This window comes from Delphinus delphis, chromosome 4 (assembly GCF_949987515.2).
Source record: "Delphinus delphis chromosome 4, mDelDel1.2, whole genome shotgun sequence".
NCBI lineage: Eukaryota > Metazoa > Chordata > Mammalia > Artiodactyla > Delphinidae > Delphinus > Delphinus delphis.
This window is the reverse complement of record NC_082686.1, coordinates 8,888,198-8,959,774: the sequence shown is the minus strand read 5'-3', so window position 1 is coordinate 8,959,774 and position 71,577 is coordinate 8,888,198. Positions and strand designations below refer to the sequence as shown.

General features: G+C 41.7%; 2 protein-coding genes across 5 annotated transcripts in view; both read left to right on the top strand.

Moving 5' to 3' along the window:
• Positions 1–11,365: 11,365 nt before the first annotated feature.
• MORC3 (MORC family CW-type zinc finger 3) lies at positions 11,366–55,170 on the top strand. Of its 4 annotated transcripts, XM_060010326.1 has the most exons (18): positions 11,366–11,483; positions 20,213–20,285; positions 22,005–22,137; positions 23,299–23,513; positions 24,054–24,201; positions 25,864–26,011; positions 28,225–28,353; positions 28,764–28,886; positions 32,323–32,420; positions 38,767–38,871; positions 39,494–39,616; positions 39,723–39,797; positions 40,725–40,770; positions 42,956–43,122; positions 46,395–47,280; positions 48,835–48,989; positions 50,431–50,482; positions 51,760–51,906. In XM_060010326.1, the coding sequence occupies exons 1-18, from the start codon at positions 11,445–11,447 to the stop codon at positions 51,784–51,786; spliced, it is 2,742 nt and encodes a 913-aa protein (XP_059866309.1). In that variant the 5' UTR covers positions 11,366–11,444; the 3' UTR covers positions 51,787–51,906. The 4 variants fall into 4 exon arrangements, 2 of the variants coding, with proteins under 2 accessions (XP_059866309.1, XP_059866308.1); XM_060010325.1 differs by lacking the exon at positions 50,431–50,482 and having other exon boundaries at positions 51,760–55,170; XR_009519218.1 differs by lacking the exons at positions 46,395–47,280; positions 50,431–50,482 and having other exon boundaries at positions 51,760–51,891.
• An 8,040-nt stretch (positions 55,171–63,210) lies between these two features.
• CHAF1B (chromatin assembly factor 1 subunit B) overlaps positions 63,211–71,577 on the top strand; it is a 25,204-nt gene continuing 16,837 nt past the window's right edge. The window contains exons 1-6 of the mRNA XM_060009802.1: positions 63,211–63,257; positions 63,933–64,127; positions 64,554–64,686; positions 66,380–66,497; positions 67,026–67,129; positions 70,576–70,672. Coding sequence (XP_059865785.1) covers positions 64,002–64,127; positions 64,554–64,686; positions 66,380–66,497; positions 67,026–67,129; positions 70,576–70,672 — 578 coding nt within the window. The 5' untranslated portion in view covers positions 63,211–63,257; positions 63,933–64,001. The remainder of the gene's footprint in view (positions 63,258–63,932; positions 64,128–64,553; positions 64,687–66,379; positions 66,498–67,025; positions 67,130–70,575; positions 70,673–71,577) is intronic.

Genomic DNA, 71,577 nt, shown 5'->3' with positions numbered 1-71,577 from the left:
TGGTGGGGACGTAGCCCTTAGGAGCGGGTATGAATGGCCGTCACCCCTGGAGTGCTTCCCAGGAGCCAGGCATTGTGCTGAGCGCGTCACATGGGTGATTTCCTAACCCCCGTGAAAGGTAGGGACTGTTCCTCAGTTCTCCAAAGTCTGCAGAGCCAGGAACCGAAGCCTAGGTCTGTCTTGCTCTAGAGCACTATGTTCTCAAGCCCAGGGCTGAGAAGTTTAAACAGGAAAACCCTGCAAGGGCTGCTGCCGCGTGGTGCCGGGTGGGAGACAGCTTCTGAGGACACCCCGCCCAGCGGGCTTCCTGCTGAAACAGCTCCTCCCAGAGCCTCAGCACAGAGCAGGTGGCTCCTGCCTCTCAAGGGGTGGTGAGGTGTTTTAAAGCAGAACAAGCCTTATTTTCCAGCATTTGTGTTATGCCCAGTTAAATTAGAAGTAGAAGTAGCTGGATTCATCGAGATGGTTGATGAAGACTGTAATTAGAAGCTTTGAACAACAACCTGGGAGACCAGACAAAATCTGGCCTTTGGAATTAAATTGAGGTAAGACAATGCCTTCTGCCAGGTATCATTTGCAGTTTAGTAGGACACACAAACCCATGAACATGGAAAAGTAACACCATCAAAGAAGAGTCCACCCATTCTACACTAAGGGGCAACTGGACGTTGTGAGAATCACTACGTAGTACCTTACCATGCTTACATGTTTTGTTAAGTTGTGTAGTCATCATTCCATAAGCTGAATTCCATCATCTGCAATCGGACTTTGTGCTGTCTCTGAAGTTGAGTGAAGAGACCCCCTCCAACCTTTTTTCAGGATGGTTATGGGGACCCGGCAGTTAGAAATCTCAGTTGTGGTTAGAATCCAGCAAAGCAACTTTACTTAACAGGGGTCCTCTCTCTGGTGTGTGCACAGAATCATCCAGAGAGCTTGCTAACTTGCAGAAGGCTTAGCCTCCGCCCCAGAAAGTCTGAAACAGTAAGTGGGGTGACATTCGGGAATCTGCCTGTGTAATAAGTTATCTTTGATGCTAGTGCTTTCTGGACCACTCTTGGAGAAACACTAGTTTGCAGAGCCACGAGTTCACAGAGATGATGGCTTGGATGGAAATGAGGAAACCCGCAGGGCGGAGGCTTGTCTGCTTACTTCTCATCCTATACGGATAGCTCTTTCCAAGTGGTCCTGCATCTAAATCAATAAGCCTACCTTTAAGCCAAGGCAGAAATGGACTTTAAAATAGGATCTAGGGGGCTTCCCTGGTGGCGCAGTGGTTGGGAGTCCGCCTGCCAATGCAGGGGACACGGGTTCGTGCCCCGGTCTGGGAAGATCCCACATGCCGCGGAGCAGCTGGGCCCGTGAGCCATGGCTGCTGAGCCTGCGCGTCCGGAGCCTGTGCTCCGCAACAGGAGAGCCCACAACAGTGAGAGGCCCACGTACCGAAAAAGAAAAAAGAAAAAGAAAAAGAAGTTGCTTAACATTTTACCCTAAATTGAAATTGTAATTATGACTCTTGGGGCCTGATGGGATTTTCTATCCTCCTGAAGGCCTCAGCTACCTCTCCTGTCTCCTCCACTCAGGGTTTCTCATCTCCTGCATTTCTTTTTTTTTTTTTAAATATAAATCTATTTATTTATTTTTTGGCTGCTTTGGGTCTTCGTTGCTGTGTGCAGGCTTTCTCTAGTTGCGGCGAGCAGGGGCTACTCTTTGTGGCAGTGCGGGGGCTTCTCATTGCAGTGGCTTCTCGTTGCAGAGCACGACCTCTAGGCACGCAGGCTCCAGTAGCTGTGGCACACGGGCTCAGGAGTTGTGGCTCACGGGCTCAGTAGTTGTGGCTCACGGGCTCTAGAGGGAAGGCTCGGTAGTTGTGGCACATGGGCTTAGTTGTGGCGCACGGGCTTAGTTGCTCTGCAGCATGTGGGATCTTCCTGGATCAGAGCCCGAACCCGTGTTCCCTGCATTGGCAGGCAGATTCTTAACTACTGCGCCACCAGGGAAGTCCCTCTCCTGCATTTCTTACATATGTTGTTTCATCCACTTGATACTATTTTCTCCTTCTCTTTCACCTGGCGAAGTCCTACTCAAGTCGTTTGTTGGTTTATTTACAAATATATGGGAGCCCGTCTTTGAGATCCAAACTCCCTGGCCTTGCTTCTTTCTATACCTCACAGCGAGGCACTTTCCCAGTGTGGCCCTATGAAAGCACTGAATAACGTAGTAGCCCATCACTGGTCCAAGGTAAGTGCCCTTTTGTGGGAAAGACAGAGCCTGTATCTTCAGTTCCTTCGGTGTCTGACATCGATGAGCAGCCAGCAAATAGCTAAATGAAAAACATAAATGTTGATTTATCTGCCCAAGGTGGTGCTGGAAGGAAGAAGAAAGGGGAGGAAAACAAAGTTTGAATGAATGGATTTGTAGGATTAGGCAGTGTGGGCTCAGGGAACAGTGGGTTTTCCCCCAATCTTGGCCTCTCCGTCACTCTAAGAATCCCCTCCCTGAGACTCATGTGGTTTCCCTGATGACCACTTGGGACACGTGAGGTGTTCTGCTTGGCGTGCTTTCCCCACTCTGTCCTGCTGTTCCCAGCACTGCCTGATTACATAGCCCAACCCATCTGAAGCATCTGTGAGAACCACCCATTCTGTCTTCACCTGGCTTGTCCTTAATTCTTACTGGACCCTTTGATAACCAAACACTTCCGTACTGTATGGAGAGGGCACACTTGACTCTGTGCACTAATCATACTGCTCAGAGAGCTCTGTGTTGTACTAAAGATACTACAGTAACTAATAAGCACTTGATTGTATATTGTCCCATGTTTTCCTTCCAATTATTTTGTTTGTTTCTGAATCTAAGCCAGCCTATCAATCTAAATTCCCTCAGGAAAAACACAAGCTGTTTGGGGACTTCCCTGGTGGCGCAGTGGTTAAGCATCCACCTGCCAATGCAGGGGACACGGGTTCGAGCCCTGGTCCGGGAAGATTCCACATCCTGCGAAGCAACTAAGCCCGTGCACCACAACTACTGAGCCTGCGCTCTAGAGCCCGCAAGCCACAGCTACTGAGCCCCGCACACCACAACTACTGAAGCCTGCGCACCTAAGCCCGTGCTCCACAACAAGAAAAGCCACTGCAATGAGAAGCCTGCACACCGCAACGAAAAGTAGCCCCCGCTCACCACAACTAAAGAAAGCCCACCACGTGCAGCAATGAAGACCCAATGCAGCCAAAAATAAATAAATAAATAAATTTATTTTTTTAAAAAAGACAAGTTGTTTAATATGATTGGGGGCAGGGGGTGGAGCTCGTGGCCAAATGAAGATTATGATTGGCCTAAAGACAAGAAAATTCAATCAGAAGTTAATATGTACACATCAGTATAGTTTTTTTTGTTTTTGTTTTTGTTTTGCGGTACGCGGGTCTCTCACCTTTGTGGCCTCTCCCGCTGCGGAGCACAGGCTCCGGACGCGCAGGCTCAGCAGCCATGGCTCACGGGCCCAGCCGCTCCGCGGCATGTGGGATCTTCCTGGACCGGGGCACAAACCCATGTCCCCTGCATCGGCAGGCGGACTCTCAACCACTGCGCCACCAGGGAAGCCCAGTATAGATTTTTTGACATCAATATCTATCTATCTATTTATGACCAGTTATGAGATAGATGACATCTCACTGCCAATAACAACAACAATAATAAAATAGGGGAAAAAAATGTATAAGTCCTCCTTGAAGACAACACTACCAAAGCAGAAAAGAAGACTTGGAGCTAAAGGGAAGGTTTACTATGTCTTGAAGAGGAAAATTCAACATCATAAAGTTGTAAATTTTAACTTACAGCGTAAATTCAAAGTTAAAGAGTAATGAAGAGAACTAACCTCAGATCTTTATATTATAAAGCTAAAATAATTGGTACCAGTGCAGGAATGGACAAGAGGTCAATAGAACAAAATGAAAGTCTATCAATGGACCCAAACACATAGAAAAGTTCAGCATATAATAAAGGTGGTACTTCAAACCCATAGGGGGAAAGAAAGGTGTCTTATTCAATAAATGGTGTTGAGATAACTGGGTACCCAACAGGGGGAAAATAAGTTGGATTCATATCTCATATCTTTCACCAAAATAAATTCCAAACAAATCAAAGATTGAAACCATGAAGAAACCATGAAAATGCTGGAAAAATTGAGGAAAATATATTTATATAAGCCAACAATGGAGATGAAATTTCTTAGATGAACATAAATTCCACAAGTCTAAGAGAAAGTTCTATAATTTTGACTATATAAATTTTCTTTTTAAAATTCTGCACAACAGGGGCTTCCCTGGTGGCACAGTGGTTGAGAATCCGCCTGCCGATGCAGGGGACACGGGTTCGTGCCCCGGTCCGGGAAGATCCCACATGCCGCGGAGCGGCTGGGCCCGTGAGCCATGGCCGCTGAGCCTGCGCGTCCGGAGCCTGTGCTCCGCAACGGGAGAGGCCACAACAGTGAGAGGCCCGCATACCACAAAAAAAAAAAAAAAAAAAAATTCTGCACAACAAAAATCATCATAAGCAAAGTAAGAGAAATGGCAAACAGAAAAATATTTCAGACATATTACAAAGGGCTAATTTCTTCGGTACTGAAAGAACTATCAAAAGAAACAATAGAAAATTGGGCAAAAGATATAAACAGGGAGTACACACACACTGACACACACAATACACACACACACACACACAATTGGCTTTTACAAATGTAAAAAGACACCCAAACTTACAATATGAGAAAAAAAATTGCTCTGAGATATTAGTCACTGACCATTTCAGGAATATCAGTGAAAGGGGGAAAACAGCCTCCCCACTTCCATTGCTACAGAGTATACATTGGTACAAGCTCTGTGGAGAAAATGGGGCAATATCTACCAAAAGTAAAAATGGATGTATTTTTGACCTCACAATTCTACTTCCAGGAATTTATCAGATATATATACATATGTGCAAAATGACTTATGTACAAGTCATTCATTGTAAATATTGATAATAGCAAAAACTTTGGAGACAACCTCAGTGTCCACCAGTAAGAGACTGACTACATGAATTGCAATACATCAATGTAATGAAATGTTATGAAGCTGTAAATCAATGTGATGAAGATTTTCATGTACAACTACGGAAGGCTCTCTGAGATATAGTCCATGTAAAAGTCGAGATGTGTAACTGTGTAGGTTTGTGAAAGCAACCAGTTTTCACGTTGTTTTTTTTTCTTTTTTTAATTTATTTTTATTTATTTAGTTTTGGCTGCACTGGGTCTTTGTTGCTGCGCGCGAGCTTTCTCTAGTTGGGCTGAGCGGGGACTACCCTTCCATGTGGTGCGCGGGCTTCTCATTGCGGTGGCTTCTCTTGTTGCGTATCCCAGGCTCTAGGCGGGCAGGCTTCAGTAGTTTTGTGGCACGTGGGCTCAGTAGTTGTGGCTCGCGGGCTCTAGAGCGCAGGCTCAGTAGTTGTGGCTTAGTTGCTCCACAGCATGTGCGATCTTCGTGGACCAGGGCTCGAACCCGTGTCCCCTGCATTGGCAGGCGGATTCTTAACCACTGCGCCACCAGGGAAACCCTTTCACGTTGTTTTTGATTTAGATCAATCGGTTAGAGATTTTGTTTTCTTCAGATATTCTAACTCTTGTATGGAATTTTAAAATTTCTCTTTTCTTAGTTTGGGGTGCTAAAATAAAAATACCATAGATTGGGTGGCTTAAACAACAAACGTTTATTTCTCACAGTTCTGTAATAGGGAAGTATAAAGTCAAAGCACCTTGGGAATTCCCTGGTGGTCCAGTGGTTAGGACTCCGCCCTCTGTCTGCTGAGGGCCTGGGTTCAATCCCTGGTCAGGGAAAAAAAATCCCACAAGCTGCACAGTGCGGCCAAAAAAAAAAAAGCACCTTCCTGGTTCTACCTGCTGTGTCCTAACAGAAGGATTGAGGGATCTCTGTAAGGTCTCTTTTATAAGGACTATAATCGAATTCATGAGGGATCCACCCTCTTGACCTAATCACCCTCCCAAAGGCCCCACCTCCAAATACCATGATATTGGTGGTTAGGATGTCAACATATGAATTTTGGGGGGAGACAAACATTTAGTAAACAGCACTCCCCAAAGAAGGTAGTTTTTACCATAAAAAAAATCACATCAAACTCAGCTTTGACATTTTTAAAGATAAAGATTTCCAAGTCAGCTTGAGTTTCTCTAACACAAGCAACAGAGAATTTACTTTCCTGAAAAAGCCCCTGTTATACCAACCCAGTTTAAGTTTAGCCTGTACATGTTTGCCTCACATTTCTTCCATATGAGTAAGCCTTGAGAATGTAGAACTCCACAGTATGCTCAATTGTGTTAAAAAAAGATTAGGAGTGGGGAGGCAAGAATTTGTATGTACAGGTAAGTGTTTGCTTGTACATGAATAGACTACTGTCTATTCCTGTTGCTGTTCTAACAAATTACCACAATTTAGTGTCTTAAAAACTGCAGAAGGGGGCTTCCCTGGTGGCGTAGTGGTTAAGAATCCGCCTGCCAATGCAGGGGACACGGGTTCGAGCCCTGGTCCACGAAGATCCCACATGCTGCGGAACAACTAAGCCCATGCATCACAACTACTGAGCCTGCGCTCTAGAACCCGCGAGCCACAACTACTGAGTCCGCGTGCCACAACTATCGAAGCCCACGTACCTAGAGCCCATGCTTCACAACAAAAGAAGCCACTGCAATGAGAAACCCGCGCACCACAATGAAGAGTAGTCCCCGCTCACTGCAACTACAGAAAGCGCGTGCGCAGCAATGAAGACCCAAAGCAGCCAAAAAAAAAACCCAGGAGAAATGTATTCTCTTCGAGTTTGGAGGCCAGATGTCCAAAATGAACTGAAACCAAGGTGTCTGCAGGGGCTCGTGCTTCCTGTAAATTCTGGGGGCCCTAGAAGGGAGTTTCCTTGCCTTTTCCAGCTTCTGGAGCTGCATTCCCTGCGTCCTTTGCTCATGGCCTTTCTCCACTTTCAAAACCATCCACATAGCATCTTCAAGTCTCTGGAGAGATGCTTCAGTGGCCAAGTAGCCTCCTGTGACCAAATCTCCCTCTGCCTCGGTCTTACAAAGACACTTGTGATCGCATCTAGGGCCCACCCGGATATTCCAGGCTAATCTCATTTCAAAATCAACCTTGCTGAACATCACTTAGTTAACAAGTGAATACGTTGGATTTAGGCCCAGACAGACACTACACTATACTATTAAATTAAAAATTTTTTTTTTTTTTGCCAAGTGCTAGTTGAGACTCACCAAATTGATTTCACAACTCACTGATGGGCTACAACTTATTGAATAAACAGCCAAGAGACTGTAGATTCCACAAGAGTGGAATCCTCTATTGTGCTCCTCACTGCATTCTTGGAGCCCTCACTTTGATAGACACAAAGTAGGTTCTCTCTCAACAAACAGTTGATGAAAGAGCTTCTCACATAATAATACAATCTGAAAGCTGGAGGAAACTGAGAAATTACCCAGTCCAGAGGATTGCAAATGGTATCAACTAGCACTCTTACTTAGGTGTTCCACATGTCGTTTACCCTGTGGACAAAGAATGTCATCTGCCATATCAGTAAAGAAAGGATGTTGTGGCCATCAAGCCATCACCCACTGTACACACTGAGGGGATTCAGGATGGAGAATAATAGGATACTGGCACTAGAGAGTTAAGTGTACATCGAAGTGGTGATTTCAATAAGCCCAGACTCTTGCCTCTCCCCATAGCTAAAAAAGCACTAAATTCACTAACTGGAGATGTCTGGTTTTCTTTAATTAACAGTAATCTTTTGATGCTCCGACTACCTGGGTTTTTTGCAAAAACCCCTATATATCCTGGCTCCCCCCTTACATCTTCAGAACAGTCCCTCAGAGCTAATGAGAGGCTGTCTCCTTGGCTTAAGTCCTCGGTATGTCCACCGAATAAAACATAATTCTCAACCTTTAGGTTGTGCTTTTTTTTTTTTTATTTTTTCAGTTGAGAACCCAGCGGTCAGTAGCAAGGGTGGCAACAGAACACAGGCTTTTTTTTTTTTTTTAACATTTCCTCATTCATTTATTCAAAAATATTTGAGAACCTAAAAACCTCAAATTGAAATAATTAGATAAAACAAAAATGCAAGTTGCAGAGGAACTAGACTTCCATATTGTAAATAGTATTGGGTTGGCCAAAAAGTTCCTTTGGTTTTTAAAATAAAAGACATATTTTTCACTTTCACCAAGAACTTTATCGAACAGTGTATTCACTGTTTTGTTCCACTACCTTCTGCCATTTTTCAGGCAACTTCATAATTCCATCTTCCCCAAAGTTTTTATCTTTTTGAGCAAAGAACTGTTCCAGATGCCTTTTACAGTCTTCCAGGGAATGGAAATTTTTTCCATTAAGAGAATTTTGTAAAGACCGAAATAAATGGAAATCCAAAGGCGCAATGTCTGGTGAATATGGCGGATGAATCAGAACTTCCCAGCCAAGCGGTAACAGTTTTTGCCTGGTCATCAAAGAAACATGTGGCCTTGCGTTATCCTGATGGGAAGACTATGCGTTTTCTTTTTTTTTTTGATAATGGCTTTTTTTTTTTTTTGGCTGTGTTGGGTCTTCACTGCTGTGCGCAGGCTTTCTCTAGTTGCGGTGAGTGGGGGCCACTCTTTGTTGTGGTGCACGGGCTTCTCATTGTAGTGGCTTCTCTTGTTGCGGAGCATGGGCTCTAGGAACGTGGGCTTCAGTAGTTATGGCACGCGGGCTCAGTAGTTGTGGCACACGGGCTTAGTTGCTCTGTGGCATGTGGGATCTTCCCGGACCGGGGCTTGAACCCATGTCCCTGGCATTGGCAGGCAGATTCTTAACCACTGTACCACCAGGGAAGTCCACTATGCATTTTCTGTTAACTAATTCCAGCCTTTTCGTTAAGTGCTGCTTTCAGATGGTCTAACTGGTAATAGTACGTGTTGGAATTAATCGTTTGGTTTTCTGGAATGAGCTCATAATAGAGGACTCCCTTCCAATCCCACCGTATACACAATATCATCTTCTTTGGATGGAGACCGGCCTTTGGTGTGGTTGGTGGTGGTTCATTTCACTTGCCCCACGATCTCTTCTGTTCCACACTATTGTACAATAACCACTTTTCATCACCCGTCACAATTTGTCGTAAAAACAGAACATCTTTGTTACATTTCAGTAGAGAATTGCATGCAGAAATACGGAAATACAGTCAAGAAGGTTTTTTTTGCTTAACTTATGTGGAACCCAAACATCAAAGTGATTAACATAACCAAGCTAGTGCAAATGATTTTCAGCGCTTGATTTGGGTATTTTGAGTATGTTGGCTATCTCCCGTGTGGTATAACGCTGATTGTTCTCAGTGAATGTCTCGATTTGATCGCTATCAATTTCAACTGGTCTACCCGACCAAGCAGCACGGTCCAGTGAGAAATCTCCAGCATGAAACTTCGCAAACAACTTTTGACATGTTCAATCGGTCACAGCACCTTCTCCATACACTACACAAATCTTTTTTGGTATTTCAGTTGTGTTTTTACCTTTTTTGAAATAATAAAGCATAATATGCCAAAAATGTTGCTTTTTTTTATCTTCAATATTAAAATGGCTACACAAAAATTCACCAATTTTGATTTTTTTTTTTTTTTGGTGGTACACGGCCCTCTCGCTGCCGCGGCCTCTCCCGTCGCGGAGCACAGGCTCTGGACGCGCAGGCCCAGCAGCCATGGCTCACGGGCCCAGCCGCTCCGCGGCATGTGGGATCTTCCCGGACCGGGGCACGAACCCGCGTCCCCTGCATTGGCAGGCAGACTCCCAACCACTGTGCCACCAGGGAAGCCCAATGTTGTTTTTTTTTTAAGTGCACGCTGATATGACAGCTATCACTATGCAATCTAACAAAATTGTTTCAAATGAAGTTAAGGACAACTAAGTGCTACTAGAGCCATCTTACAGAAAAAACCAAAGGAACTCTTTGGCCATCCCAATATTTAGCATATAGTAAATCTGAAGTAATGTACGCCAAATTGTTTATATGTTCTGGTAAAGGTATTGGGGTAAATTTTATGTTTTATATTTCTGTATTATTTGAATTTTTACAAAGAAAATGTATTTCTTTTACAATTATAAAAACGCAGTGAATATTTTTAAAAACCTTTTAACTCTTTCTTTAACCACAGTATCTGACAGCCCTTGACTTATTCATTTCTTTCTTTCTCCCTTCCTTCCTTCCTTCCTTTCTTTTTTTTGCCACGCCTCATGGCATGCGGAATCTTAGTTCCCCGACCAGGGATGTAATCCATGCCCCCTGCCGTCTTAACCACTGGACCACGAGGGAAGTCCCAACTTATTCATTTCTATATACTACTAACTTAGCCCAAGGCCCAGCTCAAAGTCGATACTGAATAAATGTGCACGAGCAAAAGGACTCAATAAGTTGCAATATGAGAAAGGACTCCTTTTATCAGGACGATAATTTTCAAGGTACATCCCAAAAGTACAGTTTTCATTTCATTAATAAGGTTTCAAATCACGTTGACACTGGTGGGCATGTGATGGCGTTCTTCAGTGTAATTCATGTCCAGCCTGGTCAAGCACCTCAAGTGCACATTTTTGGGTCACCAACACCCATGGCACCCGGCTTCAAACTTGGGGCCCTCCAGCTGCAAAAGGAAAATCAAAAAGGAGTAGGTGTTGCTAAGAGATCTCTCTAAAATGGAGCCAGAGGCCACTGAGGAAGTGACTTATGCATGTCTCAGCCCAGATAGAATCTGACCTTTTGACCACCTATCTATCGTCTAACAAAGGTATCCAGCACGATGTTCCAGAAATTCAAGATACTTATCCAGCCCTTACCCTAAATAACTAGTGACAGTCTATCCCTTAAGGACAAATATTTCCTTTTTACATCAAAGTCAATCATAATTCCTGCAAGACAACTTTAACAACCTTGTGGTTTTTGCCTTTATAAGCCTCTGACTCTTTCTCTTTCCCAAACACTCTTCCTATTTTGCTGGCACCAATCCCCAGTTGCAATTCCCAAGATCCCAAATAAAGCTCTTTGCGGCTTCCATGCTGATTACTGTTTGACAAAGCCTCTAGGTTCAGTTACCGCAGTCACCCATTCGAGCCTACGGGTGCCTCACGCATGCGCCCTACTCTGCAGGGCCCCGGAGCTTGCCTCCTATCTCTCCCGCTGTCCCTGCTCCCTTAACCCCCAGTGCGATTTACCTTCCCTACACTCCCAATTCCACAGCGCCAGGAGGCGGAAGTGAGTGGGCGGGGTCACCCGCGCGCTCCGCCCAGGAAGTGGGAGGGACCTCGCGGGCTCTACATTTGTCTCCCGCCGCCTCCCAGTCGGATTGCGGCCGAGGCCGGTCCTGGCTTTGTAACTTGCTGAAGATGGCGGCGCAGCCACCCAGCGGGATCCGCCTCAGCGCGGTGAGCAGCCGCGAGGGGTGGAGCGGGCCGTGTCCCAGGAGGGCGGGCAGGCGGGCAAGCGAGGGGGGGCCGGCAGTGGGCGGTGGCGACTCGTCGGCCCGGCGCGGCGGCTGGGGCCGCGGCGGGGCCGGGGGAGGCGGCGGCGGCCATCTCGCTACCGACGGCGGAGCTGCTCGGCGGCGGGCAGGGCAGGGCAGGGCCGGGCGGCGCGCGCCGGGCTGCGTTTCTGTTTTGCCTCCGCGGCTTCGGGGCGGGTCGGGGCCGCGGCCCCTCCTCCTGGCTCCCTCTTGGCTGCTCCGCAGCTGTCGTCCGAGGGCGAGGCCTCGGCGGCCAGTCGGCCCGCCCCTCGGACCGCGGGGCCTCTGACCCATCCCGGCCTGCGGGCCCGCGGAGTGTCCCGGAGGGGGAGGGAGAGGTGGTCTGCTGCCAGAAATGCCCAGCGGCCTTGACCTCCTGGCGGTGGGACGGGGTGCTGCGAGCTGGGACTAGTCTTCCTGATTCATTTAAATTCCTGCCGCTTCCCTCCAGTTAAGCCCTCGGGCCCAAATCGCTACTAGGTCACCACCGAGCTCTCCCGTTTCCCCTCTAGTCTCCGGGTCGTGTCTGTTCCGGAGCGTCTCGGGTTCTTGGGGATCCTTGAGCATGTTTTTTGTATCTGTGAGTCTTTTTCGGAGGGAGCGGTCACACAATATGAATTAAAATTTCACAGCCTAAGGTGTGGGCGTGGCCTCCCTACATGATTCTCCTTAAAAAGTTGGCGTTGTTATACAAAAATGTACCTCTTCTCTGAAGGGTGTTGGTGCTGGCCAAAGAATTGCTGCAGCAATCTCATTATTCGAATGGTAATACCATTGCGTTAAAAATGGTATTTTGCCCATTGACTTGCATTCATTTAGCCAGATTCCTGCCAACATCTGTATCATTAGACTTTAACGTTTTTCCTGATGAGTGTGAAATGGTATCTGTTTACTTTACGTTTACTTGACTGTGAAGTTGAAAGTTTGTCACATTTCACCCTTTTTGGTTTGGAATTTAAAAAAAAAAAAACAACTTCATCTCCTTTGCCCATTTTTCTATTTTCTTTTTCTTTGAGGGGTATTTTTATTGATTTGTGAGTGTTCTTTACATATTAGGAATAAAGGCTCTTTGGTTACCTAACTGGTTTATTGAATGAGATAGTATTTAGTAGATGGAAGACAGAGAGGAACTTTACTCTTTCTTACCACTGGCTTTAAACATTATTTGCTAATTCACCTGGGTGAATCTGGACAGATTCTGATGCTTTCCAATTAGCCTCAGGTACACTTAAGTCAGACTTTAACTACTTTTAAAGCTCTTATTCATTTTAAAGCCCTGCTCTTTCCCCGCATACTGGGCCAAATTCTGGCCCAGAAAACTGTGGTGAGAAAAAAGGAGTGAACTGGGTTTTTTTTTTTTTTTCTTGCTATTTCTGCACTTTGATTCTTTTCCCCATTCCCCAGCTCCTCCCAAGTTGCTATCTCTGTCTCTTCAAGATTGAGAAGACCGGGAGCAAAGATAAGGGTCAAACAGTCTTGAGAGACTGGCATTGTTGTTAGCTGGCTCTCTGGGTGTAGCAGCTGTCCATGTGCTAAATCTTTCTTTTGTGGGTAATAATGGGCCGTTTGGAACCTCATTGACAGAAATCTCCCATCTGCAGCTTCTGGAGTGTATTTACACTGGTCTTTTGCTTTAGGATAGGAGTTGGCAAACTGCAGTTTATGGGCCAAATCCAGCCTGCCACCTGTTTTTGTATGGCACACGATCCTTAAATGGTTGGGGGGGAAAGGATAAAAGAATAATATTTCGTAACATGAAAATTATGTGAAATAGACATTTCATTTTCCCTAAATGAAGTTTTGTTGGAATAAAGGCTTGCTTATTCCTTTGGTATAGCTCTCAAATGCTAATACCATTTTGTGACTGAGAGCATTGGTTCTGGAGCTCACATGCCTGGGTTCAAATCCTGACTGATAACTGTATATGTGACCTGAAGAGTGGGAATAATAATCTTACCCACTGGAAAGTTAGTTTAAATGAGCCAGTGCCTGTAAAAGTCTTACAAAAGTCCTGTTCACGCCATAAATACTCAGTAAATATTTGCGGCTTTTTTTTTTTTTTACTGTTAGCAGTGAAGCCTATCCATTTTTCCAAAAACAGGTGTAGCTTCTTGAGAACAGAGTACATGGGAAGAAAATTTATGTCTTTTCTTGGAAATATGTTTTTGCTACCCTTGCTCTTTACATATAATTTGGCTGGGTTTGTAATTCTAGATTAGAAATTATTTCTTTTTAGAATTTTAAAGGCATGCTTTATTGTTTAATAGAGTCCTATGTACTGGTACTTAGGCTGGAAACTCAAGTCCTTAATATATGGAAATTTTTCTCATTTATTTGGTGACAGTTTTCCCTTTATTTTTCTGGTTTCTTTTGTCTCCTGTTTTCCTTCCCATTGCTTTTTCTTTCTGGGAGATTTCCTCCGTTTCATCTCCTACCTTTCTCTTACCATATATTTAATTATTATAAACACTGTCTTATTCTCTGAATATCTTTTAAAAATCTTTCTCAACAAAATATTTGTTTTTATCTCTGGGTATATTAATCATAGTATTTTTGAAGTTTTCTTTTGCTCACTGCATTGCCTCTAGTTTCTTTACATTCTTTTTACTGTATGTTTTTTATTCTAATTTTACACATTCTCAAATGTCTGGAGATGGTCAGCCTTCTACTTATATCTCCAAGTGAGACACTAAAAAAATGAATGTTCATACCCGAGTAGAGCTAGTCCTTTGGTGGGCTTCAGTGTTGGGTGATCAGGTAGAAGGAGCCAGCAGTGTTGTTGGAGCACTCTCTGTCAGTATCTGTTGACCGTAAAGAATGGAAGTGTTAGACCATAAAGTAAGTATGTTTAAAATAACTTTTAAAACTTGTAAAATAATTTTTTTTTCAAGTGAGGGATAAAAAAAGCTATCCAGAATGGCCTGGCACAATTGTAAAAGAACCAGATAGAAATTTTAGAAATCATTCCGTTTTCCAGAGAGGAATTCTACATCTAGTCTCCTGCATGGCTTATATAATCCTGGCTGCTAGCTCTTCTGAAGCAGGGAAAAGGAGATAGGAGTATCCCATTGTTCAGTTTGCAAATTTGGTTTTCATTTGTTTACTATTATGGTAAAATACACATAACATAAAATTTACCATCTTAACTATTTCTAAGTGTGCAGCTCAGTACGTTAAGTACATTCACATTGTTGTACAACCAATCTCCAGAACTCTTCATCTTGCAAAACTAAAACTCTGTACCCATTAAAAAATAACCCTCCGTTCCCCCTTCCACCAGCTCCTGGCCGTTTTACCTTCTGTGAATTTGACTACTCTAGGTACATTATGTAAGTGGAATCATACATTATTTGTCTTTTTGTGATTGGCTTGTTCCTCTTAGCATAATGTCCTCAAGGTTCATGCATGTTGTAGCATGTATCAAATTTTCTTTCCTTTTTAAAGCTGAATAATATTTCACTCTATGAATATACTACATTTTGTTCATTCATCGATGGACATTTGTGTTGCTTCCACTTTTGGTTATTATGAATAATGCTACTGTGAACATGGGTGTGCAGATGTCTCTTGAAGACCCTGCTTTCACTACTGTATACAAAATAGATAAATTTTATACAAAATAAAAAACAGTAAGGACCTACTGTATAGCACAGGGAACTATATTCAATATCTTGTAATAACCTATACTGGAAAAGAGTCTGGAAAAAGTATGTGTGTATACATACCTATATATATATCTATGTATGTATACACACACATGCACACACATATCTTTGTGTGTGTATATATGTATGTATGTATAATGGAATCACTTGGGTGTACACCTGAAACTATCACAGCATTGTAAATCAACTATACTTCAATTAAGGAGGAAAAAAAAGGACCCTGCTTTCAATCCTTTTCAGTATATACCCAGAATTAGAATTGCTGGATCCTATGGCAAATGTCTATTTAATTTCTTGAGCCCCCTCTATATTTTCTACAGTGGCTGCACCATCTTATATTCCCTCGAAGGGTGCGCATGAGTTCCAGTTCCTCCATGGCCTCCCCAACACTTACTTTCCGCTTTTGTTGTTGTATTTTTTGTTTTGATTTTTAACAATACCCAACCCTTTGAGTGTGAGGCGGTATCTCGTTGTAGTTTTGATTTTCATTTCCCTAATGATTAGAGATGTTGAGCATCTTTGGAGAAATATCTGAATCCTTTGCCCATTGTTTAATCTGTTTGTAGTCTTCTTGTTGTTGAGTTGTAGGAGTTCTTTGTAAATTCTACATATTAACCCTTCATCAGATACTTGATTTGCAGATTTTCCCCCCCATCCTGTAGGTTGCCTTTTCACTCTGTAGATTGTGTCCTTGGATGCAGTGGTCCATGGCCTGCTAGGAGCCAGGCCACACAGCTGGAGGTGAGAGGCTGGCGAGCGAGTAAAGCTTCATCTGCTTCATCTGCGGCTCCCCATCGCTTGCATTACCGCCTGAACCATTTCTCCATCCTCACCCCCCGCTTCCCAGTCTGTGGAAAAATTGTCTTCCAGGAAACCAGTCCCTGGTGCCAAAAAGGTTGGGGACTGCTGCTTTGATGTACAGAAGTTTTAAATTTTGGTGATTTCAGAAGTCATTGCCGAGTCCAATGTCGTAAAAGGTTTCCTCTATGTTTTCTTCTAAGAGTTTTATGGTTTCAGCTCTTTGATCCATTTTGAGTTAGTTTTTGTTTATGGTATAGGGTAAGGCCACAACTTCATTCTTTTTATGGATATCCAGTTTTCCCAGCACTATTTGTTGAAAAAACTGTCCTTTCCTCATTAAATGGTCTTTATACCCTTGTGGAAAATCATTTGACCATATATGAGAGGGTTTATTTCTGGTCTATTTGCTGACCTGCTTTTAACCCACCTGCTTTTGATTGTCTGTGAGCCTGCCGCTGTCAGTTTCTCCAGAGAACAGACCTCCAGCCTTACGTGGTTTGCTGAGGGTAGTTGAAGGGCTGCTCAGGTTAAAAGAAGGATCTGGGGAATCTTTCTTCTTTTAAAGACTTTCAACCTATCTTGTTTTCATACAACTTCTAGTATCTTTTACTTCCAAGGTACAAAGTCTAATTTCTAAGACTTTCTGGGGTTGCCAAGGTTCCTGACCTGCTTCTGGTTGGTTTTCTCATCTCCTACAGGCTTCGGATTTAGCTTTTTCCAGGCTATTAAATCAGTTGTCACTAGTCTGTGCTTTCCAGTTTCCAAACTACTGACTATTTTGTCTGCTATTAGTAATCACTTCTTTGATTCTTTTTGTTCTTCTGGGTTTCTGCCCCTTTTTTTCCTTCATTATAGAGCGGCTTCGGGAGGCAGCAGAGGTAAACACTGTCCATGTGTTCAGGCTTCCATCTTATATTTAAATGATTTTTTAAATTTGTGACTATTTGTTGACTCTAAAAGTTCTATTGATTCTTTTTTTTAATATATATTTTTTATTTATTTATTTTTGGCTGCGTTGGGTCTTTGTTGCTGCGTGCGGGCTTTCTCTAGTTGTGGTGAGCAGGGGCCACTCTTCGTTGCTGTGCATGGGCTTCTCATTGTGGTGACTTCTCTTGTTGCAGAGTATGGGCTCTAGGCATGTGGGCTTCAGTAGTTGTGGCATGCGGGCTCAGTAGTTGTGGCACACAGGCTCTAGAGCGCAGGCTCAGTAGTTGTGGCGCACGGGCTTAGTTGCTCCGCGGCATGTGGGATCTTCCTGGACCAGGGCTTGAACCTGTGTCCCCTGCATTGGCAGGCGGATTCTTAACCACTGCGCCACCAGGAAAGTCCCTCTATTGATTCTTTAAAATATGTGTGGTCTTCGTTGTATGTCATTTTTGTGTGTTTTTTGGAGGGGAGGATTACTTTTTTTTTTTGCGGTACGTGGGCCTCTCACTGTTGTGGCCTCTCCCGTTGTGGAGCACAGGCCCGGCGGCCGTGGCTCATGGGCCCAGCTGCTCTTCGGCATGTGGGATCTTCCCGGACCGAGGCACAAACCCGTGTCCCCTGCATCGGCAGGTGGACTCTCAACCACTGCGCCACCAGGGAAGCCCGAGGATTACTTTTTAAATGTCTAGTTATTTCAAGAGATTCCTGTTTTATAGGCTGTTATTTCTTTTACCTAGTGTTGGGGGGCAATGCCTAATACTACTGTATCTTGTCTGCTAATATTTTCTCCTGGTGGATTGTTTCCTTAAATGTTATTTTAGATTGTGTACTCAAATATTCCCCAAATAATGTCTCTGGGAGAATCCTATGCAGCCTGGTTGAGGCTGTGTCTCCACAGTGGTTCTGCAGGTTATATAAATTGAAATGCTTAACCCAAGTGAAGGCATGCCTCTTTACAGAATTTCATGTTACACTTTTTTTGTTTGATTTTAACCTAGAGTCCAGAGCAAAACAGAAAGCTTCCCATTGGGCGTATTCCCCCCACCCCCTTTTTTACTGAGGAAGTAAGAGGGGGCAGTAACTTCAAGTGCGTGCTTCTCTTCTGCCATGTCTCCTATCCCTGAGTCACCATTAAAATTGAAACCTTTGTATTCCAGTTAAGCACCCCACTCTAATCCACATTTTCAAATTTTATTTTAGTTTTTAATTCCTTCTTTACTTGAGGCCCTTGAGGATTTTCTTTATTTATATATGAGCTCATTTGTGCCTTTAAGGGTATACTTACCTTTTTAAAAAAACATACACTTATAATGCTTATTATGTCCCAGGTGTTCTTCTAAGCATTTATAAATATTAAGTTTTTTAATTCTCTTAATGTCTTGGTAACCTGATATTATTATCATCCTCATTTTCACAGATGATAAAACTTGAGGCACAGAGGGTTAAGTTGCTTACCCAGGATCACACATCTAGTTAAAGATACTCCACAGTCCATGCCGTGTGTGTGTGTGTGTGTGTGTGTGTGTGTGTGTGTGTGTGTGTGTGTGTGTGTGTGTGTGTGTGTGTGTGTGTTGGCTGTTGAAGGGTGTTTTTCTTTCCAGCTGATGACATGTTCGAGAGATGAGAATTAAGAGTAGTTGAAAATAATGCTTTTGTTTAAATACCCAAAAAGCCACTGTTTAGCATTCATCTTTTCTTACTGATGCCTTCTTTGCTTTGTTCCCCCGGGACTCTTACTCAAGAACAATGTGTGCCATGTCAGTTTGGAGTTGGTATATAGGATGAAGTTATTCAATGTAAGTTGACAGTCTGCCCACAGTCTGCCGTACATCTAAAATCAAAGTATTACAACATGGACCAAAATACCCAATTTCTAACTCCAGACTTCACACCTAACAAATTCATAAAATTGAGAGCAAAGACAGAAACTATTCTAAGGGTTTCTGGTGTTGATTTAATCGTTTTCTGCTTTGGTAGCCAGAGGCTTTACACCCCAAAGCCATGCCCCATAGTAAGATTTAGAATGGGTGAGGAGTACACTATGTATTCTTTTATAAATGGAGGACTGATGATTGTGCAAGGGGAGGGCCTGGGACAGGACTCAGGTATACTAATTTGACAAAAGGTTTCTTGTAGAAGATGAAGGCCTGGAAATTGATTTTCTTTATAAAAACCCTTGTTTTAGAAAGTTGGGGAATTCCTTATACACCATTATTACGTGGATGTATGCTATAGAAAATATGCCATAGAAGGTCTGAATTACATATGCTCCAGTTCGAAGACCACTCTTCTACAGAATACTATTTTTCACATGTGTACTTTAACCTGATAGTAAACAAATGCTTAGGGATTGTCTAAAATCGAGGGTGGACAGAGGAAAAGTAGACCTCTTTCTGACACCTTGTGGCAGCAGCTGAACGCTGTAAATGCAGCTGGTTGGATTTATAATCTAATCATATTTCTAGGGCTCTTCACATGATACACTTTAAGTGCCTCTTTTTTCCCCCTTAAATATGAGATAATCTGTTCAAAATGAACACAAAAAAGTCCTCATTTCATGGAAATACTCTGCATATTGAAATTTCCAAGCCTCAGCCTTTTTAAACCATTTGTACATTTTTAGGCATTTGATATCTGCACTACTCAGGAATTTAGAGAGTTCCCTATAGCATGAGGTTGATTAACATACTCTTCCATACTGTATTACCATGAATCAGACATAAAATGTCTGGAGGTCAAGAAGGTTTGTTGCATTTGAACTGTTATTTGACATTGTTTGAAGGCTTTATAGATGTCTACTGTTCCAGGGCTGCAAGTTCAACTGTTGATATAATGAACTTGGAGAGACCATGAGAAAAGCCTGTTGATTAATAAACAAAGCTAAGTTTCTTAAGCGTAATGCACTGAAGGAGAAAACACCCCTTTGACAAAGTCTTAGTTTTATCTCATGGTAATTTTGAGGTAGGTCTTGTAGGGTGGATAGCTTTGGGATTGGGCACTTAATGATATGGCTCTGGATTGGTGGACACAGGAGGCAAGGGTTTTGCAGCACAGCTTGATGAGAAACTGTTTAGTTGATTTACAGCCATATCTTCCAGGAATCTCATTTTCTGGGTTATGTCTTCCAGGTATATCCTGACACAAGCAGCTAAGTCATTCTTGCTTGGTCTCTCTTAATACTGGGACAGAAAATTATTTTGGCGTCTGTTCTCAAAAGTAAGACCTTAATTAATTTACGTGAATCATTGGTTTATTTCAGCTTTGCCCGAAGTTTTTACATACAAATTCTACTAGTCACACTTGGCCATTTAGTGCGGTTGCTGAATTAATAGGTAAGTAAATGCGTGTTTCGTATATAATCTGTTGCTTGCAGTTGAAGTTCTAAAAAGCTTTTTATTGAAAAATAGTATGCAGATGTGCTTTTAAAAAAAACCAAAGTGTATCTCAGCGATAACATTGGTAAAGGTTACCTAGCATAACAACTATTCAAACTGATGTCAAGTTAATCAGTGCTCAGCCTTCCCTACTCAGAGTATTTCCCTATATTACTATCAAAGTATTTTAATTTGCAAAGTCCTAAAGCATTTATGTTGAAAATATTTTTAGTCCATTATAAAAGAAATACGTCTATTGCCAAAAAGTGAGAATTATGTTTTTTTTTAATAGTCTGAAAATATTTATAACAGTGGATTAATTTTTCTGGTGTTAGTAACTAGGAGGATTATATTATGTTAGATTTGTGATAATAAATTCTTGGTTTTTCCAGTAGATAGAATGATCAAGGTATAAGATTATATTTAAAAGTGTTTTAATGAACATGAGGAAAGAGGCAAGGTTGTGTTCAGATTTGCATTATGGGTCATGATTTTTTTCTTGGTAAAATTAGTGCACATGAATTCTTGGGAATTCTTTAGATTCATTATCAAGAAAGGGTCCTATGTTGGATGTGCAAGGAAAAGAAAAGAAAGAAAATTTGAGAACCCTTCTTTTCTTTGGTGAAGTTAGATTTTCCAGAGTCTCTCAGCTAACATGTGCTGTTCAGATGTAGACTCTGAAGTGCAAATGAGATAACGTTGCAGCTATTCACGGTCATTCTTTTTCATGGCAACGGGAGGAGCTACTTAGCCTGGGGTTGTTCATCATAGTGCTTCTCTAGCTTTGGGTTTGGGCAACTGAAAGTCATGGTGCTCTTTGTGGTGTATCGGATTTTTAAGTTTTTTTTATGAAGCTAAGGTGGTTGATGAAAAAGATTATTTGATTTTAATTGAGGACTTACAGAAGGATAGTTTGAGAACCATTATTTATATTATAATGAAGACTTGAAAATATCCCTCAGAAGTATTTTTAGTCAGGGATATTCTGATAGATCTTAGATAGTTCACAAGTTGATTTTATTACTGCTACTGTTGAAAATTTTTTCGTTTTTCTTTGATATATTCCTCATACTTACCTGTTCTGAGAGAAACAAGTATGCTAGGCAAGGGTGTTAAACGGTGAGGTGTACAGAGATTAGAAAAATGTACCAGCCACCAGAAACTTCTGTCAGATTGAAAAGGACTACAATTTGAAGAACTGGGTAGAAGTGAACCTTCATCTGTGTGTATAGGTTAGCATACTGCTTTCTCATTTATTCAGTAACTGTTGTGGACCTTCCGTGTTAACTTGCAGTGCTGTTGACACTCAGCTCTCAGTTTCCCTTATGATAGCTAGGCTAGTTCTTTGGGCAGAAGAAGACCTTCCTGTCTTGATCATCTCTTCAGTGCAGCGATTCTTCTGGCTTTACACTTTTTCAGTGTAGTGGGTACCAGTCTCTGCTCTCTATATAACAAATGGAGGGCTTTAGATAGAGTTAATTCTGTAATAGTCAATGAACAGTATATAGCATGGTACAGTTTAGTTTCATGTTGTCAAATCTTAGGAGTTCTAAAACATTTCAGCTTTTAAATTTTCCTTAAAATATATTATTCTGTTGCTTGTCAAAGTGTTGTTCTGAACTAATTGCTCTTCTTCAAAATGCAGAATCAAAATTTCGCAAAACTTTCGTTTCTCAGATAATGCTTACGATCCTGATGTGAATGCTAAACAGATATGGATCGACAAAACAGTGATAAATGACCATATATGCCTGACATTCACTGATAATGGGAATGGTATGACTTCAGACAAATTACATAAAATGCTGAGGTATGTAAAGTGTCACACTCCTTAAAATCATTGCTTTTACCTAGTTCAGGTGTTTCATGTGTCATACTTAGACCCTGTAGTTTTTGTTTTTTAAACATGAAATGCTATACCCACAGTGTGCTCTATTCTCCTAAGTCTTCTGTCATTTTCTACTACTGTTAGATTATTATTATTTTTATTTTTATTTATTTATTTATCTTTTGCGGTACGCAGGCCTCTCACTGTTGTGGCCTCTCCCATTGTGGAGCACAGGCTCTGGACGCGCAGGCTCAGTGGCCATGGCTCACGGGCCCAGCCGCTCCACGGCATGTGGGATCTTCCCAGACCGGGCATGAACCCATGTCCCCTGCATCGGCAGGCGGACTCGCAACCACTGCGCCACCAGGGAAGCCCTACTGTTAGATTATTAAGCAGTCCCTGCCATTCTCATCACCCGCTCCCCATTTCTGACTTATCTAAAATTCCACCATTCCTTTAGAGTTGTAGCACATTGACATCAGTTGTTTGTGCTTTAGTGGAAATAGTTTTAGCTACTATTTCCTATAAAACTTACCACTTTGGGGAATGGGGACTGGTAATTTTAAAGTGACACAGGATGAGGAAGTAGTGTAGTTGTAAGGGCTTGGGCTCTAGGGTCACAGAATAGGATGTCAGGATGAAGCCAACTGTGCCTGAAATAGAAGCTAAGATACAGTACAGGTATGAGGTAGAGGGAGGATTTGCCTCAGAGGCCTTTCTGCTGTCTCTCAAATACTCCTTACACTGATAAAAAAGTCAGGTTCACCCGATCGATAATCACGGTACGGCAGGCTTGCTGAGAACAAGAGAACCCTTCACTCTTAGAGGAAGAGATTTCATGGGGTGAAATCTCAAGGTCCCTGGAGCCTAAATTATAATTCAGCCATTTGGCTGGGATGTGCCAGGCAATGAGCTCCTGTTTTAGTATGTGTAATCTTTACATCCCTATAATGTGGATTTGGTTTCCTTCTTTTCAGAGATAGGGAAACACATCAATATAGATTAAAAGTAATTTGCCCAAGATTGTACAGCAAGGAAGGATGAGGCTAACATTCAAACTTAGGCACTTTACTTGGTATTACAGTTTTTGAATTAACATAAATGAAGATTATACATACTTATTAAATTTTTTTTTCTTTTTAGCTTTGGCTTCAGTGACAAAGTCACCATGAATGGTCACGTCCCAGTTGGATTGTATGGGAATGGCTTCAAGTCAGGTTCTATGCGTTTGGGTAAAGATGCAATGGTTTTTACCAAAAATGGAGAAAGCATGAGCGTGGGCTTCTTGTCTCAGACCTACTTGGAAGTCATAAAAGCAGAACATGTTGTTGTCCCAATAGTGGCATTCAACAAAGACCATATCCTTTTGATTTTGAAATTGAAACTATGAAGAAATAATCTGAACCATTCCATCCTTCTGCCCTCCTCCAGATTCTTGTTTTTTAATCATACCTTCCATTCTAGCTCTTGTTCCTGTCCACTGCCTCTACTCTACATCTGGGCTAAATGTTTGTCCCTTTGTTTTCTCTATTGGAATTGTGCCATGGAAATCCTTAGCATAAGGCGATTGCATTTTATGTTAAGCTTCTTTATTTCAGTCTTTTTGTGGTCTGATAAGCTTATGATCTGGCTTGATATTTTCACCAAAAAATGAAAAAGCAAGATATCCTTAGGAAAATGTCTTCTGTATAAACATTCAAATATTGGAAATAATTAAAGTAGGAATAATAATAAACTTCTTCATACTGCATCCTTCTTGGTGTTCATTTGAAATCACACTATCATTTTAAAACTTAGAAAATAATTTAGGAAATGGTTTTTCAGTTAGTTTGAGTTGGTTTCCATATTGTAATTGTGAAAAATACGCCATTGGTCTAAGTCTTTAACTTAGGATATACGACAGATAATTAATTTAACAGAATCGAAAGCGAGTCTTGCTGCAATTCTGGAACATTCTCTGTTTTCTACGGAACAGAAATTACTGGCAGAGCTTGATGCTGTCATCGGTAAGAAGGGGACAAGGATCATCATTTGGAATCTCAGAAGGTAAACGGTAGACCTCAGCTAGTTGTTAACCATTTGGGAAGTAAAGCGCATGTGTGGGAATAATTTCATTACGTTCATGCTTTGTCACACAAGAGTGCAAATATATTGGAAGGTCCTCATTTTATGGCATAGTTAATGATTTACCTTTTCCAAGGGTATTTTATTGAGGCTACTTTGGCTTCAATTTGAGATAATTTCATATTACTAAAAATAAATTTCCTAGCCCTGCCATTCTGTCTCCATAGCACTCTATTTTCGCTCTTGGTTATACCATCCCTCTCCTCAAAAAAAAAAGAGAAATGAAACGAAAAGATAAAGCCCAGCCAACAAGTCCCAACTTGAGTAAGTTAGAGAAATCTTTGTCTGTTTGGTTAATTACATAAAGCTAAGCACAATTCAGCGTCTGTTGAGAAAAATAATACAAATGAGACTTCTGTGTTGCTAAATCTTTGTGAGGATAAAATCCTTTGCAAATAAAGTTCTAAAATTTAGGGTAAATGTGTGATATTGAGAGACCTAAGATCTGTTGAACCATAGGAATAAAGCACACATAGTGATAATCCTAAAATCCTTTAATTCTTGTGCTTTTCTGACCACCTGTATTCCGTTTTTCTTTTCTTTTCTTTTTCTTACTTTCTTCCCTGCCCCTCCCATCCCCCCCACCATTTTTTCTTTAACTTTTAATTTTGAGCTCATTGTAGATTCATATGTAGTTGTAAGAAATCTCGTGTACTCTTTACCCAGTTTCCCCCAATGATAACTTCTTGGAACACTACAGTACAATAGTACTGTTGATACTGACATTGATACAGTCAAGGTACAGGACAATTTCATCAACTCAAGGATCCCTTTTATATCCACACCCACTTCTTCCTTAATCCCTGGCAACCTCTAACATGTTCTCCATTTCTGTAACTTTGTCATTTCAAGAATATTCTGTAACTGGAATCATACCGTGTGAAACCTTTTGGGATTAGCTTTTTTCATTCAGCATAATTTTCTGAAGATTCATCCAGGTTCTTGTGTGTCCGTTTGCTTCCTCTTACTTGCTGAGTGGTAATTGCATTGTATGGATGGACCACAGTGTGTTTACCAATCTGGTTGTTTACAAGTTTCATTTATTACAAATAGAGCTATAAAACAGGGGTTCCCAACCTTTTTGTCATCAGGGTCCGGTTTCATGGAAGACAGTTTTTCCACAGGGTTGGGGGGGTGGGGTTCAGGCAGTAATGCAGTGATGGGGAGCAGCAGGTGAAGCTTTACATCTCCTGCTGTGCGGCCGGGTTCCTAACAGGCCCAGGGGTTGGAGACCCCTGCTATAAAATGTGTGCATAGAGACTTTTGTGGGAATATGGTCATCATTTTGTGGGCTAAATGCCCAGGAGTGTAATTGCTGGATCATATGGTAGTTGCATGTTTATTTTTTTAAGAAACTATCAGAATGTGGCTCTATCATTTGACATTCCCAATGGCAATGTGTGAATGAGTACAGTTCTTTCCTGTACCTTCTGGGTTTCTTTTCTCCCTCTCTCCCTCCCTCCAACTCCTCTGACCTTAACTGCCACCACATGTTCGTGTTTTGTTTTGCTAACTGAAAGTTTTTTGCTTGCTTATCTTATGGTGAAGTTAAAATTTAGCTCTTATAAAAAATTATTTTTGCAGCTACAAAAGTGCAACAGAGTTTGATTTTGATAAGGATAAATATGACATTAGAATTCCAGAAGATTTAGATGAGACAGCAGGGAAGAAAGGGTACAAGAAGCAAGAAAGGATGGACCAAATTGCCCCTGAGAGTGACTATTCTCTGAGGGTATGTATTTAGCTCTCTTTGTGGGAGTGAGAAAATCATCAAATAATGGAAATTGTTAACCACTTGTATTATAAATGCTGCCAGAAATCGCTAAGTATCTCAGACATGAACCAACTTATTAAATTTGTCTTGTGTGCACTGCTTGTTTTATTTGCCTAGAAAAGTTTTTTAATTGCGAAGTCATCAGATCTAACAGTGCTTGTAAAAGTTCTTTCACTGTGTGGTTAATTATTTGAATTGGGAATACTAGAATCAGTTTGTCCTGTGATGGCCATATTGATTGATTCAATCAAAACGCCAGATTCAGAGTGTGTCTTTTAAAATTTAAAATATTCTCTAGAACACGCACACACACAGATACCCTAAAGCAATAAATTTTGTATAGCCTATACATAATGCACGTTAGTATAATTTTGTGATAAATATCTTTGAGATTTGACCTTAGAGATGAGAATGTTTTTAAGATTGAAGGAATTCATATCTCAATATAACAGTGTTGATATAATAAGAATATTAAGTTTCGGGCTTCCCTGGTGGTGCAGTGGTTAAGAATCCGCCCGCCAATGCAGGGGACACGGGTTCGAGCCCTGGTCCGGGAAGATCCCACATACCGTGGAGCAACTAAGCCTATGCGCCACAACTACTGAGCCTACGCTCTAGATCCCACGAGCCACAATTACTGAGCCCGCACGCCTAGAGCCCATGCTCCGCAACAAGAGAAGCCACCACGACAAAGAGTAGCCCCCGCTTGCTGCAACCGAAGAAAGCCCACGCAGCAACAAAGACCCAACGCAGCCAAAATAAATAAATTAATTAAAACAAAGAATATTAAGTTTCTTAGTCACTATGATAAGACATATAATACTATTCCCTTTTTTTTCCCTTCTTTTTGTTTTTCTTGGCTGCACTGTGGCATGTGGGATCTTACTTCCCCGACCAGGGAGAGTGGTCCTAACCACTGGACCACCAGGGAATTCCCCTTCTCCCTTTTTTTGTGCTAAAATTATTTCATAACCCCAAGCTAAGGATTCATTTGACGTTTACAAGTATACTATGTAATTTTTTCTGAGATTCTGGCAATTGCAATGGCAGCTATTACTATTCCTTGATATACTCCAGTGTGTTAGTGAAGTATGTCCTAGTTGTTAAGAAAATCTTAACTCAAGAATATACAGAGGTCGCCAGAGCAGATGGTATAATTGTTAGTGTACCATGAAAAAAATGTTTTAAAATATCATTAATGAATTTTATAAATGAGCAAAACACCACTAATTTTGAAATCAGGAGTCAGGAAAAAAAACAAGAGAAATGTTCAAGTTTTAGTTTTGTGTTGAACTTTTCATATATCCTCCTTAAGTTGTTCAGTTCATTTCCCTCAGAGATTTCTGATAGCTTGGAGACAGGCACAGGAGATCATATTTTAACATGTTTTAGGATGCAAAGTTTGGTCACAATTCTAAGGTAGCTAAACTTCCATGTATTAAGAATTGAAAACACGTTTAGGGAATTCCCTGGCGGTCCAGTGCTTAGGACTAGGCACTTCCACTTTCATGGCCCATGTTCAGTCCCTGGTCAGGGAACTAAGATCCCGCAAGCCTCAGTGCGGCCAAAAAAAAAAAAAGAAAGAAAAAAAAAAAGACTGGAAAACACATTTAGATGACTGCTGATTTTTACAGCTCCATATGGAAGAAGTGCTGTTTGTCTACTGTGCTGAAATGTTGGTGCATTATTTATGATTTTTTTCCTTTTCAAGCTTATAATAGTCCCTTTTGTTTATATTAGATTTTGCTTATTTTTGCCCAAATAAAATTTATTGATGCTTTAAAAATTATAATAGCAATATATAGTTTTGACAGGAGAGTCAGAAAATAGTCCTTTTTGTACACATAAACATTTTTAAAATTAAAATGAGACCATACTATACATGCTGTTTCTTAACTTTTTTTCACTTAACATATCAACATCTATGTAGGTCAGTAGATTGTTTTCTGTAAGTCATTTTTACTGGCTACAGTATATTGAGCTTGTTTTTAATAAAAAGTATTCAGATATTAACTAATACACCTTTATAGTCTATAGTATTTTATTGAAGAGTTAATATGTCTTTTATCAAAGCAAGGCGGTAGCTTCCTTTTTAAATACATGCATAAGTAATGTTGAACAAATCCATAGATAATTATGTGGAAAGGACAGATAATTGTGTGTCTTTGCAGGCTTACTGCAGTATATTATATCTAAAGCCACGAATGCAGATCATCTTGCGTGGACAGAAAGTGAAGACACAGCTAGTTTCGAAGAGTCTTGCCTACATTGAACGTGATATTTATCGACCCAAATTTTTAGTATCCTTTATTTTGCTTGTTATGATGCTGTATATAGATACGTATCAGTCAAGTGTACTTCCCTTCCCCCTTTCTCCTTTTATCTTGATAGAGTCAGTCCTCTCCAACTTTTGCCCTTTTTTGCACCTTTGGATTCAATAATGAGGGCTTCCCTGGTGGCGCAGTGGTTGAGAGTCCGCTTGCCCATGCAGGGGACGCGGCTTCGTGCCCCGGTCCGGGAATATCCCACATGCCGCGGAGCGGCTAGGCCGGTGAGCCATGGCCGCTGAGTCTGCGCATCCGGAGCCTGTGCTCCGCAACGGGAGAGGCCGCAACAGTGAGAGGCTCGCGTACCGCAAAAAAAAAAAAAAAAAAAAAGGTGCTTTGAAGGGAATGAGGTGGTGTGTTCAGAATTTTCCTTAACATTTAAGACTAATAAAACTGTGAGAATTACTTTTGGATTCAACTGCAGAAATAAAGATCATTATGGGATAATGATGTATCACAGAAATAGACTCATCAAAGCTTATGAAAAAGTTGGATGTCAGTTAAGGGTAAGTTTATATCTGAAAATGTCTGTATCTTTTATAAAAGTTAGGATAACAGGGCGTCCCTGGTGGCGCAGTGGTTGAGAGTCCGCCTGCCGATGCAGGGGACACAGGTTTGTGCCCCGGTCCGGGAGGATCCCACATGCCGTGGAGCCGCTGGGCCCGTGAGACATGGCCGCTGAGCCTGCGCGTCCAGAGCCTGTGCTCCACAACGGGAGAAGACACAACAGTGAGAGGCCCGCATACCGCAAAAAAAAAGTTAGGATAACGTTATCGGGTCAAATGTGTAACAATGTACTTTTTGCCTAATGACTTTTAAATGTCAGTGTTTTTAATAACTGGTATGGCACTTGACCTTAGAACGCTTTTATATTAATTTGAGGACAGAACATTTTATCTCTTTTACAGATGAGGGAATTGGGGCTAATAAGTAACCAGCCTTAGACCTCAGGCACAGGTGCAGATATTTTCTCTACACTTGGAAAAGGATCCTTGATTTTTTTCATACTAGAATAAAATTGATTGGTTTTAATTAGTTGTTGACTCAATAGCCTAAAAAATAGTATCTGATAGGTGATTTACTTTTCTGGAGTTAGTTCCTGAATATATCAGAGTTTTCCTCCTAAGCCACTTCCATTGTTGTAGAATTCAATTTAGGATGGTGAACATTGCCCACTATGTCGATCTGTTTATCCTTTACCTGTTTTCACAGAAAATTTTTTTGTTGTGTGTGGGTGGGTGTTAAGAATTTGTGATAAATTCTGAAATTCAGCTTTGTTAAGGTTTTAAGTCCAGGCATATTTTGTTTTCCAATTCTATGATGTTCATTTTCTATTCATTTTATTTCATTCTAAATTGTTTGCAACAACATGGATGGACCTGGAGCATAGTATGCTTAATGAAGTATAATATGTCAGGAAAAGACAAGTACTGTATGTTACCGCTTATATGTGGAATCAAAAAAATAAAACAAGTGAGTGAATGTAACAAAACAGAAACAGACTCACAGACACGGAGAACAAACTAGTGGTTTCCAGTGGGGGCAGGGTGGCAGGGGGAGATATAGGGGTAGGGGATTAAGAGGTACAAACTACTATGTATAAAATAAATAAGCCACAAGGATATATTGTACAGCACAGGGAATATAGCGAATATCTTATAATTTTAAATGGAGTATATAAAATATTGAATCACTGTGTCATACACCTGAAACTAATATAGTATTGTAAATCAACTATATTTCAATTTTTGAAAAAGTAAATGAGGGCTTCCTTGGTGGCGCAGTGGTTGAGAGTCCGCCTGCCCATGCAGGGGACACAGGTTCGCGCCCCGGTCCGGGAGGGTCCCAAATGCCGCAGAGCGGTTGGGCCTGTGAGCCATGGCCGCTGGGCCTGTGCGTCCGGAGCCTGTGCTCCGCAACAGGAGAGGCCGCAGCGGTGAGAGGCCCGCGTACCGCAAAAAAAAAAAAAAAAAAAAAGTAAATGAACTTTGTTGGGCTCTTCTTTGTAACCACTGATTTCAATTAGAAATATAAATCCAGAAATATGACAACCATGATACAAGGTATCAATAAATTTTATTTAAAATGCTAATTTTTATTTATAATTGGAATAGTAATTTTTTTTTTTTTTTTTTGGCGGTACGCGGGCCTCTCACTGTTGTGGCCTCTCCCGTTGCGGAGCACAGGCTCCGGACGCGCAGGCTCAGCGGCCATGGCTCGCGGGCCCACCTGCTCCACGGCATGTGGGATCTTCCCGGACCGGGGCACGAACCTGTGTCCCCTGCATGGGCAGGCGGACTCTCAACCACTGCGCCACCAGGGAAGCCGTGGAATAGTAATTTTTGCCAGAAATACTCTATAATTATAAAGTTCTGAATTTCACTGGTAATTGGAAATGTATTTTTGGTAATAGGCCTTATTTCTCAAGTGTTTTGACTTAAGGTACATAATCCATTTTTCCAACCCAGTTAAATTTGCATTACATGTAATTTCTGGTTAAGTTTAACCTTGTAAAAAATATGCTTTTACAGCCAACTTTTTTTTTTTTAAATAAATGTATTTTATTTTTGGTTGCATTGGGTCTTCGTTGATGCGCACGAGCTTCCCATTGTGGTGGCTTCTCTTGTTGCAGAACACGGGCTCTAGGCGCACAGGCTCAGTAGTTGTGGCACACGGGCTTAGTTGCTCCACAGCATGTGGGATCTTCCCAGACCAGGGATCGAACCCATGTCCCCTGCATTGGCAGGTGGATTCCTAACCACTGTGCCACTAGAGAAGCCCTACAGCCAACTTTTAATGTTTTTCTTTACCAGAAGATGGACTGGTCGTAGTATTTGGATTCAGTAAACATTTATTAAATACTTGGTATGATTTTCCACGCTAGATGCTCAGCATAAAAAGATGAAAAGGTACAGCACATGCCCCCAGAGCTCTTTCTGATGAGGGGAATGTGGTACATCCCACATTGGAGCAGCAGAAAGGGCTTCTTGTAGAAAGTGGTGATTGAGATGAGACTGAGTTGATTTACTGTTTGGGGAAGTCTGGCAAGAGCTTTCTAGACAGAGAAAGGAATGTCTGCAAAGGAAAAGAAAGAGGCTTCTGAGAGGATGGCATCATTAGGGGAGTTGTTATGCCTGGACCAGGTGGTAAGTGGGGAATGGGAGAGAGGAAGATGAGGCCAGAAAGGAGGTAAAAAAGAACTAAGATTGGAGGGTTCTGTGGTTTACAAGTTGTATGAAATGAGGAACCACTGATGGTTTTTAGTGGAGTAGCATTATGACTAGGTTTTCATGGTTTTGTCTATAGTTGCATCTATGAAAATTCTCAGAAGTCAGTATTCCACTTTTTCTCTTTATACTTAGACTCAGCTATAGTCGTGAACAAAATACATGTGTTAATCACATGTAGATAATCAGAAAATGACTCAGATACTTTGAGTTCAGTGTTTTAGCTAGCAGGTTTAAAAAATAACCTAGGTCAGTTGAATTAAAGTTTTTACTTCATCACAGTAAACAACTGAATGTGTAACTTTGGATAAATGTCTTTAATTTTTATCTAACGAACTTACGGAATATTATGTGGCAAAGCCTTTGCTAGGCACTATGGATACTGGAAGGAGTTACTTGTGGTTTTTAGTAGCTAAGAAATGGCATCCCAGTAGAGGGGATCTTTTTTCCCTAGTATAAAATCGGGAATGATAATACTTGTCGACATGAATACTTGCTAACAGTGGAAGTGGTTCTGGAGGAAAGCTGCTGTTACATATTTAGGAGTTAGCTCCCAGAAAGGTAAATTACCTGCCAGACACTGTTTTTCAATCTAAATGTTATGAGCATCAGATAAAATATAGGAAAATGTTTCATGCAGATCTTAAATCTTGGTGAAGGGATAATTGTTTGAAGCATCATGTTTCATGTTTAAAATGCCAGTTTTATTTTTCAGGCAAACAACATGGGTGTTGGAGTAGTGGGGATTATAGACTGTTATTTCCTAAAGCCGACTCATAATAAACAAGATTTCGATTATACTAATGAATACAGGTATGTTACCTATTTAAATGACTGACTTCTTACTATTTATTTTGGAAATACTTTCATAACTTTTTCTAAGCTGGATTTCTTTCTGTTTTGTGGGAAGCTTGCATAGAAAACACATGTAATCATTTTCTCATCCCTGGGGATTGTATTCTACTCCGTCACAAATAGAAATATATTCTCCTCTGTCTTTACTGATGAAGAATTTTTGAGATTTGTACTAAATAGAGGAAGTTCCTGCTTTCTTGGTAACATTTTTTTGTGTAATATAAAATCCAGAAACTTTGATCTTGGATGGGAACTTTAAGATAACTTAGTCCTATGTACTTGAGACAGAAATGCTCGTATCTTTTAAGAGTGATCAGAAGCCATAAAATAAATATGACCATCAATTTTACTTGTAAATTTAGGAAGCACAAACAGTTGTCCTAATGAGCGTATATTATGAAGAAGAATGCAAACTTCATATAAAAACAAAGTGGAAGGAGGGAAATGTTAAAGAGCAAAATCAGCAAATTAGGAAACACACAATAGAGAAAATCAATAAATATTCAGAGTATAGTCCTGAGACAGAAGCTACCCCTGTTATTTGAACAGGGAAAATATAGGGAGTTGTTAACCAGAATAGTAGAAGGTGATCACTCAGAGAGGTGAAAGAGGACAGTAGATGTCCAGAACTAGCTGATACAAAAGAGCAGCAGTTACCTCTAGGTTGAAAAAGAGTAGACAATAAAGGAACTAAGAGAGGATCCTGGGTCCCTGATGTCAGAGATTCAGATCTCTTTGTAGAGGTCATAACAAACACAGCAACAGGCCACCTGCCATGGCAAGAAGCTTGCCAGAAGACCTGGCCAGTCTGGGTCTGTAGACATGGCCTGCTGTTGCCAGGGGATGTGGGTGGGCTTGGGCTGGAGCTGTTCTGTAGAGGAGACCTGTCTGTGCCCAAGGGTGTGAGTATATGCTGGAACTGGTTCCTGCTGCTGGAGGGAAGAGCGTGGCCTGAAAGCACAGCTGGAGCTCCTTCGGGAGGCCATGGGCTCCAGCCAAATAACAATGAAGCACCAGGCCTGAAGGCCATGTGTCTTGCTGCTCTCACCTGGTAGGTTCATTGCCCCGTTAACCCGGTGTAACATTCCTCAGGCTGGCAAAGGATGAATGTTTACAGGATCAAGCTCCATTATCACAAAACTGAACCCAAAAAAACCCTGTTTGGAACGGGAAGACAATAAGTTGATAATTGACACAATCAAAAGCCCAAAGTTTGGTTTTTGGTAAGATTAACAAAGTCTATAAGCATCTGGCAAGACTAAGGAAAAAGAGAAAACAATAATCATCAATATCAGAAATGTAAAGGAGGACATTACTACAGATCTACAGACAGAAAAACACAGAGGGGCAGCATGAACAATTTTAGACCATTTTAGATGATATGGACACCTTCCTTTCAAACTGAATCAAATTAAAAATTTCCCACATACTTTCAAACATTTAAGGAAGTGGCGGCGCCAGCTTACACAATCATTAAAGGTTTTAAAAGACCACATAACTAGTAGTGAACTCACGAATGCATTACAAGAAAGGAAATTTATGTCAGTCTCTCGTGATTAAGATATAAAAATCTTAATTAAACAGCAAATACCATTTAGTAACTTGTAAAAAGAATAATACATTAAAACCAAATGGATTGTATTCCAAGATGGCATGGGTGTTTTTTACTATTCAAAATTCAATGTAATTCATCATGTTAAAGAAAAATCTCATGGTTATTTTCATAGGTACAGAAAAAGCGCTTGAGAAACTACAGTATCAATTTGTGATGTAGGAAAAAAGGGAACTCTTACAAAACCATTAATAGAAAGGGCATATTAGCAATACCGACTATTTAGCAAAAAACAGCAGTTCCTAATGGTGAATTATTGACAGCTTTCCGCTTAAGAGTGGGAGTAAGATAAGGTTATCAGCTATTCACCATTGTTCTTGAGGAAATAACCAGAACAAATAAGGCAAAAAAGAAAGAAATGAAAGAATAAGCGTTGGAAAGGAATAAATAATTTTCTGTAGGTGACAATATCAAGTATATAGAAAGTCCCAAATAATCTGCAGTGTAATACAGAGTCTAAGGTTGCTAGATAAGAAGTATTCAGAAGTTTGCTTACCAGCCAGAAAAAGAAAACCAACCATGCGATTCAAAAATTTTTATACATAATAACATCAAAAAAGCAAGTGCTTTGGAGTAAATAAAATATGCAAAGACCTCAACACACTAAAAACTATAAAACATTGTGGAGTGAAATTTCAAATCTGAATAAATAGGTATACCAGGTTCAGGAGTTGGTAGGCTGAATATTATAAAATGTTGTTTTTTTCTCCAAAGTAATTAAATACAATTCCAGGTTAAAAAAAAAATCCCAGCAGGTGTGTGTGTATGTTAATAGGCTTAATTTAAACTTTATGTGGAAAGTCAGAAGACCAAAGATAGTTAAGACAAAGAACAACAAATCAAGAGGACTCATACTACTAAATATCAGTACTTAAAAAGCTGTAGTGAAAGTGTGGTATTAATGAAAAAATAGTCTAGTGAAATAGAATAGAGAAGCCAGAAACAAATCCCTGCTTTTTATACATATGGTCAGCTGATTTATGACGAAGGTGTAGTAGGAAAATGATCATCTTTCTAAAAATGATGGTTCAGCATTTTGTATGAACAAAATGAACGTTAACTTCTCCCTCTTATATGAAGCAAAAAATCAATTGCAGATGGATTTTAAGCCTAAATGAGAAAGGCAAAAACAAAATGAAAACAAGAATAGTTTCATAACCTTTAATTTAGGTGGTTTTTTTTAAAACAAGATGCAAAAGTATTGATACATTAGATCAAAATGGAAAAATTATCTAAAATGAATAAGATATAGCAAATGTTGGTAAGATGTAGGGCAGTTGGAACTCCTGTATGTGCTGTTGGGTGTGAGAATTGTTGATCATTTTTGAAAGTTATTAGACTGTATTGAGTAAAGGTGGACATCAGTGCCCACCCCTGTGACCCCGCAGTTCCACTCCTATAGGTGTATTTTCAACAGAAATGGGTGCAGTCTCATGGATTGGGGAATAGAGGTGATAAGAAAAGGAGATGAGGAAGAACTGAAAAAGTGATATGAAAGGTGAATCATGTTTGGGAGGGGAGATGATACATTCTTATTCGGATGTTTATGTGTTGTTATAGTGGGGCTTCCTGGTGGGGAAAAATAGAGATAATGAATGGGGATAGATATGTCTAATATTAACCTGTCAGTACAGAATTTCAAATCTTGATTTTTATTTATTTTTTAAAATTTTTTAATTAATTTATTTTTTGGCTGCGTTGGGTCTTTGTTGCTGCGTGTGGGCGTTTTCTAGATGCGGCGAGCGGAGGCTACTCTTCTTTGCAGTGCGCAGGCTTTTCATTGTGGTGGCTTCTCTTGTTGCGGAGCACGGGCTCTAGGCTCGCGGGCTTCAGTAGTTGTGGCGCACGGGCTTAGTTGCTCCGCAGCATGTGAGATCTTCCCTGCCCAGGGCTCGAACCCTTGTTCCCTGCATTGGCAGGCGGATTCTTAACCACTGCGTCACCAGGGAAGCCCGAGTCTTAATTTTTAAAAGCTTTATTTACTCTATTGAAGTATACTTGATTTACAATATTATGTTAGTTTCAAGTGTACAGCAGAGTGATTTGGTTATATGTATATATGTACGTCTATAATTCTTTTTTTATTCTTTTCCATCTTAGTTTATTATAAGATATTGAAATAGTTCCCTGTGCTGTACAGTAAATCCTTGTTGTTCATTTTATATATAGTAGTATGCATCTGTTAATCCCGTACTCTCAATTTATGCCTCCCCACCCCCCTTCCCCTTTGGTAACCTTAAGTTTGTTTTCAAAGTCTGAGTCTGTTTCTGTTTTGTAATAAGTTTGTACTATTTTTTAGGTTCCACATATAAGTTGATATATAATATTTGTCTTTGTCTGACTTACTTCACTTAGTATCATAATCTCTAAATCCATCCATGTTGCTGCTGATGGGACTATTTCATTCTTTTATGGCTGAGTAATATTCCATTGTATATATTGATGTATACACCACATCTTCTTTATCCATTACTCTGTCGATGAACATTTAGGTTGCTTCCATGTCTTGGCTGTTGTAAATAGTGCTGCACATGTGGGGTGCATGTATCGTTTTCCCCCCCTCACCCCTTGCCGTGCCATGTGGCATGTGGGATCTTTGTTCCCTGACCAGGGATCGAACCCATGCACCCTACATTGGGAACACGGAGTCTTAACCACTGGGCTGCCAGGGAAGCCCCAGGTGCATGTATCTTTTTGTTCTTTAATTTATTTTATTTATTTATCTTTGGCTGCGTTGGGTCTTCGTTGCTGCTGCGCGGGCTTTCTCTAGTTGCGGCGAGCGGAGGCTACTCTTTGCGGTGTGCGGGCTTCTCATTGTGGTGGCTTCTCTTGTTGCCGAGCGTGGGCTCTAGGCGCGCAGGCTTCAATAGTTGTGGCATGTGGGCTCAGTAGTTGTGGTGCACGGGCTTAGTTGCTCCATGGCGTGTGGGATCTTCCCGGACCAGGGCTCAAACCCGTGTCCCCAGCATTGGCAGGTGGATTCTTAACCACTGCGCCACCAGGGAAGCCCTATCTTTATGAATTATAGGTTTCTCCAGATGTATGCCCAGGAGTGGTGTTGCTGGATCATATGGTAACTCTTATTTTTAGTTTTTTAAGGAACCTCCATACTGTTTTTCATGGTGCTTCCACCAATTTACATTCCCAGAAGCAGTGTAGGAGGGTTTGCTCTTCTCCACACCCTCTCCAGCATTTATTATTTGTAGACTTTTTGATGATGCCCATTCTGACCGGCGTGAGGTCATGCCTCATTGTCATTTTGATTTGCATTTCTCTGATAATTAGTGATGATGAGTATCTTTTCATGTACCTGTTGGCCATCTGTATGTCTTCTTTGGGAAAATGTATATTTAGATCTTCTGCCCAAGTTTTGATTGGGTTGTTTTTTTGTTATGGAGTTGTATGAACTGTTTGTATATTTTGGAAATTAAACCCTTGGCAGTTGTATCCTTTGCAAATATTTTCTCACATTCCATAGGTTGTCTTTTTGTTTTCTTTGCTGTGCAAAAGCTTGTGAGTTTGATTAGATCCCATTTGTTTATTTTTGCTTTTTTTTTTTCCCTTGCCTTGAGAGACTGACCTAAGAAAACATTGCTACGATTTATGTCAGTGTTTTGCTTGTGTTCTCTTCTAGGTGTCTCATGGTGTCATGTCTTATATTTAAGTCTTTAAGCCATTTTGAGTTTATTTTTGTGTGTGGTGTGAGGGAACGTTCTAACTTGATTGATTTACACGCAACTGTCCAGCTTTCCCAACACCACTTGCTGAAGAGACTGTCTTTTCTCCATTGTATATTCTTGCCTCCTTTGTCAAAGATTAATTGACTATAGGTGTGTGAGTTTGTTTCTGGGCTTTCTATTCTGTTCCATTGATCTATATGTCTGTTTTTGTGCCAGTAGCACACTGTTTTGATTGCTCTAGCCTTGTAGTAGTTTCTGAAGTCCAGAAGGGTTATGCCTCCAGCTTTTTTCTTTTTTTTTTCAGGATTGCTTTGGCAATTCTGGGTCTTTTGTGGTTCCATATAAATTTTAGGATTATTTGTTCTAGTTCTGTGAAAAACATCATGGGTAATTTGATAGGGATCACATTGGCTGTTTTAAATTTAAGATGTTACACTGACTGTATCTTGTGTGTGCAGACAGTTCCTGGCACAGTAGGTACTTAACTCCTTAACAAATGATTATTCAGTTGTGACCACAGTCATGTTTATCTCAGTAAGTCCTGTTGATTTGCTTTTTTACTGACACCTTATTGTGGGAAAAGTGAAAGTCTTAATTGTGGGACAGAAGCTATTTTGAATTATACTTGCTGGTAATGGTTGCATACTTTTATAAAGCAAACAGCTGCATTCTGGTTTGCATTGAAGCTTGTAAGTTTGTTGGTTGGGGTGAAGTTCAGAAAGCCTGTGGTTTTCCCGGTAGCTGGTCTGCAACACACTTCCTCAACAGAGGACCTAAAGTGTTAGTATTGTCCATCTTATTCCTAGATGGTCCTGGCTCTGTTCTATGAACTCATCTACATCCTTAGAGAAAATTGCCATTACTTTAAGTTTTCTTAACTGTGCCTTTTGGAGGCCTCTCCCCCCGTGTTCACATGATCAGTACCAGGTTGTTTATTCTTTCTCTGTTTGTCAAAGATTTAATCTTTATCTTTTTTTTCTTGAATTGATTTTATAATTTACTTTTTTTTAAGGCTTACAATAACAGCACTAGGAGATAAGCTCAATGATTACTGGAATGAAATGAAAGTGAAGAAAAATGCAGAATATCCTCTGACTTTGCTGGTTGAAGATATACAGTAAGTACATTTAAAAAATAATAAGTGACTATAATATCAAGATGTGATATTGGAGGGCATGGTGATTCTACAGTGTTCATAAACTTTTTAATCTAATCCATAGTAAGAAATAAATCCCACAGCTCGAAAGCCTTTTATAAACTAAAAGAATATATACATTTAAGTTATTCAGAGATGTGCTATAATAGAGGGTAGAATGTAATACAGTTATAAAAATTGCTTGAATTACAGTAATAGAACTTGCCTATTTTCTGTACTTTGAATGGTTTATTGTGCTAATAAGTATATTAGATTTGACACTGCAGGTGCTAACTTAACATAAATTTCAGGGCAAGGCATTTGAGTATTTTCTAAGTTTTTTAGTTTTTATTATAGAAAAAATGTAATAGTATGCTATTAAACAAGACTAAGTCACTTTGTTTAAATTGGTCTGTCACTTTTAACCTTCAGTGGTAGCCAAAATTGTTGTTTTTAAAATCTTAACTCACTGTCAAACGTTCCGGAATTTTCAGGGACAGAATTAAATAATAGGGGCATTTTGTGGTAGAAATGATGTGGAAAGTCTAGTGAAGTACTTAGATCCATATTTCCATGCTAATATTTAATTGCTATTTTGTTACAGGAAACGTCCTGATCAGACATGGGTTCAATGTGATTCCTGTCTAAAGTGGCGAAAATTACCAGATGGGATAGATCAACTTCCAGAAAAATGGTATTGCTCCAATAACCCTGACCCACAGTTCAGGTACCATATAGTTGGTAGTAGCCTTTTTGGAAAGGCAGAAAGTACTGTTCAAGGTGTATGAATAGGCGCTGGTGACGTGTTATTCCCATGTGATTTTTCTGACTAGAAATTGTGATGTTCCAGAAGAGCCTGAAGATGAAGATTTGGTGCATCCCACTTATGAAAAAACGTACAAAAAGAAGTGAGTGTTATATTAATGTATGGTGGGAGAATAATACCCAGATCATCAACAGTGGTGTGTCTGTAGCATTAGTTGATATTTCTCCAAGATAAAGCAGTATAGCCAAAAAAGATTATGACTCCAAAAACAAAGATATGATGTGGAGTGCATAACATCAAGTGCTTTTAAAGTTTATACTGTGAGTACCTGCTGTTTATTGCTGTCCTATCTACAGGATACTTTGAATATACAGTATAGTTTTGTTCTTTTGGACTATACACCAGTGAATCAAAAGTGAATACTGCCCTTTATGAGCTCATGGTCTAACGGGGAAAGTGAGATGTGTGTATTATCAATTTGAAGTTGACGACTCCCTTAAAAGGCATGATCCAGTCCTGTGAGGAACCCCATAAGGAGAAATTACTTCTGCCTGGGGATGGGGAAATGGATCAGGAAAATTCATGAAGGACATTTTTGTAATAGGCCTTGAAGGAAAGGTAGGATTTGTTGGGTAGGAAGCAATGGTTTGTTCAGCTTAACTACAGTAAATATGTGAATGGGGGATAATGGAAAATAGAGGTGGGAGAGAGAAGCTGGGGAACGATAGTGAACCACGGGGAACGTTAGGCTTATGTACTGCACACGGAAGGCTGAGTTGATGAAGATCTTCTGGGTGGTTTTGATTTATAGTACACTGTTCTTAAAGATAAATCCAGTAGCAGGAGTGGAAGACATTAGGGTGTTGCTGAGATAAGAGGTGGAAAGTACTTCCCTACCTGAGGCCTTACCACTGATTATAACGAAATTGAAGCAAAGTTCAGTATACCTATCTTATTGACTTAGTAGTAAAATGGCAAGTATGGCATTCGAAAACAGAATTGAAAAATCATAATGAAGTAAATTTAAATACATTTTTCTTTTCTCTCTCCTCTTTTTTTTTTTTTTAAGAGACAAGGAAAAATTCAGGATCAGACAACCGGAAGCAATCCCTCGGGTAATTAGGCCTTCCATTTTATAGCTGTGTCTTGTATTGTGTTGTGATTAATTTAATACTCAATTTTTTTCTTTTTTCGGTATGCGGGCCTCTCACCGCCGCGGCCTCCCCCGCCGCGGAGCACAGGCTCCGGACGCGCAGGCCCAGCGGCCACGGCCCACGGGCCCAGCCGCTCTGCGGCACGCGGGACCCTCCCGGACCAGGGCACAAACCCACACCCCCGGCATCGGCAGGCGGACTCCCAACCACTGCGCCACCAGGGAAGCCCTAATACTCAATTTTAAGCTTAGGAGTTACATAACAAATGGAAGCAGTCTCGTTCATTCAGTTCACATTTCTCTTCTCTTCCTGTACCCCTTCTTACCCTCTTTCCCAATACTGACTGCTAACCCACAGCTTCACTCAAACTTCTCAATTTTATTATACAGTTGGGCATTTTCTGAGGAAAGGCAGATATTCTTTTAAGAATCTCATTGTTGGGCTTTCCTGGTGGCGCAGTGGTTGAGACTCCGCCTGCTGATGCAGGGGACATGGGTTCGTGCCCCGGTCCGGGAGGATCCCACATGCTGCGGAGCGGCTGGGCCCGTGGGCCGTGGCCGCTGAGCCTGCGCGTCTGGAGCCTGTGCTCCGCAGCGGGAGAGGCCACAACAGTGAGAGGCCCGCGTACCGCATTAAAAAAAAAAAAAAAAATCTTATTGTTAGGTAGACAGTCAAGGAAAAGTTCATAGGAAGACCCAGGCAGCCACATGGTAGTACTAACGTGGACCAAAGCTGTAGTGCTGACCCTTCAACCATAGTGTACAGTTGATTCACAATATTATATTAGTTTCAGGTGTACAACATAGTGATTCAGATTCTTACAGATAATACTCCAATAAAAGTTATTACAAAATAATGGCTATAATTTCCTGTGCTGTACAATATGGCCTTGTTGCATTTATTTATTTATCTATTTATGCATTTATTTATTTATTTATGGCTGTGTTGGGTCTTTGTTGCTGTGCGCGGGCTTTCTCTAGTTGCAGTGAGCGGGGGCTACTCTTCGTTGTGATGTGTCGCCTTCTCATTGCAGTGGCTTCTTCTGTTGCGGAGCATGGCCTCTAGGTGTGCGGGCTTCAGTAGTTGCAGCACATGGGCTCAGTAGTTGTGGCTCGAGGGCTATAGCGCTCAGGCTCAGTAGTTGTAGTGCACGGGCTTAGTTGCTCCGTGGCATGTGGGATCTTCCCTGGCCAGGGCTTGAACCCATGTCCCCTGCATTGGCAGGCGGATTCTTAACCACTGCGCCACCAGGGAAGCCCATATCTATTTTATACATAGTAGTTTTTATCTCTTAATCCATACCCCTATCTTTTTTAAATATATACTTTTTATTTTATTTATTTGGTTGGGCCAGGTCTTAGTTGCACGAGGTGTGCTCCTTAGTTGCGCCTTGCCGGCTCCTTAGTTGTGGCGAAGTCTTAGTTGCAGCATGCATGTGGGATCTGGTTCCCTGAACCCAGGTGCCCTGCATCAGGAGCGTGGAGTCTTAACCACTGAGCCACAGGGAAGTCCTTCCATACCCCCTACATTTTTAATGCTTAATGGTGTTGAGCTTTTTCTGAGTGTATAAATAGGTAGTTGTACTTCTTGTATCAGAAGTTGTGGTCTGTTGCAGTTGTGTATGTGTGCTTATCATTACATTGAATTGTTTTCTTGTGTAAAGGCTGAGGGTTTGAGGGCGAGAACAGAACTGGGAGAAAAAGAATAGTGGGCTTACTTTGGTTTTTAAAGGCAGTGTCTTTGTGACTTTATCCTCAATTTCTTTCTCTTAGAAAAATAAGTTTTTATTATATGTCTATACGTTCTGTATAGTCCGAGGTCAGCAAATCTTTCAGTAAAAGGCCAGATAGTAAATATTTTAGGCTTTGTGGACCATATACAGTCTCTGTGGCATATTCTTTCTTTGTTTTGTTGTTTTGTTCATGTATTTAAACATGTAAAACCATTCCTAGCTCACTTGCAGGCTGGGTTTGGCTCTTTGGCCTGTTGTTGGTCACTCTCTGGTCTGGTGTAGCACAAGGAGTTTATGTGGTTAGGATAGTTCTCAGTGCGTCCTGGGATGGCGGAAAGGGGAAAGAATATCTTGTGTTTGGAACATGACACACTTTAAAAATTTCTTTAAGATCAGTTTTTTTTCCTTCAACAGATTCCTGCTGAACTCCTGTTTCCAACAACTCCTGTGTCAAGTCAAAGCTTTCCTCCCGTTAAGGAAAATGTTCCAAGAGCACATCTTTCAGAAGCGGCAAATACTTATGCAACGAGGCTTATAAATAATCATCGAGGTTCACCCCAGTCTGAACCTGAGAATAACAGGTCAGTGGCGAAAATGTGTTTTTCCATTTGGGGAATAAATATTAAACAGCTTTACTTGACACTTCAATGCAGTAATACGCTTCTAAGAAAGTGTAGTTGACATGCATGTGAAAAGTCTTAAGGACAAGTTACTTTGCTTTCATTGTCTGAACTTAACCCCCACTCCATTTACGTTACCTGTTTAAATCAATTAAAAGAATATTAATTGTTTTTATTGTGGAGATCAAATTGTCACCTCTTTGAAATTCTGTATAGTATGAAAATTCTTGCTTTTAAGATTATCAGTATCTGAGTAAAGAAAAACCTGAAGCAATTAACAGTGCAACGCTGTAATGTCAAATGTGACCCATATGTTCTTAGCATAGCCCATGACATGCTGTGCACTTCGGATGAGTGGATGGAGAAGGAAGAGGAAGAAAGGTGTGAGTGATACATGAATTGGACAGTCAGCTCTTTTGACTGGAGTGGTCGGGAAGGCTGTATGATGAGCTGGTACTTAGGTTGGTCCCTGAAATTCTGAAAGCAGTAAGTGCTCTGCACGGTGGCCCATTCGAAGGGGATAGAATGGACACAGGTGAAAAGGCGTGTGACGCCAGTGAACTAGTACATTAGACTGACTCCATCTGATATTTGTTATTGAAAGAGAAACATTGAAACAAGATTCTCTGAAATAGTGAGGCCAGATGTTCCGAGAGGTTTTGTAGCCTTCATTAAATTCTTAAAAGGATTTTTGAAAATTCAGAAAAGATTAGAAATTGTCTTAATGCATATATACATCAGGGAGGGCATGTTTTGAAATAGTTTGCTGTTTATAGCCTACATTTTGAGGTCTTAGTTTGTGGCTGAATTGCTACTTAACTGAGAACATGTGTGAATTTTTTTTTAACTAGTCTCCATAATATTGGCTTTTCTGCATAAAGATGGTTACAAAGTAAGAAAAAGTAAAATTTGTAATGTTACAGACGTGATAATGGAATTTAATTTCGGATATGACTGCCATCAAAATGGAAGAAGAGAATAGAGTAAAACTTTTCATTAAATTAAAAAAATATATATTTATTTTATTTTTGGCTGTGTCAGGTCTTAGTTGCGGCACATGGGCTCTTTGCTGCAGTGCGTGGGCTTCTCTCTAGTTGTGGCCTGTGAGTTTTCTCTCTTTGTTGTGGTGTGTGCTCCAGAGCACATGGGCTCTATAGTTTGCAACACGCAGGCTCTCTAGTTGAGGCACGGGAGCTCAGTAGTTTTGGTGTACGGGTTTAGTTGCCCCTCGGCATGTGGTATCTTAGTTCCCCGACCAGGGATCGAACCTGCGTCCCCTGTATTGTAAGGAGGATTCTTTACCACTGGACCACCAGGGAAGTCCCCTTCATTAATTTTTAAAGCCTGTATTTATTCTTAAATTCATAGAGCCAAAGTCTGTGGAAAGGTGTACCTAAACTAAGTCTTGAGAGAGACAAATAGGAATTGGCCTGGTAAGAAAAATAATAGGACAGTTTCCAATTAAATGCTTAACTCCGTTGATCCCTAGACAGTCTCAGAACTTGGAAGCATTGGGAACTTCTGAAGGTGGAAAATAGGGGTGAGAACAGGAAGCTTGTATGAAAGTTTAAGGAAGAGTAGTTCCCTGGACCTCTTCCCAGCCTGTGAAGTCCAACAGTGCTGCTTCTCCTCCTCTGTCAGAAGGCAGGGAGTTTACTTTCTGGAGCAGTTTCTACTGCTGAAGATGTGGGTGAGCCACTGTTTTGGAAGCAGAAGTAAGGGAAAGTTTGAATGCTGAGTGGAAGAAATCCCCCTCCCTTCCTTGCCTCACTGGGCTCCCAAGAGAAAAGCTGTAGAAGATGATGACAGCCTGAGCATCCTTCACTTTCCCAGACCTCACTGCTTCTAGTCTGAAATAGAAATATAGCCAAGGATCCCCAGATGTACAAAACTGAAACAAAGGGAGTAGAAGAAACCATGTGAAGTTTATTGAGAGGTGGGTGGATGTTTAACAGATAAATCTCCTAGAACGAAAAGATAAATGATTGGAAGGTAGAAAAAAGAAGAGACGACGTACTGGAGGGGCCAACATCTGAGTAAGGACATTTCAGAGTGGGAAATCAGAGAACAAAGGGAGAGAAATAATATAAGAAAGACTTAATTGCCACTAAATACACAGCATAGTGGCTGGAAAAGGTAAGAAATATCTCAGAGAGGAAAAACACAGACTATATTCAAAAGATCAGGAATCAGAATGGCAGGAACAATGAATGGTAGATAACAATGGATTGATGCTTTTAAAGTTTTGAGAAAATAATTCCCAACCTGGAAGTCTATATTTTTCAAGCCAGCAGTGAACTTGAGAGGTGAATAAAGATATTTTCACCATGCAAAATTTCACATTTCTTTATGTCATATGTACCCTTTCTCAAGATTTTATTGGAGATTATGTCTTCTCCATATGAGAGAGTAAGCCTAAGAAAGGAGAAAATCCTTCTTGAGAAATGAGGTCTTAACACATAAGGCCCAAATAGCGAATCAGTACAGATATCCCTCTAAGTGGGGCAAAAAGTAATCAATTGGTGATAAATTCACAGAAAACTAAGCAGATGAAGAAAATGAGGCAATTTTTAATGCAGGGGAAATTGTTTTCCATGAAAGGATAGGGCATGCTGGTTTACTTTGTGGTTCACCTTTGATCACTGAACGTTTATAAAAATTCTGATGGGCAAACGGGAATGGCAGTGTCATTCACTGGGCTCTGGAATTCAGAGAGCAGCCCTGGGGTGGGTGGTGGCATTCTGTTTGGACATGTTACATTGAAATGCCAGAAGGCATCAAATGAAGAGATATTTGGCAGTATAAGGATGTGCTACTTTTTTTTTTTTTCTTTTGCGGTACGCGGGCCTCTCACTGCTGTGGCCTCTCCCGTTGTGGAGCGCAGGCTCTGGACGCGCAGGCTCAGCGGCTCCCCAGCACGTGGGATCTTCCCGGACAGGGGCACAAACCCGTGTCCCCTGCATCCGCAGGCGGACTCTCAACCACTGCGCCACCAGGGAAGCCCAGGATGTGCTACTTTTAAAAAGAGGTCTCAATAGTTGTTTCCTTATCTGTAAAAGGAGAAAATAATCTCTACTTCATTAAATCATTGGGCAGTACTGTGTAATATATCATTTTTTTTTAAATGAACATGGCCATTTCTTAGAATTTCAAGATAGATTACTTCAAGGTCGTCTATTTTTTCCATATCTACATTTTATAATCTTATATTTCATATATAAAATTTTTTCCAGCCTGAAACGGAGACTCTCTACTCGTTCCTCAATTTTGAATGCAAAGAATCGGAGATTGAGTAATCCAGCATTTGAAAATTCTTATAAAGATGATGATGATGAAGATGTCATCATCTTAGAAGAAAACAGTACTCCCAAGCCTGCAGTAGACGATGATATTGAAGTGAAATTGCAACAGAGTCACATGGAGCAGAGCGGTGTTCAGGTGGAGCCTGTGGGTGATAATGAACCGTGTGGCCAGACTAGTTCAACAGGCACCTCATCATCCAGGTGCAATCAGGGAACCACTGCAGCCACCCAGACTGAAGTACCAAGTTTAGTCGTTAAAAAGGAAGAAACTATTGAAGATGAGATAGATGTAAGAAATGACACAGCCATACTGCCATCCTGTGTGGAAACTGAAGGAAAGATACGTGAAACCCAGGAAATCTTTGATAAATCTGCTGGTGATGCTGGTTGCCAATTAAATGAACTAAGAAATGAGCTGCTTCTTGTCACCCAAGAAAAAGAAAATTATAAAAGACAGTGCCACGTATTTACTGACCAAATCAAAGTGTTACAGCAGAGGATACTGGAAATGAATGACAAATACGTGAAGAAGGAAACTTGCCATCAGTCTACTGAAACTGATGCTGTATGTTTACTTGAAAGTATTAATGGTAAATCTGAAAGTCCAGACCATATGGTGTCTCAGTATCGGCAAGCTTTGGAAGAAATAGAAAGGCTGAAAAAACAGTGTAGTGCTTTGCAACATGTAAAGGCTGAATGCAGTCAGTGTTCCAATAGCGAGAGTAAAAGTGAAGTGGACGAGATGGTTGTGCAGCTTGACGATGTATTTAGACAGCTGGACAAATGCAGTATCGAGAGGGACCAGTATAAAAGTGAGGTGAGTTGCATCATTCAGCACAGTGAGAGTCGTGGGAGTCCAGGGGCATCTAAAGCTTAACTGCCAGTTGCTAGGTGGGCATAAATCATTTAATCATATTTCCATTTACCGACTCCACTGGTTCTCAACTGGGAGTGGTCCTTCTGGGGGCATATGGAAATGTGTAGGGCAGTTTCGGTTCTTAAATGTCTTGAAGGGATGGGCATTGTTGGAATCGAATGGGTGGGAACCGGGTCTGGTAAATGTCCTGTAGTGCGCAAGGACACTGCTGTGCAGTGAGGGATCGTCCTGTTCATTCCCACTGGGACGCTCAGTTACTAACATGCCAGGAGTTCTAGTCCGTTATTAATAAGCCTGCAAATAACCACACAGGGTAGATGACAATACCTTATTTTATAGAGGTACCCTGTATTACTTACGATTAGGTTCCTTTGAAGGTGACATAAAACCCCACATAACAGTAGCAGCTGCACAGTCATCAGAGACACAGGCTCCTTCTACATCGTTGCTTTGCTTCTCAAAGCAAAGCACTCGGACCACTGCGCTTGTGGTCCGAGATGGCTCTTCAGGTCCAGCCAACGTATATCTACATTCCAGGCAACAGGAAAGAGAAGGAGTGCAGTTTCTGAAAGCTGCTTATATGCCATCTGTCAGAACTTAGTCACCTGGCCAGTGGATGCCTTGGAAATGTAGTCTTTATTTGGGGGTTCTTTTACTGAGGAAGGAGGAGCCCCTAGTTCAAATTTGGGTAGCTCCTTTGAAAAATATTTTACGTATTATATTTACATGGTGTTTGAAAGGAGAGTTTCTCTGCTGAAAGGAATTTGGAAACGACAGTATGGTACCGAATTGCCCCTTCTTCTGGAAATACTGCCGACATAAATGCTTATTCAGACATTCCGCTTGATGTGTTGGCTCAGGAGCTAGATGACAAAATACATAAAAAATATAAGCTTTCTGTTGTAACTTACTGCTGGTGAGTGTGCAAGAAGTGAAAGTCACTATGACCTCAACATAATTTGGGCATTTTTATCTTGGTTTTTCAGTTTTTAGGTCTCATTTGTTTTTTTGTTTTTGGGTTTTTTTTTGGCGGTACGCGGGCTTCTCACTGTCGTGGCCTCTCCCGTTGCGGAGCACAGGCTCCGGACGCGCAGGCTCAGCGGCCATGGCTCACGGGCCCAGCCACTCCGCGGCATGTGGGATCTTCCCGGACTGGGGCACGAACCCGCATCCCCTGCATCGGCAGGCGGACTCTCAACCACTGTGCCACCAGGGAAGCCCCCATTTGTTTTTAGTCATGCTTTAATTAACATTTTGTATTCTTCTAATGTAAAAAGATATAGAGCTGAAACTAAGCAAATGAAGCTTTATTTATAGAAAGCTATTGTGTTTTGTGTGTGTTTTTTTGGTTTTCTTTTTGGAGCGGGGAGGTGCCCTGATTTTTTTATGGTAATAATTTTCATCAAGCAGGATTTTGTACATTTCTTAGCTTAAATTTGCACTTTGACATTAGTATTTTTAAATTGTACAGTTATAAAATTAATTTTTTGTCAGGTTGAATTATTGGAAATGGAAAAATCACAAATCCGTTTGCAGTGTGAAGAACTGAAAACTGAAATCGAACAATTAAAATCTACAAGTCGGCAAATTGGAGATGTGTCAACGTCAAGTAACATCGAGGAGTCTGTAAATTATACTGATGGGGAAAGGTAATATGAAATGAGGCATTTGGCTAGGGCTGCAGTTCTGGTTAGCATGATACTTATTTGCTAGTGCACATCAAACAGATTGTTCTTGCAAAAGAAGTTATTGGCTGCTGTGATCCCAACGTTCTGATGGACAGAGATACAAAAGAAGTACATGTCATCATTCTTCCCTTCAAGGAACTAACAATTTTGTGAACTTAAATGAAATAGGAATTTCAAAGGAATTAAGCCCTGATTGGTCAGAGTGGTTTGGAATGTTTTTTGGGAAAAAGTGAAAATTGAGCCAGATATTGAAGGATGGGCTGAATTAGGCAATGACTAGAAGACAAGGGTCTATTTCATGAAACTTACTTTTTGACCTTGATTTCTTTAATTTCTGTACTTGGCACCATTTCTTTATGGTTTGCTACCTCATTTTACTACATGCCTTCCCCAATTTTAACTTTTAGGAAATCACAAAATTACTAAAAATTGCCATTACAGGTGATTCCTAATTACAGGTGATTAATTAGGAAGAAGTTCTGTGAAAATAAGAAAATAGTAAATGAATGATTACCCTCTCTCAGGAAGATATTAAATGGGCTTGGGGTTCTGACAGTATTGGTGGTCTGTTGATAACCATTCAAGAGAGAAAAAAACCCACAAAAATAGTCATTAAAAATAGTGCAACTCTTCTTGCTAGTATGATAAAACTTGATACCTAAAATGTACTATTGTTGAGAAATAATTTACCATCCTTACTTGACATTAATTATATTATGACTTAGTTTTTTAGCTTAAGGTTTTAAAGGATTTCGTTAAATCTATTCATGGAAATAGAATGAATAGATCAGTACATATAAGCATGGGGGGGCAAGGGGTCAGAAAAGAAAACCCCAACTGGTGTTTCTGAAAATGGGAACCACAAGCCTCTGTGGTGCTTGTAAAAATGCAGATCCTTGGAGCGCAGTGCAGTTGATTAAATTGGAAACTTTTAAACAATCTCCCAGATGACTCACTTGCACACTAAACTTTGAGTAACTGATGATCTTTTAGACCTGTGCTTTCCAAGACAGTATAGGCACATTTGGCCACTGACACTTGAAATCTAGCTAGTCTGAATTGAGGTGTGCTTTAAGTATAAAATACATGCTGGATTTTGATGCCCTGGTATGAAAAAATAAATAAATAAAATGCCTCAATATTTTGGTTATATGATGAAATAATATTTTATATGTAACTAAAATTTATTTCATCTTACTTTTTAATGTGGCTATTTGAATATTTAAAATTGCATATGGAGCTCACAATGTTTCTCTCAGTCCTGTTCTGTGTACTAAAATAGGGATTTGTGATGTGTCCTGTAGAGAGGAGGAATTAGCCAGGACAGTCAAAAGACTTAAAGGATAGGATAGGTCAAAGATGGTTGTAGGGTCATACTGGTCTTTTTCTATTTTTTGTATAGAAATGGGCCTCTGATTGAAGATGAGTGGGAAAGCTTGGACAAAAAACTGCTGGTATGGGCATGATGTAAAATTTTATCAAAGGTCCAATGGAATCTTAACATAAGCTCACAAAAAACATATTTAAAATCACATTTTTATGCGTTGTCAACCCAAGGATGAGCAGCTCGCTCCTTCAGAGATTTCCACCCTAGAAAGATCAGTATCTAAACTAAATGTAGACTTCTTATATTTTGGGAGGGGGCAGGACAAAAACAACTGTAATATTCTCTTGACCTAGGCGTCTCAATCTTTGACGCAAAGGCTGCTTGCTGTGTAGTTGTAGAAGTTTGAAGTCTAGAATGTGGATATTCAGATAGATACAGTATAGAAAACGGAAGGAATGATAATGATCATTTAATCCAGGGTTTCTCAGTGTTTATAATAAATGCATAGTAAAACGGATAGTTAGTGAACTTTAGCATGTGATAGGTTCAGAGAAATCCTGCGTTTTATTTTTTTAAAGGCTTTTTTTTAAAAATATTTATTTATTTGGTTGCACCGGGTCTTTGTTGCAGCAGGTGCGCTCCTTAGTTGCTGCTGCAGGGCTCCTCAGTTGCAGCTCACCGGCTCCTTAGTAGTGGCATGCGAACTCCCAGTTGCGGCATGCACGTGGGATCTAGTTCCCTGACCAGGGTTTGAACCCAGGTGCCCTGCATTGGGAGTGCAGAGTCCTGTCCACTGCGCCACCAGGGAAGTCCCAGAAATCCTGCATTTTAAAAAGTCTTTTTACCATTATTTAACCCAAAGTTGTATAAGCTTATTTGACCACAGGACCATTTCTTTTTCCTTTTATACTACTATGGATATCTCATAGAACATGTTTTAGGGAACAATTCAATTCACTTTGCTCAAAAGGAAGCTGAACTTCAAAGTGACACATTCTTATTCTTAGACCAGTGTTCTCACTAGTGTATCATTTATTGTTTTCCAGGTGATAACAAGATTTTCAATTGTAAATAACATCTTGTAATTTATGTATTTTACCAGTTCATCTTTTCTCCAGTCTCGAATTAAAATTGTAATAGTTGGAACCAAACAGAGCTGCTAGTGTTTTGAAACACTCTACATACCAACAGATAAATATTATACTTAGTTATTAAATTATGAATTATTAAGTTAAATGAATTGTTAAATCTAGTTCTCTTGAGGAAGTTTTGCTTTTCATTTAGTTTGTATATCATTCTACAGAGATTCCATTTTAATGTTTCCCTTAAATTATAAGGCCTACCTGAATATTAAACTGTATTGTTATAATGTTCATCTAATAGGTGTAATGTTTGTATTTGCAGCCTCAAACTTCGATCTCTTCGAGTTAACGTAGGACAGCTCCTGGCCATGATTGTACCTGATCTCGATCTTCAGCAAGTGAATTATGATGTCGATGTAGTTGATGAGATCTTAGGACAAGTTGTCGAGCAAATGAGTGAAATCAGTAGTACTTAAAGTGTATTTTATGTGAGATACTAAAAAATATTTGCTCCGTCTTTCTGGTTGTATAGCTTTCAAAATTTAAGCAACTTTGTTATAGATATGATACGTAACAGACTGAAGAACCATAATCTTTTCTGTATTCTATGCATTCAAGTGTGGACACAAATATTGTGGACACACTATCACACCTTTTGAAATGCCTGTGAATCATTGGTATTGAGCAGCTACATAGCTAACTCATGATTCTGCTTTGAAATGTAAATATTTATAATTAAGTCACACATATTTTTTTATTACCCTAGAGGACTCAAGTGTTTTTCACCAAGAGGTTTTCAGGATTCCCCTAACCTTTGTGCAGTCTTTTCTGGTTCCCCAAAGTGTATTTTTCTCTGACTTGAGGGCTGTGCCATAATACAAATGGAAATGTTACCTTTGATTTTCTTACAGAGAAGTTTAAAACAGGGTTTTTAAAAATGGAATAACACTCCCGATAAGTTGTAAGTAATTGAGCATTAATGTTTCTTTTCTATAAATTCTTATCTCCTGAAGTATTTTATTCATGAAAATAAAGTAAGCAGAAACTCCATCCATTTTGCCAGGATTTTTTTGTGTGTGCTGAGATTGCCGATCATGGTTATTAAACACAAAGTGTTTTTACAGAAAAAAATAATGATTTTTAGTATAAAAATATAAAAATATTAAATGCCCCACCACATTTACTTGGAAGCCCATTTTTGGCTGCTTAGTCCGCATGGAGTGGGCACAGTGATTGTTTACTATTTCTTTTTGTGAAATTTCCTGTACAGCCTTTTGTAGGAGTACTACAGGTTAATATGAGTTGAGGAAGACAATCTTTCTCCAACAGTACTGCATACCTTTTATTATATTACAAACCTAAGTGTTTTATATCCTGGAGTTAAGCAACAAACAACCTAGGATTATAGTATTACATGCCATAAAAATTATGCTTTACTGGTCCCGTGTTTTGTGCAATTATAAAGAGATGGCTTTCTATTAAGTATAACTGTATATATAATTAAGAATCATATTTTCCACAACTAAAATGTGCATTATTTTTTTCAAAGTTTTATCATTGCTATTTATTTTTACTTTTGTTTCTGAACATTGAATACATGTTCCTTTTGTATGCTTAATTACATGTTTGTCATGTACAATATTAAATTTTTACTGTACAGTAACTTCTAGAAAAAGCAAATAAATTTTTATTTGCTTGATAAAGTAATTGAAAGTGTATTTTTGGTATGAAGCTGGTTTTCTGTCACAGTTGTATCTGCTCAAATTTTAAAATATCTTGTAATAAAATAAAAATATATATGATGGCTCACACTTCAGATACTACTTTTAAGGAGTTCTGTATTCAAGTTATATTTTGAAAAGTAAGATTGTGTCTGTTAAGACCCTCAAGTTGAGCTCATTTTACTGTATTTATTAGAAGTTACATTTAGAAGATATAATTTCTAAAAATTTAGAAGTTATATTTACTTCCATTAAGGCTCTAAGACTGGGCTCACCTTGAGAGTGTGTGCGTGCATTTTCCACTCAAAAAGAGACTTTGTGTAAGTCATCTAAAGAAACCTTGCCTAAATGGTAGCAGCTGTGTATAGCATGTCTAAGTTTGTGAATATTTATGTAGCACTTATTTCTGGAATTTGCTATTTTTCCCTTCCTTTTGGTCAGCTATATTCTTGCAAAAATACATATTTTATATGGCTGTTAACTGGCTTAATGGCAAAGTTAATCATAGATTTAGAGAAACTTGCTTGCTAAATTGATTCTTTGGAATTACTTACCTAATATTCACTCTTTAAGAAAACATTGCCAAGATATGACTTTGTGGCTAGCAAATTTAACAGAAGAATGTACATGGGCTTTCATGTCATCTATTGAGGTAGCGATACCTGTCTTTTTTTAAGTTAAATTTGTTCCTACCTATCTTTTTTTGTCAAGTTACATTTGTTCAAAGGCTAGTGTGGGGGAGGATAGTGTGGCTTAAACTAATTATTTAAAACTTAAAAGCAGTGTGAGGACGTAAACCAGAATAGTCCACAGTCCCTACAAACAGGACCTCAGCTAAGACCACAAAATCAGTGAAAGCTAATTTTCACACAGCAGGAGAGGCGTGGCATATGGATGTGGCCTTTATTTGGGCCTCAAATTCCTAATGTGGGCAGGAGGTGCTGGTGACTCTGCCCATGGTCTCAGACACTTGATTCCTGCTGTCATACAGCCCATTAGGTCGTTATTTGTCATGGAGGAATAATTAAAGTGACATGTACTGATGGTTCTTACCACTCACTGACTGCATTTTAGAATCACTTGGGCGGTTCTTAGGAATCCCAGTGTGAGGATGCACCCTGTACTAATTAAGAGTTTGGGGGGTTGGACCAAACTGTCAGGCTTCTTTTCTTTAAGGCCTCCCAGTGCACCGTCAGAGCTGAGAGCTGTTGATCTATACCCTCCAGTGATGAATGTTTGTAAGTATTGAACTCAAGTGGTTCCTGAAACAAACTCAGGATCTGCATGACCACTTTCTCACTGGGGTAAGCAAGGACAGGGAGAGGGAAGCAGAGTTGATGGCCAAGTTAGAAATGTAAATACAACAGAATGATATAAAATGAAAAGTGTTTTCTTATGTCCTTCCAGAAAGTATTAGCTGCCTACATACACACATTCATATATATATATGCATTCAGTTTATATTAAATTTTATATCTTTGTATTTGATTATATATTTGTATCAGATCTACACAGGTATCACACCATATAATTGGTAACATTTCCATATTACTTTTTGAACAGCTTTAGTAGCATTTTATGACGTGAATATGCTCCCAGCCCTCATTTATTTCTCGTTTTTTGATATTACTACAAAAGCTGCTGCTGTGAAAATACACAGCACACATACTTTTTAAAGTATATCCAGAATGTAAATACCTTGTAGTGAATACTGATAGGTCAAAGTGTATGCCGTGTTAATCTTAATAAACGTCGCCATCCAAAAATGGTTGCGAGTATTTATACTCCTATGAAAAATAGATGTATGAGTGTGTTTTTTCCTATCTCCATCAAACTTGCTGATATGTGGGAAAGTGGCAGCCTGCATTTCTTTGTCTCAGGTTGAACATGTTTTCATATGTTTTATTGGCCATTTTAATTCCTTTTTCTGAGTACCCTGTCATATTCTCTGCCTATTCTTTTCTGTTGGGTTCTTTGGTTTATTGCTTTAAAGAAGCTAAATGCCTATTAATGTGGCCACAAACACTACCCAGACAACTCTTAGCTTTCAGAAGTTGGTTCAGTCTTACTTTGCACAGTGTCACATAGACTCATTGGAATGGAGTGAGAGACCCACTGGATTCATGTCTTTTTATATGAGGCTGCCCCTTGAACAACTTGGGGCTTGTGGGCTCTGACACCCATTTAGTCAAAAATCCACATATAACTTTTGACTCCCCCAAAGTTGCTAATAACTGTTGACAGGAAGCCTTACAACAATGAACAGTCAATTAACATGTTTTGTCTATGTTACAGGTATCATTTACTGTATTCCTAGAATGAAGTAAGCTAGAGAAAAATTGTTAGAGAATCATAAGGAAAATACAGTACTGTACTGCCAAATTCGTCATCTGTTTACAAGATGCACCATCTCAGTATGTACATCTGTATTATCTTAAATGATAGACAACACTAGATGTTACGTGTACCCATTGAAAATGAAAAGGTGATGTGAAAAATTCGTTTATTTACAGGTATAATGATTCATGCACTGGTAAGAAGCAGCAAGGAATATGATTGCTTTTTGGTAGCCTGGTGTAATCAATACAATTGCTTCACGGTTGCCTAGCCTATATACTAATTGTTATAAAATTTTTTTCAATTTATTTATTTTTGGCTGCATTGGGTCTTCTTTGCTGCGTGTGGGCTTTCCCTGGTTGTGGTGAGAAGGAGTTGATCTTGGTTGTGCTGTGCAGGCTTCTCATTGCGGTGGCTTCTCTTGTTGCGGAGCACAGGCTCTAGGCACATGGGTTTCAGTAGCTGTGGCACACGGGCTCAGTAGTTGTGGCTCACAGACTCTAGAGTGCAGGCTCAGTAGTTGTGGCGCACGGGCTTAGTTGCTCTGCGGCATGTGGGTTCTTCCTGGACCAGGACTCAAACGCATGCTCCCTGCATTGGCAGGTGGATTATTAACCACTGCGCCACCAGGGAAGCCCGTTATAAATTTTTTTTTTTGGCTGTGTTGGTTCTTCGTTGCTGCACGCAGGCTTTCTCTAGTTGCGGCGAGCAGGGGCTACTCTTCGTTGCAGTGTGCAGGCTTCTCTGAAGTGGCTTCTCTTGTTGCGGAGCACCAGCTCTAGGCGTGCGGTCTTCAGAAGTTGTGGCTCGCGGGCTCTAGTGCACAGGCTCAGTAGTTGTGGCATGTGGGCTTAGTTGCTCCATGACATGTGGGATCTTCCCAGACCAGGGCTCAAACTCGTGTCCCCTGCGTTGGCAGGCGGATTCTTAAACACTGTGCCACCAGGGAAGCTCGTAATAAAATTTTTATGGCATACAGTATTACAGTTATATTCTTTTTTCAATAGTTTTTTTTTTCATAGATTATTATTTAATTTATTTTTGGCTGCGTTGGGTCTTAGTTGCAGCATGTGGGATCTTCACTGAGGCCTGTGGGATCTTTCGTTGCAGGATGCGGGCTTCTCTCTAGCTGTGGTGTGTGGGTTTTCTCTTCTGTAGTTGTGGCACATGGGCTCTGTAGTTTGCAGCATGCAGGCTGTAGTGGAGGCGTGTGAGCTCAGTAGTTGTGGCATGCAGGCTTAGTTGCCCCGTGGCATGTGGGATCTTAGTTCCCTGACCAGGGATCGATCCCATGTCCCCTGCATTGCAAGGCGGATTCTTTACCACTGGACCACCAGGGAAGTCCCTACAGTTATATTCTTAATACAGTATTGGAAACGTTACATATTTTAAAAAACCTCTTACCTGTGATGATATGCAGTTTCTCCAGTTACGAGAGAAGCGTACTGTGTGGTAATGTAATTCTTTGAAAGCAAAGTTATAGAACAGGAAACTTACATTAATTTTATATTAAATATCACCCCCCTTATACCTATGTAAGGATAGACTAGTATCTACATATATTCTGTGCATTCATGATATACCTAAATTTTTCTTATGTTTGTTTATTACATGAAATCGTGCATTTTATTATATATTTATTTTGAAGTATAAATGATTTACAATGTCATGTTTCAGGTGTACAGCACAGTGATTCAGTTTTTTATATATATATATATTTTTCAGATTCTTTTCACTTATAGGTTATTACAAAATATAACTATAGCTCCCTGTGCTATACAGTCCTTGTTGGTTATCCATTTTATATATAGCAGTGTGTATATATTGATGCCAATCACCTAATTTAACCCTCCCCCCAACTTTTTCTTAAATTTTTAGATATTTCTAGGTTATGCACTTCATCTGCATTTTTATTTTTTTATTTTTATTTATTTATTTTTGGCTGCATTGGGTCTTCGTTGCTGCACGCGGTCTTTCTCTAGTCGTGGTGAGCAGGGGCTACTCTTGGTTGCCGTGCATGGGTTTCTCATTGCGGTGGCTTCTCCAGTTGCAGAGCATGGTCTCTAGGCATGCAGGCTTCAGTAGTTGTGGCTCACAGGCTCAGTAGTTGAGGCTCGCGGGCTCTAGAACACAGGCTCAGTAGTTGTGGCGCACGGGCTTAGTTGCTCCGCGGCATGTGGGATCTTCCCAGACCAGGGCTCAAACCTGTGTCCCCTGCATTGGCAGGCGGATTCCTAACCAGTGCGCCACCAGGGAAGTCCCTGTATCTGTCTTTGGGACATTGGTCACGGCTCACAAAAAGAATGCCATTAATATCCATCCACTTGGCATAGAGGAAAATATATATGCATTGCTTTTTTAGCATTAATTTTGTGGTCATGAAGTTAATTTACATATACTGGCCTCTAGGGAGAAAGTCAAGACCCTTGAAGACAAGTCTTGGTAAATTCAAGCCATTCAAATGCAGGTGAAGTTTTTAGGTGAGTGTGGTCATAGAGAATGAATTAACCGTTACAAAACTGGAGTGTGAATCACAAGTAAATTTCCTACACAGGCATTCTAATAAGAATGGGCTGAGTAAATACAATTACCTATTTCAAACATGTAAAACAAGTTTAACCTCAAGGTTCAGTATTAATTTCTTGCAAAGCAGTCAGGACTCATTATGGTAACGATATATAGAATAGACTCAAAGGAACTTTTTACCCCAGCTTGGCTAATATTTAGGTTATGAGTATCTTCAATTATGTAAATATTACCCAGAATTCAGCTGTATCTTCATAGCAAAGTGTAACGGTGCTTTATATTCACAAAGTACGTGAGTCATCAGTCTTCCTCATTCATGTTAAATGCTGTTGAAAACTGGCCTGTGTTTTGAACTGTGTGGCCTATGTTTTTTTTTTTTTTTTTTTCCTGGTTCGCGGGCCTCTCACTGTTGTGGCCTCTCCCGTTGTGGAGCACAGGCTCTGGACGCGCAGGCTCAGCGGCCATGGCTCACGGGCCCAGCCGCTCCGCGGCATGTGGGATCCTCCCGGACCGGGGCACGAACCCGTGTCCCCTGCATCGGCAGGCGGACTGTGGCCTATGTTTTGAAAGTTTGTACCGTGATCTGAAGCAGGGCTGACTGGAAGTAATTTGATGTGGGCTTTTCATTTTTTTTTTTCTGGATAGGCAGTTGTCCCATGTCTTTGCGATTCCCTTGGTGGAGTATCTCAAACTGTGGTGTTCATGCTGTCTGCATGACGTTTTCTAGACGCTAGAAAGCGCTCTTCTCAACTTGCTGTGTGACTTTACAGTGTGAGTTGTCTAACCAGCTGACAGCCAGAGAAGTGACGCAGTCTGACATAACTAACTATACCTGTTACCTCTTTTCCTGGGCAGAGAATTACAGGGGTCTAGGACAATAATAAAAATCATAACATATTATAATACTTACATATAATTATGTTATATAAAGTATATGATAATAGTATTATACACCATATTCACCATCATCACTTTAACCAGTAGTTTCTCATTTCCCACTAATTTCCCAATAATTTATTTAATTTAAATTGATTTTTTTCAGTATCAGATATTTTAAGCTCTGTAAAGGGAATTTTTTTTTTTTTTTTTTTTGAGGTACGCGAGCCTCTCACTGCTGCGGCCTCTCCCGTTGCAGAGCACAGGCTCCAGACGCGCAGACCCAGTGGCCACGGCTCACGGGCCCAGCCGCTCCGTGGCACGCGGGACCTTCCCAGACTGGGGCATGAACCCTTGTCCCCTGCATTGGCAGGTGGACTCTCAACCACTGCGCCACCAGGGAAGCCCCCGGGGATTTTTTTAAAAATTTCTTTTTTTAAAAAATTTTTTGGCCATGCCAGGTGGCTTGGGGGATCTTAGTTTACCGACCGGGGGTTGAACCTGGACCCCCAGCAGTGGAAGCTTGGAGTCCTAACCACTGGACAGCCAGGGAATTCCCTCTATAACGAGAATTTTCAATTGCATACAAAAGTAGAGAAACTGTTCATTGCAGCACTATTAACAATAGCCAGGACATGGAAGCAACCTAAATGTCCATCGACAGAGGAATGGATAAAGAAGATGTGGTACCTATATACTGTGGAATATTACTCAGCCATAAAAAAGAACGAAATAATGCCATTTGCAGCAACATGGATGGACCTAGAGATTGTCATACTGAGTGAAGTAAGTCAGAGAGAGACATATATGATATTGCTTATATGTGGAATCTACAAAAGGGTACAAATGAACTTCTGCACAAAACAGAAATAGAGATACAAATGCAGAAAACAAACATGGTTACCGGGGGTAAAGTGGTGGGCGGGAGGGATAAATTGGGAGATTGGGAGTGACATATACACACTACTATATATAAAATAGATAACTGGGCTTCCCTGGTGGCACAGTGGTTGAGAATCTGCCTGCCAGTGCAGGGGACATGGGTTCAAGCCCTGGTCTGGGAAGATCCCACATGCCATGGAGCAACTAGGCCTGTGAGCCACAACTACTGAGCCTGCGCGTCTGGAGCCTGTGCTCCGCAACAAGAGAGGCCGCAATAATGAGAGGCCTGTGCACCGCGATGAAGAGTGGCCCCCGCTTGCCACAACTAGAGAAAGCCCTCGCTCAGAAACGAAGACCCAACACCGCCAAAAATAATAAATAAATTAATAAAAAAACAACAACTAATAAGGACCTACTGTATAGCACAGGGAACTCTATTCAATATTCTGTAATGACCTATATGGGAGAAAAATCTAAAAAAGTGGATATATCTATAACTGATTCACTTTGCTGTACACCTGAAACTAACATAACATTGTAAACCAACTCTACTCCAATAAAATTTTTTTTAAAAAATAGAGGAACTATTACAATGAGCTCATGTGTACCCATCACTCTGCTTCCAACAATTTCCAACTCACGGTCAATCTTGTCTGTATCCTCATTAACTTATCCCTCCGGTAATATGTGTGTTGTAAATATTAACTCATTAATTTTTTTATTGTGGAAATATATACATTACATAAAATTTATCATTTTACCATTTTTAAGTGTATGATTCAGTGGCATTAAGTACATTCACATTGTTGGGCAACTATCACCACTATCCATTTCCAGAACTTTTTCATCATCTCAAATAAGCTCTGTATCCACTAAACAATAACTTCTCATTCCCACCTGCCCCCCGGTGGCCTCTACTTTCTGTCTCTATGAATTTCCTTATTCTAGGTACCTCATAGAAGTGGAATCATAACATATTTGTTCTTTTTATTTTTAATCTATGTATTTTTGGCTGTGTTGGTTCTTTGTTGCTGCGCGTGGGCTTTCTCTAGTTGCAGCGAGCGGGGACTACTCACTGTGGTGGCTTCTTTTGTTGTGGAGCATAGGCTCTAGGCACGCGGGCTTCAGTAGTTGTTGCTCGCAGGCTCTAGAGCGCAGGGTTAGTAGTTGTGGCGCACGGGACTAGTTCCTCCGCGGCATGTGGGATCTTTCCAGACCAGGGCTCGAACCCATGTCCCCTGCATTGGCAGGCGGATTCTTAACCACTGCGCCACCAGGGAAGTCCCCATATTTGTTCTTTTGTGTCTGGCTTATTTCACTTTGCATAACGTTTTTAAGGTTCATCCATCTTGTTGCATGTATCAGTTTCATTCCTTTTTAAGGCTGAATGATATTCCATTGTATGTATGTACCATATTTCCTTTATCCATTCATCCGTCCATGGACATTTAGGTTGGTTCCACTTTTTGCTATTAATGCTGCTATGAACACTGCTGTATAAATATCTAATTGCATCCTTGCTTTTATTTCTTTTTGGTACATACATAGGAGTGGGATTTTCCTTCTTGTTTTTTTTTTTCTCTTATGTGCGCTTTTCAAACAATCGGATTATCTACAGTACATATTAGTCATTCCCAGTCCAAGTTCTCGAAATCCTAGCCATGACTCAAGAGAGAACATCTAAAAACTACATATCTGGATTACATTATCCTAGCTTTCTGTAGGAAACAGGCTTAAGGAGCCTCCTGTCATTTTTGTCAACATGAGACATCCATCTGTAGACAATTTCTATACCTTTCATGAAACCGGCTACAAGCATCAACCAGCATTTATATAAGAATCCATGTCAATTCTTTTCCCTAAAAATGCCAAAAGAAAATTGTTTTAAAAAGCCAGGAAGAATTGGCTCCTCAGATGAACCTGTATGTTCCTTTGATCAATTAAGGCTATGCATCACAAGGGATTTTTTTCCTGGCCTTCTGGGAAACTCACAGATAAAATGTCACATTTGGAAAATTATCCCATTTCAAAAGGCCTGCTGCATCTATTTCTGCCTTCTGATTTACAGCCTCACTTTAAAATGTTAAATTCTGTTCTTAAAAAGTGTCTGTAACCACATCTGCTAATTGAGGTATACTGTAAGCAATCCAGGTACTGAACAATCACATAGTTTTGAATGCTCCAAAACGATCTAGAGCCAATATATATCTTTAAAATATATAAAAAAACCCAAAATCTCAGTTTTTGTTTGCAAAAGGAGAAAGAGACCTGGTTGAATTCAGGGCCAAGATATCCAGAGAGAGAGAGGAGGGGAAATGTGAAGAGTGGGAGAGTCACCTAGGGGAGGCTGGCAAGCTGTCTTCTGCAAGGTTGCACAGGGTAGCACTCATTTTACAAAGCCCCTTGGCCTTGAAGGCCCAGAAACCTGCTGTTAGCACAAGGAGATTGTCCATTTATCCGGGCCAATCTCATCTCAGGGAAGCTCCCAGAGTAATGTATGCAACCAGGATTCCAGTTAATTTAGAAGGAGAATTGAAACTGCCTTTGAAACTTACGTGCATATGACCTGCTTATTCATGTCCAAAGGCTTCTGGGTCATTGACCTATCCATCCTTTCCCATTCATTGCCAGGTCCCGTTGCTCCTCCTTTGTGCCTCTGTTGTCAACGGTGAGTTTCTTTACCTTCAATTCTCATTTCCCAGAGCTGCTCATCCGAAACTCTATCACTTGAAGCCCACTTTAAATGCCCCCTTCTCTTCAAACTTCCTTTGAGCCTTCAAATTCAAAATAACCTCGCACTCAGAACTGTAAGAGCACATTGTTCCTTTCACACTCCTTTTCACTTTATTTTTTAATTATAATTATTTGTGTACATGACAGGAAGCCCGAAGACTGTTTCTGTGTTTTATTTATGTTTGAAACACCAGTGACCAAAACGGGGGCCTGATACAGGTTACAGCTGTCAAATATTCGCTGCACCAGTGAAAGACTTGGTAGTCTTGGGCGGGTCTCAAGAGTTACAGCCTCCCCACCTGTCCTACAGGACGGCTCTTCTTTTCCTTTTACCGGACTGTAAATTCTCTTGAGGGTAAGTCTGAGTCAGCTTGGCTCTCCACTGTGTATCCAGGGCTGGCACAGGGTTCCGCATATAGCAGATGCTCAGTAAATGTTTCCTAAAAGAATGAATTAACAAGGGAATAAGTGATTGAACGAATGACTCGATGGACTCCCCATTTCTTCCACCTGTGCATCTGTCCGCAGGGAATTAATAAACCCGCGGGATCCAGCCCAGATTCGCAGAACTCGCGGCGCTGGACCAGCCTCTGCGGCGGGGCGGGGCCTCCAGGGAGTCCCGCCCACGAGGAGGCGGAGAGTCTCGGGAGTCCCGCCCATGCGGAGGCGGGGCCTGCAGCGCGCGGGAAGCGGCGCGCGCGGCGGCGGGAGCTGGCGGCCGCGGGGACTGACCACGTCCCTATAGGTAAGGCTTCCCCGCGCTGGCTTCCGCGTCCCCGAGGTTTCCCGGCTGGACCTGGGGGGCGAGAGGCTCTCGCTGAGGGCCGGCCGCGAGGACCCGGGATAGCTCCTGAAAAGCGCGCGTCCGCGCGGCCGATCCCCGCCCCGGCCCCGAGCGGCCTCCTCCCAGGCAGGTCCGGTCCCGGCTTCCCGGGCCCAGCGGGAAGGGAGCTGCCTTCTCGCCTCCGACCTCGGTCCGTTCCCCGGACAGGCCCCTCCCCTGGGCGGCCTCCTCCCCCCAAAGAGCCCCCTCCCCCGCGGTCCCGGCCCCTTTCCCCGGGTAACCCCCTCCCACGCGGCCCACTCCCCCAGGCGGCCCGCCCCCAGCTCTCCGGGCTCGCCCGGCATCCTCCACTAAGCGGGCGCGGGCGCCCAGCCAGGCCCGACCCGGTGCCTTGATTTCCTCTGCCCGGGTGTCCCATTTTGCTTTTCCGGAGGTAGCAGGAGAATAAACTGAACAGCCACGACTCAGCGAACCATTTTAGGTGAAACTTGCTAGGTGTTAACGTCAGACGTCAACAGTAACATCCTCTCCCAACGCAGCGTGCGTTTTTAACGGTTAGCAGAGTTCCTGGCTCCTACTAAGCGCTCAGTACGTCGATCCTGCTATAATATTCACCTCATTACCGACGATTTTCAGCTTTCCTCTGTCTTTGGAGAAAGAACGGTCCCCGAGGAACGGTATTCTGCCCCTTGAAGACTCAGGAGGATGAAACTCATCACTTGTGAGATCGCCTGGCATAACAAGGAGCCAGTGTACAGCCTGGACTTCCAGCACGGAGCCGCCGGGAGGATCCACAGGCTGGCCTCCGCGGGGGTGGACACCGCTGTCAGGGTAAATGGGGCCGAGGCAGAAAGGCCCAGGGAAGCACTATTGAAGCAGCATTCTCCACTCTTCTATTTATAATGAGTGTCAACAGACACACACTACTTAGTTATGTAGCCCAGAGGGCTAAATTCTCAGGGCCTTGAGTCAACAACGAAAGCAAAGGAGAGCACCTTTCTTCCTGGGGTGATGTCACCGGATGCCCATTGCTGTAGAACCCTGAGCCAGTTTCCTCCTGGGAAACAGTTTGCACAAGAAAGAGGTGGGAGGCAATGGGACTGTAGGTTTATGTTTCAGATAGGAGTTCCTTCCTCTTACATTTCAAAAGAAAGACTAAATTTTCTTTCTGAAAATCAGCGTAGTGATGTTTTCGTCGGTACAGTATGGTGCGTGCTCACTATACGTTTCTCTGAATGAATGTGTTCGTATCAGCAGATCTGGAAGGTAGAAAAAGGACCAGATGGAAAGGCCATTGTTGAATTTTTGTCCAATCTTGTTCGCCATACCAAAGCTGTCAATGTCGTGCGTTTTTCTCCAAGTGGGGAAGTTTTAGCATCAGGAGGGGATGGTGAGTATTGTACTTCAAGATTCTTCAGAAACCAGATACCCATGTGTCTCATATTGAAGAGTGAGATTTGAGCTAGACATACTTTGTTATTTTAGAGGTCGCTTGACCCTCTCAATCTGTCATTTAGATAGTTTAGTAAAATAATGTTGTGGGGAGTGTGAAGGGGTGGAGGATGCAAAGCTTAAACCGAGAAGACCTGTTTGAAAACGGCCGCTTTCCCACTTGCTCTCACTGGGCCGATTGGAGACAAGTAGGTAGGTGCTTACCATTCTAAGTCCCAAGGCAACTGGCCTGGCCTTGTTTGGCTGTCAGTTTAGCATCTGTAAGTGATCACAGTCAGTTCCATGTCTCTCTGTAATTAATGAATTAATTGGCTTAGGGAGTATAGTCTAAACAACCCTCTAAATTATGTTTCTTTGGTGGGAGTAGATTGATTCATATTTCCTCCTTGTGCTTATTTTTTTTTTAATTTATTTATTTTTTGCCTGTGCCACGCGGCATGCAGGATCTTAGCTCCCCAACCAGGGATTGAACCCGTGCTCCCTGCAGTGGAAGCGCGGAGTCCTAACCACTGGACCGCCAGGAAATTCCCTTGCTGCTTGCGCTTAAATGGCATAAAATGATACAGAAGAAGTAAATCTTTTTATCATGCTCTAAAACTAAGATAGTCTAGAAGCCAGAATAAAAAGAAAGAAGAAATCTCAGATGTTGTTTGAAGAAGGAGGGAAAGAAGCCTGGTTGAATTCAGTGCCCTGATGTCCAGTGTTTCCGTCGAGGGGGGAGGTGGGGAGTGGCAGCAGCACAGGGGGCAGTGGGGAGGCTGGCGGGCCGTCCTCTGTGAGGCCGCACAGGGCAGCCCAGGTCCTTTGGCCTCGAGGGCCCGGAAACCTGTTGTCAGTCAGTCAGCACGTGGAGAGTGCCGGTCCGTCAGGGCCAATCTCATCTCAGCCAAGCTCCCCGGATTCCAATTAATTTAGAGAGAGAACGTGTGTGTCCACACCACCGGCTCCTTCACTCTCCTCCTTCGGGCATTCCTCGAAGGGAAGCCACGTCTTGGTCAGAAGGTTATGTGGTGAGCGTGGCGTCAGAACGTGGGGAGCTAGAGGACTCAGACAATTGGTGACATCACGCTAAGGGATCTGACACGTCCATGGTGTTAACAACTGACACATGCAAGGGCTCACCATGTGCCGGGCATCGTGGGGTAAGTGCTTTATGCATTTGCCTCATTTGATGCTCACGATAGCTGATGAGCTAGGCACTGTTATCCTTCTCATCTTACGGGTGAGGAGACCGAGGCATCAAGATGGGAAGTGACTGGCCGTAGGTTACACAGCTAGGAATGATTTGCCAACCCTTGCGTTGGTGCCTCTGTTGTTTCCTTATTCGGCCACTTACAGGTTATGCCTGTGGATTTGTTAATGTAGTCAGTCGCTTTGCAGTAGTGTTTTGCTGGCCTGGGGACACTTCTGTTTAAGGAGACCTTGTATAGCTCTGATCTGGTATGAGTTTGATTTTGGAGTTTTTGTTCGGAAGGCAAATTTGCTTTTCCTGCCCCAATTCTTAGACGTAAATCCTTGTGGCCATAGTGTCTATTGAACAACATAGATATTATTTAATACCCTAAAAATCCAGAAGTGAAGGAGCCATGCTTTGTAAAGCGTGGCGTATCTTTAACTGACTCGCTCCACAGATGCTGTCATTCTTCTGTGGAAGGTGAATGATAACAAGGAACCAGAACAGATCGCTTTTCAGGATGATGATGAGGCTCAGCTGAACAAGGAGAACTGGACTGTCGTAAAAACACTGAGGTAACCTCGGGAGGGGCCTGGGAGGGATTTATCCTTATGACCTGTTGTGGCCTCTCCCGTTGCGGAGCACAGGCTCCGGACGCGCAGGCTCAGCGGCCATGGCTCACGGGCCAGCCGCTCTGTGGCATGTGGGATCTTCCCGGACCGGGGCACGAACCCGTGTCCCCTGCATCGGCAGGCGGACTCCCAACCACTGCACCACCAGGGAAGCCCGCATTTTGACTTTTATAGCTCACTTAAAACTTTTACTTATGCAAGACAGTAATACAGGCATAGTTTAAAAGATAAAAATATGATTAAAATGGATTTTCTTAGTTTGTCTTATAAAATTTTCCTTAGTAAACTTGAATCAATTTTAAAGATACAAATATCCTTGAAGGTAGTAGTTTATAGCTATAGCTAATATAGCTCTAGTGGAAATTCCTAAAGTCCCACTGTAATGTATGGTCCCTGAGTGTGCTTTTAAATTTTTGACAATTTTTTCTCTCCTTGAGACAAGAATTGCTTTTTCTCCTCTTTGGATTCTAGGGGCCACTTAGAAGATGTGTATGATATTTGCTGGGCAACCGATGGGAATTTAATGGCTTCTGCCTCTGTGGATAACACGGCCATCATATGGGATGTCAGTAAAGGTAGCTGATATGTTTTTGTTATTATCGGGGGAAGGACTATTCTAAGTGTCTAAAAAGCCGAACCTTTAAAGGCTTCAGAGGAGTTTTTTTAGTGAACTGGAATAGGTGTTTGGCAGGACAGGTTAGGGATTAGCCCCATATGCCATGGATCCACTGCATTTTTAAGGGCCAAGTCAGAAGGTATGAGGCTTAGCAGTGGTGTCATGAGTTGCTGGTGCCAAAGCAAGGTAGATCGCACACGCCTGGGGGTGCAGACATGACGGGGCCGGCGGGGCAGCATACGGCTGATCCCTGTCATCCTGGAACTTAGGGTCTCGGGAAGTTAGCAAGTCATAATCAGTGAGGCATTGCATGCTCGATGTTGGGGTCGGTGGGATCAGGTTTCCATTTCGGGACATCAAGGCAAGCCAAGGACACCTCACTGCTTTGAAAGAACCTGTTCACTGGTTGAGGGGACAATAAACATGTAAGAAGTTACCGTAGGATGAAAATAGCAGTGAAATGCCAAAAGCCAGTGGTGGCTGACGCCTGACCACTTTTACCCCCTGCAGTCCTGTACTCAAGCTTGATGTCTTCTCCCAAACCTCTTCTCTTCTTCTTTATCTGCTGATTCTCCTGCAACCCAAGTGCCCAGGTCGGGAGTCAGGCAGCGGCATTGGCATCCCCTGTGGTGTCAGCACTGCATCAGCCCAGTTTTCATCCACGCTGTAGAGGCCTCTGTTCTTCGTTCTGTGCGGTCCAGCTGAAGTGTCCTCTCTCTTGCCTTATTTCCGTCATGCTCTTTCTTATCAATCCCAGACACTCGGCAATGGGGAGGACCAGTGTCACTGTCTTCTTTTTCCCAAATCTGGCCGTGTGTTGGGTAATTTCAGTGTCTGTTGACACTCCATCAGCACCCCCTGAAGCCAGTTGTAACGATCTTGAACACTGCCAGCAGGCTGGGCACTCTTGCAGGTGCTGGAGGATGCGTGAATACAATGGCTACGTCCTAGTGGGGTGTCAGACGAATACACAAACGTATGATGCCAGGAAGTGATAGCGCTCTGAAGGGGTCCGGGAGTGATAGGGTGATCTGGGAAGGCTTCTCTGAGCTTGTGGAGTTTGAACAGAGACTGGAATGAATCCGGGGAGCAAGCCGTGTGCATTATTTCATGGGAACGGCATGTGCAGAGGCCCGGCGGCCGGAGCTGCTGCTTGTGTCCCAGGAGCAGGAAATCACCGGACGGCTGGAGCAGGAGGGAGGGGGGACCTGAGGCTGGAGGGTGGTGGGTCCTGGCCACAGGGTCGGGTCTCAGATTGTAACCAAGGTGTGACCACGTGCTGCTGATGGGTTTTAAGCAGTAGACTAATGTGATTTCGCTTATTTTAAAAAAAATATTTATTTATATATTTACGTATTTATTTTGGCTGCGCCGGGTCTTAGTTGCAGCACGCGTGCGGGATCTAGTTCCCCGACTAGGGATCGAACCCGGGCCCCCTGCCTTGGGAGTGTGGAGTCTTACCCACTGGGCCACCAGGGAAGTCCCTTACTTATGTTTTAAAAAGATGTCATTGGCTGGCATGTGGCAAACTCTCCCAGGACAGCACAGCAGGTAGCGGGGTGGGGGGGAGGAGCGGTTTTTGAGGAGCGTGGAAATCAAGACCACGTCCTAGGCCTCCATCGTTTTTTTTTTCTTAACGTGTAATGTGGGCAAAATTGTTTAGAGTCGGTACGTTTTTATTTATGGAAGTTCACATGCTGTGATTCCTTCTGCCCATCACCTTAGTTCCTCCAAAGTCTGTGTCATAATCTTCAAGGTGGCCCTTTAGAAAGAACGCCCGCTTGATCCACGCTGTCCTGTCGGCCAGTCCACTGTTCTGCAGCTGGGCTTCTTTGAAGGCCTGTCACTTAAGTGCTCTGACAGTGACGTCGTAGCCAGGCGTCCTGCTCTCCTGACAAGACGCCTCCTTCAGGCCCCTCAGCACCCCTGCTTCCTGCTAGAGCCCTCAGGTCCCCTGAGCCCTCTCGATTCCTGCTCTGCCGGCCCGTCTGACCTCTTATTTTCTCTCCACTTTGCTCCCCAAGGGGATCATTTATGTACATAGACCCTTTTCTTTCACCCAACGGTACCAAGAAAACCCCAGCCCAGGATTGGTGCTACAATACTGACAGTCTCCTGGTCCCGGGCTGAGCACAGCTGGTCACAAACCGGCCACCCTGCATATTGGGCCGCTATAAATTCGTCCTCACCAGCCTCCGATGGGGTCCTGGGGTCCCAACCCCTTTTGCTTGTGAGGTTCGATCCCACTCCTGTTCTCCCCGGCAGCTCCCCCAAACCTCCGTAGGTCTCCTTAGCCTTCTTCTTCACCCCTGGCCACCTTAATCTCAGCAGACTCCCCTAAAGGCCTTCAAGAAGGGGAGGGGGAAGGAAAGTTAGCCTGACATTTGTGCAGTGTGTAAAGTCACCGGCAGGTCACCAGCGACTTCAGGGCCAGGGTGGGGCAGGCAAGGAGCGGGAGGGAGCCCACGGCAGAGGGTTGAGTGAGTGGTCGGGAGAGCGAGTGATGGGGTGTAGACCGCTCCCCAGAGAAGAAGGTTTGGGGTTTTGTTTTTTTTGGCCTCATCATGCGGCATGTAGGATTTTAGTTCCCCAACCAGGGATTGAACCCGCCCCTTGCAGTGGAAGTGCAGAGTCTTAACCACTGGACCGCCAGGGAATTCCCTGGGTTTTGTTTTTTTAAGACTGGCCAAGGCTTCCTAACTCCCTCCTCTTTTTATCTGGGTAATCTCTGTGTGCTGCTGGTTTTATCTTCTAAATGTTTCCCCCAAAGCCCTTTTCCCATCCCTAGTCACAATGCTCTGGTTCAGGCCCTCATCTCTCACCTGGTCTGCTGTCACCTCCTAACTAGTGACACTTCTCTGTGCTCTCTTCAACCCTCAGTTTCATCTTTATAATGCAGGTCCCTTCCCAGCTCAGCGTTGCTCTGAGCCACACCATGAACCCCCAGAACCGTTTCCTTGCACACGAGGGTCTTGCACACACCAGCGGTCTCGGCTACTTGTCACTGCTCCAGTGGCCTAAACTGACTTTCACCCCGTGGATTTGCTCAGAATACCTTCTTCTCTCCTCATCGGCCCCATGTATCCTGCCTGACCTGGAGAACCAAACTCTGAGCTCACTCCTCGACCTCACCCCGGCTTTGTTAGCTGCCCTCTTCTCTGCGTCGTGTCACAGTGCGCATGCTGGTGGTGGGTCTGTCCCCACCATGAGCTGTGAGCTCCCTGGGACGAGGGGCCATGTGAAGTCATCTTTGGTCCCCAGAGCCTGACGTGGAGTTTGGTAGAGTCTAAGTTACCAACTGCTGAATTATGGAACGGCATAAAGGAACAATACTTAAATTGTAGTTTATACCATTTGTGCATTAGTGGGTTTTGGTAATGTGTGTGTTGTGTGCTTTATTCGTAGGACAAAAGATCTCAATTTTTAATGAACATAAAAGTTATGTACAAGGAGTAACCTGGGATCCTTTGGGTCAGTATGTTGCTACCCTGAGCTGTGACAGGTAAGTTAGTATTTGGCAAGTTGTTTTCACCTCTGTTTGCTTGAAATTTTCTTCAGAGGTATTTTTGTTACAGCTTAACCAATGTAAGCCACAGTCTGGCTTTGATTCTTTCATTCTTGGTTTCGTATAAAGCGTTTTGTTTTACTGCTATTCTTACAGCATAATAAGAAATTGGCAACTAATTAGGACAAGAGCCTTACACGAAGTTAGTACTTAATAAATCTTTATTGAGTGGGTGAGTGAATGCAGAAATAGCTTTGAATTAAATTTAAACTTCTTGGGCAACTTTTAAAGAAAAAGTCTTTTATAAATACGACTTAAGCAAGAAGAGATAACTAGTGGTAGGGTTGGATAGTTATTTCATTTTTTTTATTAGAGTTTACTGCTATAGTGATTTTAACAACTCCATTTAAATTAATATGAAAATAAGATATTTTGTCTTCTCTGAAAGGAGGTCTTGTTGCTGTGTTTACTGGTACATTTAAACACAATATCTATTTTTTTAATTAATTAATTTTATTTTTGGCTGCGTTGGGTCTCCGTTATTGCGCTTGGGCTTTCTCTAGCTACGGCTAGTGGGGGCTACTCTTCGTTGCGGTGCACGGGCTTCTCATTGCGGTGACTTCTCATGTCGCGGAGCACGGGCTCTGGGCACGCGGGCTTCAGTAGTTGTGGCACGTGGGCTCAGTAGTTGTGGTTCACAGGCTCTAGAGTGCGGGCTCAGTAGTTGTGGCACATGGGCTTAGTTGCTCCACGGCATGTGGGATCTTCCCGGACCAGGGCTCGAACCCGTGTCCTCTGCATTGGCAGGTGGATTCTTAACCACTGCACCACCAGGGAAGCCCTAAACACAATAATTTAATTGTGTTCCTGGAACAAAAAATTAAAAAAAAAAAAAAAAACCA

Bases quoted from the DNA above. Each gene is read 5' to 3' on its own strand.
- MORC3 (XM_060010325.1), top strand. From the start codon at position 11,445: ATGGCGGCGCAGCCACCCAGCGGGATCCGCCTCAGCGCG. The intron at 20,286-22,004 runs GTAAGTAAATGC...TTCGTTTCTCAG, and splicing joins TGCGGTTGCTGAATTAATAG to ATAATGCTTACGATCCTGAT. The intron at 26,012-28,224 runs GTATGTATTTAG...GTGTCTTTGCAG, and splicing joins AGAGTGACTATTCTCTGAGG to GCTTACTGCAGTATATTATA.